Below are 72,089 nucleotides of genomic sequence, written 5' to 3' on the forward strand. Positions count from 1 at the left end.
TTGAGGTAGACATTCCAAGTGTATTAGATACCCCTCCACGTGGAAGCAAACTATGGCCTGCATTTTGTTGCCAAAGGAACAGAGAAAAATACATTAGCGATACCAGTCATGGCAAACCACTTGGCTGCCTTGGACTCCAGTTCATAGTGGAATTCTAGCATGTCTGGTACAGCAGCTCTCAGTGGTGGGATGACTCTTTTCAGATCACAGCGCTCCACTGTTAACCTCCACCCTCCATCAGACTTTTGTACTGACCATACACAGGGCTATTAAAGGGTGAGAGAGTCTTGATGGTCACTCCTTGGCTCTTCAGCTGATGAACCAGCTCATGGATGGGAACCAGGACGTCTCAACTGGTGCGGTATTGCTGCCAATGGACTGTCGTGGTAGCAATTGGCACCTGCTGTTCTTCAGCCCACAGCAACCCCACAACACTGCATTCCATTTGCTCCAGCCATCTTTGACCGAGACAAATACATTTTTGTTGTATGAGACTTGTTCAAGTCTTAAAAATTGTTTTACATCTTATTCAAACTGTCCACAGAAAAAAATGACTTTCTGCCAAGGGATAGTTGAAATTCAGTTTGTTTCTTCCAAATTAACTATTTAATCACATTAATTAAATAACTCAGATTTCATCTGTACCTACACTGTTTTCCAGCTAGAGAAAACTGAGATATTGAAGTGTAACATTTACAAATTTCAATTTCTGTATTATGAAACACTTGATAAAACTGACTATCAGCAATTATTAGTATCAGTTATGAAGGCACTTACAATTATATCTGACTATTTTAGACAAGTGCCTTTGTACTGTTTTCTGCATTTCACATAGATATGCATTTGTCATAAAGTAGAAACTGAAGTCTATTAGATTTCTGAGAAGTGAATAAATAAATTCATAATGGTACTTCAGGGCAACTTCTGCATGCAATATATCTTTCTGATTTCACAATTATGAAAGTTTATAGAAAGCAGTTGTACATTTCTGGAATATTACTAAGTTCTTTGATATGCCCATACCCCCAGGCCCTAATTCCTGGGAAAGTCCAGATAGAGTCTTCTCTTCATAATAGAAGCCTTTTGAGAAACACACAAAAGAATGGCTGTTAATTTATTCTGAACAACAACAACAACAACAACAACAAAATCAGCATGTTTTACAGAAGACCTCTGTATCAGAATGCTTACTTAAACTGCAATACAGAGTAGAATCTATCCTGTGTCTGTAGTATTTGTTTGTCCTACATTTCCATTGCTCAAGAAAAAGAGGTGTTTGGGGGCTTTTATTTTGGTTTTGTTTCCCTAGAGGAGATAAGTTACCTGTACCAATTAAACACAACTCTGTTGTCTCCATTCTTAACTATCCTGTACAAGTAAAAGCAGTACCCAAAATAGTAGAAATAGGACCTCCATGTTTCCAATGGCTGCAAAAGCTTTGTCCCAACCCACTTTTTCACCCTTCACCCCTCTTCTGCTGCCAGGTCTAGTATCATGTCCACAGGCTATGGCATCCAAAGTAAAAGTTAGGTGGAATTCAGGTTCAGCTTTGCACTCCTACACGTTAAGTGGCTATGTGTGTGCTTGTGGTGGGTTGACCCTGGCAAAGCCAGTCTATCAGTTCCCTCCTCAGCTGGGCAGGGGCAAGAAAACATAATGAAAGGCTCATGGGTCAAGATAAGGACAAGCAGAGATCCCTCATCCATTACTGCCACGGGCAAAACAGACTCAACTTGGGGAAAATGAATTTAATTTATTACCAACAAAATCAGAGTAGCATAATGAGAAATAAAAATTAAATCTTAAAACACCTTCCCCCCACCCCTCCCTTCTTCCCAGGCTCAACTCCACTCCTGAGTTTCTCTACCTCTGCAATCATGAACTGACAAAGTATTTATTTCCATCACTTTCAAATTTATCACCCTCTATTTTAGCTGAACATCCTTTTGTGTTCATATTTTAAGAAAATAAGTTCATCTTTTCTGCAGTTATTTTACGTAGTTCTGTTTTCAGTCTTCACTTTTGTAGCTTAAATCCTTTGTTGTCTTCTTGGGAGAGTTTTTCAATACCTTTGGCCACATTTTTTACAAATCCCTGAATTCTATGTAATGATAAAGTATTGTAAATATAAATTCACAGTGCAAATCGGTACAGCATATATTATTTCCTATGAAACTATACTGTTCATTTACTTGTATTTTTAATATTGTCCACATTGTTTTCCTCCATGTTTCTATGCAGACTAATACTCTGTTTTCTTTTCAGCAGAAGAGACATTATCTGAGCTCTCCCCAGTGGCATCTAGATCACTGTCTTGTATTAGTATAGCCACTGTAAACCCATGCCAAAGGTAGTGTTAGTTAATATTTTTCCTTTACAACACATATTATTTTTCATGCCACCTGGTAACTTTATTTCCATTCCCTTGCTCAGTGAAAGTTTTCATAGTTTCCACTTTGTTACCAAATCTAGTAACTAAGTTTTTTTACAAGTAAAAATGTATAATATATATTAATTTATAAATATATATCTTAAAACATAAATAAGCATGTGTTGGACACTACATAGCCTGGAGATACTTTCATATTAAATAAAACGGGAATATTAAAGATTTTGAAACTGTTTCCTTCATACAAAAATGACTTATTCAGGATAAGAGATAAAAGAAAGCCAAAAATATAAAAGAAGCCATAAAATACTTGCCTATCTCACAGACAGCTAGTATGACAATAATGTAACTACCACTTTCTGACAGTGAAAGTAATTATCATAAAACAGATCTTATAGCCACGGTAACAAGAAAGTGGATAAATCAGAATATGAAGTAGGAAACATGAAATTCCAGAAGGAATATATGTGTTCAAAAGTGTAATAAAAGATGTCAGCATTTAAAGGAAAACTTACTTTTTCAAAGTTCCAGTAGAGATAAACTGACAGAGGATGCTTTTTTCTCCATCAGCAAGCCCACAGGTTTCAGGAAAGCATCTGAACATACAGAACTGAAAGCTCTTTTTCAGATTAACAATTTTAAAGTAATTGTCTTAACAATGCATACATTTATACATAAAAATTGCAGAAAGTAGAGTAAGATTGAATTTTTAAGTGATAATAATGTTTATCTACATAACAACAATCCTTAATTTAGTAAGCATAACTCCTTAACCATATTCGTATCTTCTGGAACATGCCTTCTAAAATTCAGGGACTTGTAGTAATTGTGAGAACTAAGAACACCATGTTGTATTCATCCTCGCCCTTTAACAACCTCTGTAAAATGTCACTTCAGTAGTAGTAAGTGAAAACTTCCAATTCTCCATCATTTTATTCATTAGACTCTCAAGTAATTAAATTTGCCTTGATCAAGATGTTAAATATAATTTCCAAAGTCAGACAGAGACTATTTCAGTATTTTGTCTCCATTCATCTGAAGAAATTTGACAAGTTATCTAACCAGAATTAATTTTACTACTAAAATAAAATCAAACTATTGATTCTATTAAAACCAAGATCTTGATTCCAAGAGGAAGCATAAACTTATTGTTAAATTTACGTTTAAAACAATTCCACCAATGATTTCCTAAGTAACCTTGGTAAAACTGGGTGACAAACTACCTGATAAAGCAAAATGCATATAGCTGGAATTGAAATAAGAAAGTCAGAAGCTGTAGAAGTCTCTCTCTTGTATTTGCTTAATAAGTTATTCAAATATTGATGTACAGCATTTTGCAAATTCATTGTTAAGGGAAATTAATATCTGTAAATTATGTTGAGATGGTAGAAAAAGTCTATCATTGGCAATTATTGATGGCACATGAAATACAAGAATCTTTCTGGAACTAATAGAAAGACAAATGCTGCTGAATATCATATTATTGTCTAAATTTATTTGAGGAACTAACACCACCTTGCCAGCATGAGAGATATGATAGAATTCAGGAAAAAAAAGAAGAAAATTGCAAAAAAAAAAAAAAAAAAAAAAAAAAAAAAGAACTGAAATAAAAAAATAAAGTACTTAACATATATCAAACTATTCAAATTGATTTTCTACCGTAGTGTACTTTGATACTTGGATGAGCAAAAGCAGATGATAGCAAATATATTTCATTGCATCTGGTATCATTGTTCTCTCTCTCTGTAAGGAAAGGAAAACACTTAGCACTAGCAAGTAGCAGCAAAAGTGGTAGATATTAAGTCATATTTTTGAAAACATATAAATTGCATATACAAAGATATCCCAGTTAAGTAAAAGGCTGATAATGAAGTATTTGGTAGCATTTAGAAAGCACAACAGGTAATACTCACAAGGCAAAAATAAATGCCTAATATGTTACCCCTTTTTAAGGTCAACTGACCACTTCAGACTTTATGCTTTGTCACAAGGAAATCAGAAATAACAGAGGTAGAATTCTCATTTCTTCCTCATCTCAAGAAGAAAAAAAAAAAAAGGGTTAAAACTGATATTTTGTTCCTGCTAAGGCAAGTATTTTAATAGACATTCAACCACTACCTGGAATAGATCATTTTGGATCAAAAATACAGCTGAGTGGACCAAAGACTAAATCTTTAATAAAAGTTTTTACTATAACTAGGAAAAAGAAAAGAGACTATCAGTTTCATCCTGCTTCCACTTTCTTAAAAAAAAAAAAATGTAGGCAAGATCAGATTGTGTCAAGCCTTCTCTTCATAACTCACTTCCGTGAATTAGTCCTTTTGTGTTCCATTGTGGAACAGGAGTTTTGAAGCTGGGGCACCTTTTGCTGGTTTTAGAGCCTCATTGACATGCAAGACAACAAGTGCTGGACTGGAGTGTCTGTCCTACATTTTTTAGGATTTATCAGAGAAACTGAGAGTCATAAAATGCAGCAGACTGCCATGGTCATCCTGAATGGCTTTTGGAGAGTTGGTGAGCAGAGACCAGCTTGATAGCTTAGACCAACATGTAGTAGCTGGTCAAAGTAGCTGGACAAAGAAAACCAACAGTCTGTTATTTAAGTGCATCGTGGAAGGGTAAGGAAGGAGTTCTGAGGTTTTCTTGCAGAGATTAAAACCTTCCTTCAGTGATCCAAAGCTTTCTAGCTAATGCCTCCAGCAAAAGAATAATTATATTATGAAGAATAAACATCCATAAACAAGAACAAACCATTTAGGCTGTACCAGAACTGCAGAACTCAAGTCTTCTATGAAAGCAGACAGCATAGTGACTAGCCTTACTGAGAACAATGGGAAACTGAAAAGTGAAATTAACCTTCTGAACTGACCTCCTCAATCTAGGAGAAGCACCTCTGGGGCATGGCACTAGGAACCATGAATGTAGCAAAAATCACCACCTGTGGCAGGAGCCAGTTGCTCTTTTACAGAGTTAAAAGTCTGGCACTAGAAAGGCTGAAAAGCACTATTTTAGGAACATTTACTTCTTGAAATCTTCACGTATTTCAAACCAAGTAAGCCAAAACTTGACTTCTTTGTATCGTCCATGGATAGGATAGGAAACATTGGATAAAGAGGAGCAGCACAGACCAGAAATCATTTCAGCTGACTGGAGGAAGTATGTTATGAAATTTATGAACACATACAGATAGGGAAAACCTGTTGTAAGTTGACATGTACATGCTAACTAAGGGCTTATTTCAGAGCATTTTGTGTCTGTTTAGATATCAAAGTAAGACTGTTATATGTTACAGATTTATTTTCCATTCCCACCCCCCCCCCCCCCTTGGGGAAATACTCAGTAAATGTAACTCATTATTATTTATTTAAAACAATGGAATTGTTTAGAATAGAAAACAAAGTATTGCTGGTTTACACTGGTTGACTGTTTTGAAAAATTCTTGCTTACAAATTCAAAGTGCCTACAAAATAAATACTAACAACAATAATACATGGGTGACATATTTATAAACAGTAGTTACTGTTAAACATCCATAATAATCATTAGCACTATTGTGTGGTATCATAGAATAAAGAAAAGAATACATTTTTCAGCTTATTTCTGGAAGAGTATAATTTTTTTTTTACACCTACAAAGGACCTTTGAAGCTATATATCATGCAATTTAGTTGAAAAATCAAAGAGCATGATTTATTTTTATTTTTATTTCTTAAACAAGACATTTCTAGCTCATTAACAATATAGCTCTGAATTATTCTTAGATCATTCTTTCTGTTTACTGAAAAAGATGTAAAGGTTATACCTAACAAATTCCTTCTTGCAATGAGGACAGCAATTTAGTGTTGCATAGGGATAGATGTAAAAAAGACAAATAATTAGAGGTAGTGATATTGACACGTAACTGCATGAGGCCTGTTTACTTCAAAGAAATTAGGTGTCACTACAGCAAGGGGGGGAAAAGGAGATGGCAGACTGCCAAGGTGAGTTTCTGTTGGGTGACAGTCAGTATTCCAACCTAGAAAAATGCTTCTGTTATTTAAGCAAATTTGACAATGGGCAAATCAGGCTACAAAGCTATCCCTCACTAAGAGATACATGTGCCATTATAGGGCCATAGCCACTCTCACATTATTAAAAGAAGTTTTCCTTGTTCATAAGTTCAAAGACTGCTATAAAATATTTATATATTTTGGAAAGCACCTTGAACTGTTTCTTTTGAAAGTATTTTGAAACAGAAATGTTGTGCTTCAAAGTTTTTTGAAAGTTTTTTTTTCTAGTACTGAAGTTTCTAAGTCTGTTAAACTTCTCAAGAGTCTCATGTCTAGAAAAATGTATTGGAGGGGAATCCTACATTAGTGAGGCTACAGAGACAAGATAGTAAATCCATAATTAACACCAGTGTCAGAAAAAGAAAAAGGCCAAGACTATGAAATGTAACACTTTCTCTCTCGCAGCTTTGATTAATCACTTTGAAAAGCAGTGACCCCTGCTCGTCCCCTTTCCATCCCAGGGAAAGCTGACCATTGGTACCATCTATAACTCCTTCAGAAGCAGAAAGAACTCACAGTCCAGACTGTTCTCCCTTTCCCTTCTCAGCAGGCCATGAAATGCAAGGAGCTGAACAGCATCGACGTGCAGAAAGAAGGCTTACTTCTTGTAAAAGGGGTTTGAAGTAGATAGGAAACACTGCCAAAAGAGACCGAGCATTTTGGGGTAAGGATTACCATGGAAGCTGCACAGAGCAGCAACGGAGGGGTAGGATATCCAAGTAAAGAGGCGAGAAGAGAGACTAACAGGAGAGAACCCACAGGTCCAGGAAGCTTCACAAGCCGTACTTAATCTTCCCCATCACAACCCCATCTGTCTCTCGTATGCTGAACTTCTCCCTCTAGCGTCCCTGAAAATCTCTTTGAGCCTTCTTTCCCCTTCATTAAACCTGCTTCAGACAAGCCTTTACCTGGTTTTAACCAAAAATGAATTCTTAGCTCATCTAACACAATTCAAATTCCCCACGAAAACATATTTTGTTTCCATTATCATATCCCCTAATAGGTGGTATGATGCTCCTCAAAACTAAGTGCAGTTTCATTCCCAGATGTGCTCATGACCTGATACATGATACTGGACAGGTAACATGCTTTTTAGTGCCCTATTACCGGTTTAAAATGCATGTGCTTTTCAGCAGAGACTATTTTCTGTTGCCAAGGTCGAAAGGAAAAGCAGAACTGAGGAAAAGAATGTATTCAGACTTTTTTTTTTTTGTAATAATATGTGCTATATAAGCTTTTGTTCTTGTATCTCTACACTATCAAATTCCATTTCATGACCTTCACAGGCATTGCAAAAATAGAGAAATATTAACTTCATTACAGTAAATTTGACTAGATCAAGGAAACAGAAGGTACAAAGCCGAACCCCTTGTGCATAAAAACATGTTTCTCAAAAATAAGGAAACAATGTCTGAAGAAAGGAAAGAAAAAAAAAAAGGCAGAGATAAATTAAACTAATAGTTTGACTTTAGAAGACCTTCCTGGAAAACAGAACAATTTCTACCAATTTTGTTAAATTATTTCCTTAGTCCACTGCACTTTTGATTTCATTGGATGTTGAAAATCTTGTATACAGAACTAGGATAAAAAAGACTAATTTTTTTATTAACAGAAAAAAAAATCATTTTTATTGCTATTTCATAACCTTTTCTGTTTACTACATAGTCTTTTTAGATCAACAGCTCAATTCAGTTCAATCCTAACATGCCCATGAGGTTACAAACAGCCTTTGAAATTATTACAAAACAATTCAAAGCTTTTGAAATGACAATTTTATGTTTGTATTTCCTTAAATATCAAGGCTACTTTACAAATGAATCAGTTTTTCTTCCTGATTCTAATATATGTTTAGTGATATAATTACATTATATGATTTACTGATCAAGCTGCATATTTTACTAATCAACCTGTACACTTTTGTGAGTTGCTTATTTTAATATTTGAGAACTTACATATTTTACTGATCGAGTTACACAATTCACTGATCCAATTGAATATTTTATTGATCCAGCTGCATAATGTGAAAATCCAGGTAGACACAAAGCTGATTGGCTTTTAGTGATACTCTGAGGACTTTTTTTGGCTTTAAATATTATTTAGATACAAAATACTCTGGTTTTGGAACAGTTTGTCTCCTCTTGACTGCTGCAGAAATTACTCCTGCACATTCTACTGCCGTTCACATTTTAATGTTGTATCTCCTTGGCAGGGTGAAATAGCCAATACTCTGCTGCCAAGCCACTGGTGCCCATAATAACTAGTATAAAGGCAGCTCAGGGAAACATTTTCTACTTTTTTACGATGGCAATCTAGCCAATCTGAGGTTAAATTACCCAATAACAGACCAGGTACACCCTAACTGAAGAGATGAAGTACTGAGCAAGCATCTGAAACCTGTAAAGGAAGAAAGGAAGCAGAAAGGGACTGAGGCATCTGCACAAGTTCCTTGAAACGGGAGCTGGGGAGGAGTCTTCCTAAGCAGAGCTCAAATTTTTAATTTTCTTGGGCATTTATGTATGGGAAACACTTACTTAGAGGATGCTGAAATGAGAAAGATGGACAGAAAGGTCAGATACATATTCCCCATCAAACACATCAGCCAGAAGGAGCCGAAAGGTTTTGAAAAGGCCAACATCATGAAACTGCCTGCTGGCTTCTATGAGACAAAAGGACTTGGACAGTCATCATGAAAGCTTTACTGGTATGTACTACCATCCTACCAAAGCGGGAAGGGGATAGGAAAGTACTGGCCAAACAGAAAGCTGGGGAGAAAGAAGGAATCCCTGTCCCTCAAAGGACCAAGAGGATTTATTGCAGGGAAGAGCAATGAGGGACTCCAGCACAAAAGGCCAAGGTGACTGATGCCGAGATACAGCTTGTAAAAAGAAGAAAATACCAGTGCTAGGCAGGTTTCTGCAAGACACTGGGTGGTAAATCTCTGAAGGCTATGAGCACAGGCAAACAGGAGTATTGCATGTTGAGATGTTCAGAATAATTTTTCTGGGTAAATATGTGGGAGTTTTAATTCTAAATGCTTCTGGTCATGTGCAGAAAGAACGCTTAATGAAAACATTGCGGTTGCATCATTGCTATACAGCACTAATCACGGTGGATTATACAGAAATTACATTTTGTAATGCTGCATTTTAGTTCCTAGTCCTTGAATTATACATTTGGCATCCTGCTTTCCTACAAAATATTCCACATTGTTGATTTACCATGCTTTGGGAAATATATGGAAATGGCTGCATTTTATTTCTACTACTGCTGAATTGCTACAGTATATTTGTTATTTTTGAGTAGTAAACAACCATCATACTTTTACTTACACACACATATATATGTACTTTAAAATAATTGCATGGGGGCTTTTTTTTTCATTCAACTTCTCCCTCATTTCTTGACTCAGTATTTCTGTGTTTTCATACCAGCTTGGACATTATCAGTGTCCATTACGAACAAAATATTTCTGTTAGCTTTTTTATTAAAAAAAAAAATAAATTAGCAGTAGGCTAAAGCATAATCTGTTCCTTATAATACTGAAACAAATGTTGAGCTAGTTACTTAAAACTCTACATGAATAAAGTATTGGAATCAGGCCCTAAGGGAAAGCTAAGGTTTAACGGTTATATGCATAACATTGATACATATCCTTACACACAGCATTCAAGAGAATAGATTCGATGCTGAGTGTTTCTAAAGTGCTACTTTAGGTAGAGCAGAGCAAAAATTGGAATCTTTTTATGACCCCGACCATTTCTTATGGGAACAAATCCTACCTCTGAGCTAAGCATTAATCTGTGCTCATAACAACCATCAAAGTGCAAGCGAAAAGGAAAGCAAAGGAAGACTTTAAAAAAATCTGTCCTTAGTTTCTTTCCATCTTAACTATAAGCAAATAATATTTTGAAAGTTTAATAAACAAATATTTTAAAATTAATTATTTTTCAATTTGTACTTTGGTGACAAGAGTCACCATAGCACTAGGCATAATGGAAATTGAGGAAATAAAATTTATTTGGAATTCCACTCTGGGTTTTTTTATAGAAATAAGTATTCTTTGTTTTGAAAGAACCAAGAGCTCTTGTCATACTTGTCAAACTTAGGTTAATGAGGTGATATTGACTATTAAGTAACTGACTATGTGTCACTCAAAAGATATAGGAAATAGGTTCCTATTTAGCATAGGGCTTCCATTACTGTAGACCTATGTGTACCTATGCAGCTCACACAGATAAATATGCCTCTACCTGTATAATTTCATCTTTAAATCTTTTTATATGAAGACATCCCTCTCTTTCCCTTTTTGTTGCCCTACTGTAAGAAAAATTGATAAAACAAGCCAAGATTTTTTCATATAAAGCATGATTTCATTAAGAAAAACCTTTTATATACAAGCTTACTCTGTTTTAGCATTTGGCTAGTCAAAGTTAATGGAAAAATTCTACTGAGTGTAGAAGTGGAAAGAGAATCCTAAGAACACATTAAAATTCTAAAAATACTTTCCAAAAAAGATCTTTAAAATTTACTAAAAGTACAGGTCTCTAATGACCAAATTAAAGAAGTCGAAAATGTTTGACAATTTAAGCACTGATAGAACTTATTTTGTAGCCATTATACAGGGGTGATTCAGAAACAATTCTAATCACACAATGTAATAGGAAAGAAATTATGTACATTAATTTTTTAATCTATAAATCACGTCTTGATCCATTAAGACAAAGCCAAGAAGATCAAAATAACACTGAAGGTTGGGAGGTATGACCATTCATTATCTTACTTTCTTTTTTTTCCTCCTGGGGATTATACTTTGAATACGTTTCAGTTAAATAAAGGTAAGGGTAGATTAAATGTATTTAACAATGCATGAAAAAAATATAATGGTACCTTTTATGTCACTTAATACACAAAGTTATTAAAAATAATTTTATATACTTGGTTTGTATCATAAATCACAAATCCTGAACACAGTCAGGAATTGCCCTTTAATTAAAAACTGAAAAGAAGATTTTATTTTTATTTTTTTTTTTTGGTGATGCAACTGTGTTAACTTGAATTTACAAATGTCAAGGACTCTTAAGGAACTTTTTTTATATTGTCTTTCTTACATCCTTTCTTAAGAGTTACATTTTCATTCAAATATGAATGATTTTGCTGGAACCGCCACAGGTATAAATGAAAACTCAAAGTACAATATGAGAAGCTCAATTAGGAGACAATTTTAAATTACCTCTGTATAAACAAGATATATTTCCTATTTACTTTTCATTTATGTGCAAAGAAAGAAAATGAAGGACTGTTATTAAAGACTATTCCAAAATGTGATATTATCTTTGTCTCAGCAGGAATTGCAAGAATCAAAGAAAAACTCACATATTTTGACATAAAAAAGCTACTAATTGAAAAGTGTCCCACTGTTTCATCTATTTTGACTGCATGTAATATACTAATCCACTTTTGTTTATAGATGAAAATAATCAGCAATTATATTAAGCCTTCCAAGCCACCCTGTTAGAATGATATGCAAGCTGCTCATAAATAACTCTTTCTTTTCCATGTTTCCATCTGAGCCAGTCAGTATGGTTCCTGAAAATTTTTTAAAGTAGATCAAGGAGACGTGACATTTAGGTAACACAGATTTTGTCTCATATCGCAGGTGAGGTATAAGTGAAAGCCTTTTGCAGGTATTACACAGCACTAGCAACCACCTCTTTAATCTTTTCTGAAACGGAGTCTATGATAGAAAGAAGTCCAAAAAATGTTGTTGACTTCAGTACCCTTGCAATTGTTTTGGACCACTAAAATAGGACCATTTTGACCATTTTGGACCATTACAAGTTGAAAAAAGCACACTACACAAAGAAAGTCCAGGAGAAACAAGCCTAAGTGGTCACAGTTCCTCCCAACTGCTATGGAAAGCAAGCCAGCTTCCAGGCTTAGCATGGAATATTATTGGTTTGCTCTATATTTAACTCTCCTTCCTCTCTTTCTGCAACATCTTTTCTTTGAGAGGCTAACAATAAAGTCACCACACAGCTGAAGTAAATACTCCAATATTAGCAACAAGACCGCAGTATGAAGGAGGACTAGCAGTAAGATTTCTTGGACAATCACAGAGCCAGACAATCTGGCTTACCCTGTGATATGTTACATGAGTCTTCAGTGTCAGCTTTATTTTGTGAGAAACCACAAATAGATTTCTCCTGCTGACCAGAGCACTTAAAGGGCTGGTCTGCATTGCTGCTCAGATGAAGCCTCCATTGGGAATAACATGAGCATTCAATTGTGGAAGCAAAGTAGATGCTAGCATCTATAAACTGCACCTCATTTATGCATCAAAAAAAATTTCATATTCTGGGAAGTCAGTGAAAGCACAAGGGCAATCTTTTTATGTCTGATATTGGGGCAAAGGCAAGAAGAGGGTTGATAAATAGTATTGGCAAAATTGGTTTATTTCAGTGTTTTAAGTTAGTTCTATATTAAATACAAAGTGAACATTGTAAGTTGTCTGGTGGTTAAGATTTAGCAAGGATGAAGGAAAATTAAATGCAACCCTTTCTTCTTTTCCTGTGGTCCAGAGCATGGTTTTTAATCAAAATCTGATTATAAAGCTATCTGTCAATAGATCATAACACTGAACTATAAACAATTCTATAGTTTCTCCCAGAGTAAGATTCTATTTTATGTCTCAGCTACTCTAACAGTTCACCATTTGCCGCTGCTTGTTCTCCTTCCTTCCTACATCATTTTTGCATTTGCATACCCCTGAACCTTTCTTTGAAGTGAATCTAGCACTCATCAGGACTTTTATTGATCTGATCCAACCCACCAGGCTAGGAAAAAAAAATAGCCTTTGTCAGGTTACTTTTTGATCACTTCAGCAAATATCATTTAGTGAAGGGTCAGAAGCTCCCCAGAACAAGAAAAGGGGTCATGATCAGAAGAGAAGACAGAGCAGGGAGTAAAACTTTGATATCCATAATCTACCAGATTCACAAATGGGATATAGTTTTATCCTGAATCTCTTCTTCAAAATTGTTTCGCTCTCTGTAAAACAATTAAATCTCCATCCAGCCAAAGAAAGAGACTGACTACTGCTGGTGCCTATAGTAATTGCTCAATAATTGATCCTTATGGAATTTATTTCCATTTAAATTAATAGATAATTTTATTGTCTTGTGACTTTTCATATATACCATTCATTGGTCCTATTCATTCTCAAACCAGTATGTTCTCTGACCGATTCAAAATGCCCTCCTGAGTTTGTGTCCAATACCCTCTTACATAGCTCCTTAACTTCCTCAATATATGCCTCCCTTTCCTTGGTCCTCAGTTCCTACCTACTTTCTAGTTTCTCATGCAAACTTCCATACCTTCACACTCATTCTCCTCTTCCCAAACACAGTCAAAGTGCCCACATACCTCCCCTTTTGATACACACCTTGTCCATTCCTCTAATTAATTGTCGTAACACCTAGATTCTGCACCGCTGCTGGGCCAGTGCCTCACAGTAACCACATTGCTGCTAAGCACAATGCTCACAGCTAAGCACAATCTGCTTTTTCATACCTTTTTTTCACAACACTATGCTTGACTCCTCTTCTTGACTGCCTAAGTTACAACAGGCTCAAGGAGGAAAAAAAAGTATAGTTTTCCAGACCACTGCAGCCACACTAAGATGGACGTTAATAACATATCCTGCTGTCTCAAGCTTTGTCCCAACATTTACAGCATGCTAAGAACAAGGGCTTTCAAGAAAATCTCTATAGCCATACACCGCTCCTAGGTTAGCAGCAATAACTACTAAAATCACAAGCCTCTTGGAAAACTCAAAGGCATACCACATCTGACAAAATATAACTTACAGCGACTCACAATCTGTAAAATACTGATGGTCTAAGATAATGAGGGAATTCTCAAATGGTAATGCAACAGTTTTACCATAACTGCCCATAACAACTCAATTCTAGAGGAGGTAATAGATAAAAATAACAATGACAATACTGTTTGTTAAAATAAAAACCCAACATGAACCATTGCAAAGGATATGTGCGAACAAACCTAAGGATTTAACACTTTTTTTTTTTTACTACGGCTGCCAATGTAGCCTTCATTTATTTGCATATTACGTGTCTTTTACCACTTTCCAGACTCTTTCTTTAACTAAGTATTAAGACATAAGCATCCTCATAACCAAAGCTCTTTAGGGAGTTAAATCGATTTTTACACACACAAAAAAAGTGGTTTCAGTGTCTGTATAAACAATTTATGAAAGACAGCTTATTTGAGAAGCAGGGTTCATGAAGATCTAGAAGAATAAAGAAAAAGCGATGAAAAAAGACTCATCCTGAACAGGATACATGGTCATCTTTCCCATCTCAGTGCCGCCTGTGGATATCCAAAACTCAATACAGCAAGTGTACTTCCTCGAGTCTTAAAGGGCCCCTGACAATTAAAAAAAAAACCTCTTTCACATCACATATGGCTCAGCTTTTCACATTTAAATATATATTAATTTTCTACACCCTGGACTTCTGAACCATTTTCACATTCCAGTTTCTCAGGATGACGACTCAGGTTTGCAGATTCCCAGGTCAGGATTGGGGTGAAACGACACCAGGGATCCTTGGAACTCACGAAACTCAACTTTTATTAGCTCACAAGAATTGGCATGAAACTACATCAGCAAACTGTGTAACATCTGCTAACCATACATCACCAAACGTATATCACAGGCCTTGCTTACTGGGGATCAGTTCAGGGAAGACAACAAGGCGAGCCCTCCGGCCGGGCCCCAAGGTTTGGAGCGGCCGCTTTTGCCTTCTAGGCTCCCTCTCAGAGAGGAGGATCCACGCCTAGTCCCACACTTGGTCAACGGTTTATGTCTAAAGGGATGAGGTGTAGGGATTATGGAAAGGAGAGAGAGAGGCGGAATAAAAAAAAAGATAAGAGAAGGACGTACCTGGGTTTGGCGTGGCTCCAGTCAGCTGAGGGATCCAGTCAGTCAGTCAAAGGATCAAGTTCCATCAGGTGTGCATGTGTGAGGCTTCCATTTGTGTCATTTTATCACCTCCTGGCCCCTCCTTTGGGCGGGCACTTGAACTCATTAGGCTAATTAGGTGCCATGAGCAGTCTGTGAGCCTTTGGGGGTGGTTTGGGCAGTAACTTCCCCTTTTCTGCAGCCATGATCTTTTGTCAGGTGTGGTGAGCTGCCCTGCTTAGCGCATCAGAACCACGTTATCAGACCATCCTATCAAAATGGCATGGTGAAGCGCCCTGCGCACCGTATCAGGTCAGCGTTATCAGAACAGGGAGCTGCGCACCCCCGCGCACAGCCTTCCCACCTGGTGGCTGATGATGGGCTGCTTTTCACCGGAGAGTTCGTCCTGAAGCAGAACTTGCCCCACCACAGCGTTTGAGACATTAAGTCCTTCAGTCTCTCACAACTGTGAATTAAATATTTGACATCTTTGAGGAAAAGAAAAAAAACTACGGTCCAATATGCCACAGCCTGATTATGCAGTAACTTGAGCAACCTAGGCCATCTGTGTCTGACATCACCGGATTGAATGCTTTATGAGTAATCCACAGAGTTTACCCTTCAGCATTGCCTGCAAAAATCCTTTCTAACAACAGTGAAATTGCAAATGGCATGGGAAAACAAGAAACTCTTTCTCTAGAAGTCCTCTCTCCTGCAATGAAGGGGGTAAAGTATGAGCTTATCATGATTATTATTGTCTTTTTATTTAAAAGGAAAACACTTCTCATTCAGATTTAGTAATACTGCTTCAGCAGAGGAAGATGAAGTTCTGTAGGGTACTGCATGTATTTGGAGCGAGGTTGCCTGACAGGACTATGAAAGGCCTCTAACATTTTTAGCTTCAGAGGAATATGTAAGTCAGTTGTCACCTCTGCTTCATGTATTAAAGGGAAAAGGAACATTGATAGTAAGAATAAATCTATGTGCAAAGAAAAAGGAAGGGAAGATGATACAGGCTACAGTGAAGGTACAACACTTCTAACGTGGGCGATGTAGGTAACTGACAATGGATGAGGGAAGAAGAGACCTAAGCCATGGAGCCAAAGATCCCATGAACCCTTTAGTGACAGCAATTTGCAAACAAACTGTATTAAAGTGTTTGGGGTTTATGAAAGCTCCGTTTGGTGGGTTTCAAGAACAGCTGCTGCTCAGGTTCCTTGAGATGTGAATTTGTTTCAGGTAAAACAGGAAAGATGACCGTTATCAAGACACGTTCATGAGATCTGACAGTGGTCCTGATGGAAAACATACATTTTATTAATCCACGCCTCAAAAGATTAATATGCATTGAGTAACTAGCCTTATGAGTTTAACAGTATGTTTTCACTTAGTGCATTTTTATGCTTTCCAGGGAATGACTGTAACAATAAATCCAACTTAAAATCACAGGCATTGATTCTTTACTTTTCAGACTCTGTCTCTGCATAGAGTTATAAACCACTGAAGGTGAATCTATAATATCAGGAGTCATTATTGTCATACAAGAAAATAATTGTTCATCTCCTGAAAGAAGCACAATCATTTCAGATGCAATTACAGCTACCTCCTTCAAAATTTTGAACCCTAATCCAAAATGAAAAACCCTTTTATAAAAAGACTTTTGGAATAGATGTGGGAATATTACGAAATTTGTTACAAAAATAAGGTCCTCGGTTTTATTTTGTCACCTGTTTTTATACAAACTCTCAAAACTACTGAAGCTTATTTTGGTAGATAAACTACAAAAATTATTTTAATTAAGTGTTCATAAATCATGAAAAGTTTACAAATTCAAAATTATTAGTTCATTGACACTGTTATTCATTCAGTATTTCATAACTTGCATACTATAAAAGCTATAAAGAGCACTATAGTTGTCTTTTTTTTTCTTCCTGATTATTATAAAGTAGATATTTTAGACAATTTTGTTATGTGAATTATTTTCACATTACAGATCAGTCAGTAAATCAATAGCATAACTGATGAAGAAGTTTTGGTGTTCCAAATTGCTGTTCAGGGCACAGTCTGTAGATAATGTTCTTGGATCCAGTAAAGGATCTATATTAAGCAAAAAGTGTTGATTTGTCAATATAGAATAAATAAAATAACAGAAATGCTATATACAAAACTGAAACTGATTCTCTAGGTAGAGTACCTCAGAAAGGAACAGGTAAAAAGTTAAGATGTGGATGACAACTAAAGGAAACATCATAGAGAGGAATGCTGTATAAATTAAGCATAAAGTATTGGAAATTAAGGATATAGAAAACCGGAAATTTTTTATGCTGCTGTATATTTTATAACCAGATTTAAAGAATAACATAGAGATTTATCAAATGTATTATATTTGCTTCCATAAAATTCAGACAGGAAAACTGCAAAGAATAATACCAAATACAGAATCAAAGTTTTAGATTACCATATTACTCCTTTTCTCTTCCTCAGTGATATGGCACTGACAAAGTACTTTCAGAACAGTATTATTACCTTATACAGTTTAACCATGAAGTAGTTTTCACACAAGCTCCTGACTGAAGACTGGAAATGAGCCAAGTACTTTAAGGAACATAAGAATAAAAAATATAAAACTAGAGAAATGCTAAATATCTAGAGTAATCTCCATGTTGCTGGATATGAAATGCAGGAGGTTTGTGAGAAGGGAACAAAGCTAATGTGCTGGCCTCAGAAATGTGCACTGTAAAAAAGTATGAAATAAATTAAATAGTTTGGGTTCAATATAGCATAAGGAAACATCATCATTATTAGTCACAAGAAAGAGCCAGGAAGTTTACACCAGAATTGTTGTTTGTAACAATAATTTTAGATAGTGCTTTTCTGGGAAACCATCCAGAGGGTATGTATTAAATGGAGCAGTCTGCCAGCACACTAAAAAGAGACAAAACCTGCAGTACTTAGTGCAAAAAAAACCCCCTGAAACTAGAAGCAGTATACAGCTGCAGGTAAGACAAAAGGTTATGTTAACATGAGTAAAATATAAAAAGAAAAGAGACATTACCACTATACACAAAATTTTGTTGACAATATCCTCCTCCAACTGTTTCTGTAAACAGTAGGACCGATAACTTTGAGAAATGAAAACAAACAAGGTGATGAACTAAAGGTATGCATTGCCTTTTAAAACCTGCCTCTATAGCAGAGGAGTAGAGTAGGCAACTGAAATCAAAAGTCTATATTTACTTCATCAGACAGACACTATTATGTCAGCAGCTTTTATAATGGAAGTCATATGAAAATAAATATATTTCACTAGTTTGACTGCAGAAAAGTATGATTGTACCATAGGAGAAATTATACTGATCAAAATACAAAATTCAAAATAGCTACTACTTTACTGCTATAAAAGTTACCGAAGTTTAAGGAAAGCCAAGTAGGTCTCTTACATTTGTGAATATTTGTGATTAACAAAAAGTGACTGTGAACTGACCACATTTTCTGAAGCCAGGAGCTCAGGAGACTCTATCAGCTAAAAGTAAAATCACAATGATCTTTCTTTTTGGTCTAGTTTTAGCAAAAGTTATATAAATCTAGCTAGGCAAATAAGCAGGCTTGTTGATATACTTACCTGGTGTCCTCCTTTTGCTGCCTGCTTTATATAAATGTGGTTCCTGATACTTCCTTCTGCTTCTGAGATACGACATATTGCTTTGAAACACTGCAATTTACTATAAACTTACTTAAAGTTTCATTGCACTCTTTTGTAATCACATACATTGTTAAAAAATCAGTAATTGCAATTATATACATACCTCCTATAAGTTTTCCCCAGGGCTATATATACAGCCTCACAAAAGCTTTGGTAGGGCTTCTATGGCGAATTTTATCACCATTCTCAGACAAAAGAAGAAATTTGTTTAAGAGCTGACATTTCAAACAGAGTCTTTGTGGTACCCACCACTCTTATGAGGGATTTCCTGGCCTACATGCTGGATCATTTACAGAGAATGCCTGTATAAACAAAGCCTGGAGGACTCCAGGCTCCAGATGCTCCCTAAGAAAAAAGAGGGCTCAGAGAATATTATCTTGATCAGTGTAACTTTGATAGTACTGGAAAGCTACGGAAATACGTTCTTAATGTCTGATGCTTTTCAGTTTCCAGGAGACCAGTTATCCTTCCAAAAAGAATATTAGGTTGGTTGACATGGTAAGTAGTAGATAAACCCACACCACCTGTTTCAATAATGTCTTTATGATTTAGGGTCATATGGATTGATTGCTTAATTCAAAATGATCTTAATTCAAAATTACTGACATAGGCAATTAGGAGTGAAGGTCTCATATACTTGGCATAAGGATTAGTATACTCAGAAACAATATACTACTTAAATAGCTCATGTTGAGACATGGAGCGACCAGAGATAGTCCAGCAAAGGACCATGAAGATGATTAAGAGACTGAAGCATCTCTCCTATGAGGAAAAGCTAAGAGATTTGGGACTGTTCAGCCTGGAGAAGAGAAGGCTCCAGGGGATCTTATTAATGTATGTAAACAGCTGAAGGGAAGATGCATTGAGGACGGAGCCAGGTTCATTTCAGTGGTGCCCAGTAACAGAACCAGAGGCAATGGACATAAACTGAAACACAGGAGGTTCCATCTGAACATCAGGAAACACTTTTTTACTGCGAGGGTGACTGAACACTGGCACAAGCTGCCCAGAGCGGTTGTGGAGTCTCCCTCCTTGAAGGTATTCAGAAGCCGTCTGGACACAGTTCTGGGCAATTACTTTTATAATTAATGCCCATGGTGGATTTCTATCCAAAGAGAAACCTCTCCCGCAAAATATTCTCGAAAGTTATTGCACATAATACAGTTCTTCAACAAACAACCTTCAGAGAAAAGGATTCGGTCTTTCACTGCAATTTCCATTAGCAGTTAAATGACATTGTTTACAGCTAACTGGGAATTAAAATTCCTAACTTGATCCGAAATTATAGGAAAGGATAAGATTATTACTACATGGCTCTTGAATCATTTCACAGTTTGGGAAAGTGAAGTGTGGTTGGATTTGAAGGATTTGGTTGTGATCACAGAAGATCAATGTCAGGGACAGAATAAAGGGCTAGTTAATTAACTTCCAGATGTGAGCTGTATTTAGTCAAAGACTGCTTATTCCTTAGATTTCTTCTTTCTCTCCCCCTCTATTTCATCACTTGGAAGTCAATGAAAGACCAAAAATTGTCAGTAACCCTAAGCTGAAGAGTAGGTGCATATTTATGAAATCTACACTTTCCAGAAGACAAGTGATTAATGTCATTCTTAGAATCACCAGAACTAGGCATCACAGAATGGTTGAGGTTGGAAGGGACCTCTGGAGGTCATCTGGTCCAACCTCCCTGCTCAAGCAGGGCCACCAAGAGATGGTTGCTCAGGACTGTGTCCAGACAGCTTTTGAATATTTCCAAGGAGGGAGACTTCACAACTGCTCTTGGCAACCTGTTCCAGTGCTCAGTCACCTCACAGTAAATGAAGGTCAATGAGTGAACAATTTTCTTAAACTGTAATCTTCACATAATGACTCTTTCCTGAATATTTTTAGTATTTCACATTGCTTCAAACAAATGTTACCATTTTTTGCCAGTCAAGAAACTCTCTGTATTCTTTTCATCATCGTCACCCAAAGCTTCTTTTCTGCTAATACCCAACATAACCTTTCACTATCTAACCTCCTTCTCAAAAGTTTTTCCTATCCCACGCACTGATGATTTCAGGACAAGTTTAATTGGATTTCCAGATCTTAAAGGCACTATTTTCAAGTCTCTAACACTCTATTATATTTCTGATAGAGGAAAGCATTGCAATTTCAGATGGGAAAGCATCGTAGTTCATATAAACAAAATGCTCAAAATAATTCTTAAAACCACCAAAGACTATAATGCTGTGGATTAATCATTAGTATTGGCTAAAAAGGCAGAGAGATTCTCAGAAAAGCAATACTTAGAAATACAGAGGAAAGGACTTGAAAATCTTTTTAAAAGAAACAAATAACCTAGGAACATATCAGAGCAATTCACTCTTAAAACGGGAAGGGAGGGACTTGCCAAATAATTGATGGCCAGTTACAAAACCGGATTGGCACAGGGATTTTTTTTAGATAGTGTTTTGTTGTTATTACTGAGCCGAGATTTCTAGGCCATAGAGTGGTTCTCTGCACAACATAGAAAAATGTCAAACAGAAATATAGCAGCCCTGCCGGTTGACAAAGATGCTGTCTCAGGCAGCTGAGATCAATTGCATTTGTGGTTGTTACAGTCATGAAAGCAACTGCTTTCCATTATATTTAGAATTAAAAAAAAAAAAAAAAAAAGAAACAAAAACAGAACAAAAAACAAAGTAACAAGTAGTAAGGATTAGCATTTTAAATTCTGGCCACTAAATCAATTGAACGTGATTTAAATTTCAAATTCTGACCAGTTGTTGTGAAAGACGCCATGGAGGTTCTGTTTATCTGTTTTGTTTGTTTTGGCAAGCAAGAAATGGTTAGTTCCAGTCCTTTGGTTGAATTCCAGTTTAGTAATTAATTACATTCTGTCCACTTAAATGATCTTAGAAATTTCATGGGGAAAAGTCACTCCTCCCTTCTTCCCTAAATGTAACATATTGCTGCTTTCTACTGTTCAAATACCAAACTCATTATATCCCAAGGCCATGTCTGAGTAAACAGAATGAGTTCTAAATGAAACTGTTTTACAGGGAGTGCTTAGGGATTTCTCTCGAAGACAATGTTCTAGACATACAGCATTAAATTATTATCATTAGAAAATAGGAAGGCTTTACTTTCAAAACCATCCTGTTAGCTATGTTCCAACTGTCTTCTAAAATGTATTTTCTTGTTTATTAACAGTAGAAAAAAAGCTTAAAGTATGACAAAATGTAAAAGCAATTCTGATTTCTGTCTTTTCTTGTCTTTTTTCTCTGCAATATCACAGGCTAACAAAGGTTCAGATGAACATTAACTTCCTCAATTGCACTGTTTTCAGGCAAGTGTTGCTTTTTAGTTTTTGTCACTTCTCAGAAAGAAATTTCTGGTTGTCACTGATCTTCTGAGGATCAAAAGGTTGGTGAAGGAAATTGAAGTCAACATCAAAACAGACCTTCTGTGGAATTTTTATTTTCCTCTCTAAGAGTTCCTTTGAAACTTCAAGAATCTCACTCCTCTACTCAGTTCTGTGTCCCATACTGAGATGAGCGATCTTCTAGATGTCAAAGGCTAAACATCTAAGGTACAACATATTCCCAATATTGAATGGCAAATAAAATCCTTCTCATCAATGAAAGAAACATGTTTCAAGACTACAGAATTGCAAAACATATTTTTGCTGAGCTGCAAGTTTTTAGTTCATTTTCTAAATGGAAAAGAACAATTGTCATCAACAAAGGAACAAATTAGTAGGAAGTCATGGAAATGCTTGATGCTCTAAAAAGATGCTGGAGTTTAAACATCATCGGTCCTCCGAACTGCAGAAGTGACAAACCAAACACATTTCAGCAAAAAACAATGAGGCCATATACTACAGTTATTTTACGCAAAAAAATCTTGGGAATCCAGTATTATGACAGTTTCAAATTCAACCCTTGAAAACATCTCCTTTAAAAGGCTAAGCTTTCTGTCCTGGTTTCAGCTGGGATAGAGTTAATTGTTGTCCTAGTAGCTGGTACGGTGCTGTGTTTTGAGTTCAGTATGTGAAGACTGTTGATAACACTGATGTTTTCAGTTGTTGCTAAATAGCGTTTAGTCTAAAGTCAAGGATTTTTCACCTTCTCATACCCAGCCAGCGAGAAAGCTGGAGGGGCACAAGAAGCTGGCACAGGACAGAGCCAGGGCAGCTGACCCAAACTGGCCAACAGGGTATTCCATACCATGGAACATCACATCCAGTATATAAACTGGGGGGAGTGAAGGCAGGGGATCGCCTCTCAGGGACTAGCTGGGCGTCGATCAGCGGGTGGTGAGCAATTGCACTGTGCATCATTTGTACATTCCAATCCTTTCATTATTGCTATTGTAATTTTTTTCAGTTTTATCATTATTAGTTTCTTCTTTTCTGTTCTATTAAACCGTTCTTATCTCAACCCACAAGTTTTACTTTTCCCGATTTTCTCCCCCATCCCACTGCGGGGCGGGGGGAGTGAGCGGCTGCATGGTGCTTAGTTGCTGGCTGGGGTTAAACTGTGACACTATCTCATGATTCTTTACCATAGACTTATGCATAAACCTAACCTTATCTTACTTTGAAATAAAATACTGCTGTCATTAAGATCCTGCTAGAACCCGCATGTATTAGACAAATAAATTTTGTACCAATCAAATCACAGGAACAGTTAGGTGACTGAAAGACCATATGATCCTATCCATTCTTCCCAGGCCTCTTCCGCATATTCCACTATTTTCTTTCTATTCTTTCCCCCCCACCCCCCCCGTTCTTATCTTCAGTGAAACTATTTAAAATAGAAAGGAATATTCCTAAAAGTAAGTGTTAAGTCCACAAATCGTCTTAGGTTGCATGCAGCTACCCAAGTCTGAGAGAGAAATGTTCAAAACAGAGTTTTTACCAATAAAGATTCCTAGCCCTTTAGAGTTCCATTACTGCACATAATAATATAGTTATCTGGTCACAGATGAGCAAACAAAACCTCTCCTCACCTACACACTAGGCATTCCTTGCCAATCCAGCAAGTTGTCAGAGATTCCCTGAGTCCTGGAATTAATTTTTTTCTCAGACTAAGGCTTTCCAATTCTTTTTCCCCAAAAAAGTTTCATAATATTTGGCTACAGGCTAGTCTGAGTTTACAGGACATGATCCGTTTTTACTGGGTAAAACTGTATAATTGTGTAGAAGTAAAAATTAAGCTCATGAGAAAAAGTTTCATCACCTTCTAGTCCAATGATCCATTTTTTTTCAAAGTGTCAGGGATCCGGGATTTTTTTTCCCTTGAGCTATTTGCCATTGTGCAATATTAACAAAGCTATATTGGTTTCTGAAGTAATATTTCTGTGTGGAAAACATGTGATTCCAAAGGTATATATCAGCTGAGATAAGCACAGGTAGGGCCTATAAGCCTACGTTCCATACTGCAGCATGAAATACCGGAATGTCTCTGTGGGTCTAAGCTTAGATGAAACCCAACAGTAAGCTTAGACTTGTCCCCTAAGCAAATGTAATCAGGATGTTAGTAAACAGCTAACAGTAACCTGGGCTGCATTAGGCAAAGTATTGCCAGCAGGTCAAGGGAGGGGATCCTTTCCCTCTACTCAGAACTGCTTAGGCCATATTTGGAGTGCTGGGTCCAGTTCTGGGCTCCCCAGTACAAGAGAGACATGGACTTACTGGAGAGAATCCAGCAAAAGATGGTGAAGATGATTAAAAGGCTAGAGCACCTCTCCCGTAAGGAGAGGTTGAGAGAGCTGATATTGTCCAGCCCGGAGTAGAGAAAGCTCAGGGATCTCATTGATGTGTACAAATACCTGAAGGGAGGGTGTACGGGAGACAGAACTTGGCTCTTTTCAGTGGTGCCCACTGACAGGCCCAGAGGCAATGGGCACAAAATGAAGCACTGGAGGGTCCCTCTGAACATCAGGAAACACTTTGGCACAGGTTGCCCAGAGCAGTTGTGGAGTCTCCATCCTTGGAGATATTCAAAAGCCATCTAGACACAAATCTGGGCAACTGGCTCTGGGTGACCTTGCTTGAGCAGGGGCAGGTGCCACAGGTGCCTTCCAACCTCATCCATTCTGTGATTCTTTGGAAACTTGCAAAGTAGTTTAAATAATAGCTAGCACCTTTTCTGCTTTCCTCTTTTGCTTTTTTCCACCATCTAAGAACTAGATTTATTCAAACATTGTTTATAAAAATGGCTTGCTGATGGAACTCAGAAAACATTCCTAAATCCTGTATGATAACATGATCATATACCTTATAGATCTTAATGAGATCTACATCAGTAATATATCCTGGCAAATCTCAAGTACAACATGTGAGGTAAAACACCGGAAATAATCTTGCCAATTGTTCTGAACACTTTATTAGTAGTGATAAAAAATACAAACCAGACCCCTGTAGTTTATCTGTAGGATTCCTGTTGCGTTGTATCCACATTACTATTTAACAACACTAAAACACTTATGAATGTCCTTTGTAAATTATATAGAGATAAACAACTCTCTCACGCATTCTTTTTTTGGCTCTTTATGTACTCTGCTCTTTCATCCTTCTCTCTTTCCCTTTCTGTTAGTCAGTTTATTGCTCACTTTTTTCACTACAAAATTGTTTCAGGTTATTTCTTTTCCTTCATGTTCTCAGATACTTTTCAGAAAGAGAGAAGGAGCCGAACTAGATGTTTGTTCATCTGAAATATGACATTTTATTTTTAGAAAGTGGAATCATAGCTCTTTTTGATAGTCCTAAATGCTTTTTAGACATGAACTTTAATTGGTTCTTGGCGCTTGTTCGCCTTAATAACCTACATAAAATAAATGAAAGAGTAGCATTATAATTTCCAGGTCACTTCGTCTCCTTTTCTATACAACATGTTGAAACAGTTCACAATATATATTTTTCTATTATCCACAGGATTCTTACATCTTCTTTTTTTTTTTGCTGAATACTTACATATATACTCGTTTCACCTAAGAACACCTTACTATTCACTTTTCTTCCTTCTATTATACCCTTACAGAGCAATCATATGATAGTCTCTCATCCAATGTTATCAAACTGTAAATAGAGATGCTCTGCTCAGCCTTCTCTGCTCATATGACATTTCTCTTGTTCAGCTGATACTTCCATTCTTCTTACCTATTTTCCACACTATTTCCCCAGGGTTCTGCTCAGCTGAATTTTTTATCACACACACTTTACATGGTGTCTCTGTTTTCTTACCAAGATAGGAGTCAAACAAGCCATTCCTGTGCTGAGCAGGGGATATAACACAAAACAGAATCCACAAGGGAAGGTCCTGATGGGTGAGATCCTACTGCTGCCTGAACTAATAGAGAAGGAGAATGTGTTCAGACAAGCAGAGAAGATAAAATGCAGCAAATTTGCTCAAGGATGAAGTAGCACCAAACAGCTTTGCATCAGCTGAAACAGAACAGAACTGAAGCTGCTGGGAATGAAGTAGGGTGGTTGGGCAAAGGAACTGAAGCTGATGAGACTAAAGACATTTTTTCCCAAGATGAAATCAAGAGGGGTTTATTTTAGAGTCCCTTGTAAGAGCTACAGTGAATTTAGCATTTAACAAGAAGAATTACTAAAACCTCATTTCTTCATTTCCAGTACATTATACAGAGTTTTTATACCTTTAGGAAGACTAAGTGGAAGCCTGACTGCTGCGTATTTTGCTAAATAGTATCACCATCATATTTTGCAAAACATTACCACCATCACATTCATTTTGATGTATTTGATGTAATCTGTCCAGTTGAAATAAAGGATGATTGACCTGGTCTGTTTTGACAGCTCATTAAAATTAGCACTATCATCAACATGCTATAATATGGACAATCAGATTAAGTTTTCAACAACTGAAACTTACAATGATTTTGTTTTCACTTTGTTTCTACAAGGCGTGTGAAAGCTCTGTCCTCTCCCTTAGGTGGCAGAATGTCAAACAAAAAGGGGGTTTAGTCATTTCAGTATGCTGTTGTACTGCAGCACTGGGTTTACTAACTCAGTACCACATTAGTACAGTGGCATAGTTATTCATTTGGAATTGGTTGAGAGCTTGCTCACATCCATAAATGGAAAATCCTAATGACAGCACCCATATGGGCTAACAGAAAACTAAACTGGTAGCCTCCCTTTTAAAGTAGCTAAATCATCCATACACAAGCTGTAAAAAATTATTTTTTTCCTGCACACAGAGAGATCAACTGAAGCCATCTAAAATATTTCACAATATTTCATAGAACAAGTTAACATAACCGATGCCAAGTAATAGTGCGAAGGGAAACATAATCAAAGGAAGTGGCAATACATAAGAAAACTCAGTAGCAAGAAATACAGAGGGACAGTAAAATCTTGGACAATTACAAGAGTCAAATGTATCATGGTTGCAGAATAACAGCTTTCTAAGATTGCCATATTTGAATTACTACAGACTAATGTTTATATCTATAATAAAATACGGTCTTGACCTTGGAACCATATTCCTCTCACCTGACCTCCTATTAAATCTGAACTTTCAACCTGTATGTATAAACCGTAAATTGAAAGTAGTCTCAAAAACTGAAGTAAATTTTGTCCTTAGAAAACTTATTGTCTATTTGTTTTTCTTGGAACACGAAAATATAGAAAATTTAGATATAAAGTTTTTCTGCCACTTTCATGGCCATTGTGCTGCATAAATGATTTGTCTTATGCACCATTTGGATAGTATTAGTATAATTTGCTGCATTTTTCATTCAAGATTTCCAACAAATTTCTTTTAAACTTGCCTTTTCTGAAGCATGTAATTGCTTTAGGACATACTTCCTGAACACCTTTTCAGCCTCAGATTAAAAAGAGAAGGTAGGTCAACAGTTTTAAAATTACCCATCTTTCTGTTCAGGTTTTATTTGGGGGGGGAAACATAAGTGGGTGTGTAATCTACCTGTAGTTTGCAATTAGAGATGATGAGGTCTCAGGGTATTGTGTATTTGAAAAAGCTTTGCCATCAATGCTTCCTTTCTGGCAGGTGTAGCTACTACAAGAAAAGCTATTTGGTTGGAAAAAAATTACAAACAAATTCTATAGCACATAGCTCAAAAGATAATTGTGCTAACCTTTTCAATACAACAGATTCAAAAGGGGAGAGATTTTCAATGGCAGATCTTTCTCAGAAGGCTTTTTGGGGAGTTTAACCACCTTTGATAATGAAATCATGGAGTAACCTTAAAAAGTAGTAGCGAGAAGCTGATACTGTTTCTTGGTGAACTCATACAGTTCAATAAAAGGCAAAGGTTCTGTACTAATGAAAGATACTTCAGTGTGGCTGGTAGCTCAGTAAAAGACAGATAACTGGAAGTTTTGTTGCCCAGCTGCTGAATCATTTTCACTTGGCAGAGTGATTAACTCCCATAAAGACCTTTCTAGTGTGGTGGAAATTGTTTTATACTTCAGCTGAATCATTTAACAGAAATTCTATCTTAGTTTTAACAGTGTTGGGAAAGAGAAAGCAGAAAAACATTTCTGAATTTCACCAATCACTCTTTGGACATTTTTTAAAAGTCTGCATAAATAAAAGTTCCATTTCATACCATAAGACTCTGCCACCTGCTTTAAATGATAAGTAACGTTTAAATAGCCTCTAGAACACAAAAAAGATAGATTCTTTACCTGACATTTTACTCTGAAAAGCACTTTCTATGTACATAGTCACTCTGTGGTTACACATTTATGCAATCACAGTAGTTGTAGATTTTTCTCTATTTCAGCTATAAGAATCAGATATTCTCTCTGTTGAAGCAGTGGAGCATGCCTTTTTTTCTTAATCCCTCTTAACTGAAAACTGCTAAGAACTCTGCAGTAGAGGAAAAGAGATTGGATTATGAATGTGCATATAGGTGATACACCTTAAAGAAGAACAATCACAAGTAGTTTATTTGTATAGCAAAACCCTGAGTATCACCACACATCCTGCAGAAAAGCTCAAGCTTAAAAAGACTCAAGGACAGCCTTCTCAAAAAACTGGAGGTTTCGGTACCACTGTGAGGCTCAGCAGAAAGTGTGAACAAAGCTTCAGGATTTGGGGTTGCCATATTATTATTAGCAAATATTCTACAAAGAAGCCACAAAATTGACAGACTTATAGTGGAATGCGCGCCCTAGCCCAAATAAGGTTTTCTTTCTTTATAAAGAAAGATCCATATAGAATCTCATAAATCTTACAAAAGATCAAGATACAGTCAGCTATTCAGGGAGATAGTCTTGTGTCATCACTGAAAGCTCTTTAGATAAGAAAGGCCCAGAGATGCCTCCCTCTCAATCTCTTCTTGCTAAACATAATGCTGTAGATGCTCTATGTACTGACAGGAGCTCCTCCAGGAACACTTGAATGGGCTTCACCTCTATATTCAGAAAAGTGTCATCTCTTGAGGATCACCGGTGCCCTTAAGTTAAAAAGCCAGGCACACCTTTTGATGTTTTTCCTCTGCATTTGAAGGATGTGTGAGAGTATGGGTGCCAATATGACTACCAATTTGGTTAGATGTAACCAATTTTCCTGACTTTCCTGAGCCAGAGGTGAGGAAGGACAACAATTATTCTTGTTCTCATTGATAAGACGGACTAAGAATCTGTCCAAAGCAGTTCCTCCCCTTTTCTGTCTCCTCAGGTTGCCTTTACCAGCCTAAAGTTCTTCATATTGGCCCAACACAAGCTCCACCAGCTTGTTAACCTAAAGAAGTTGTTTTATGTTCATTCACAACCCTGTTTGATAAACCACACAAAAGTTGTACAGATACACTTCTTATTGTCTAACTGTTTTTCTTCTTAATGGCAGAAGTATTGGTTATGGCAGTCATCTGATAAGGCCAATTTTCTACCATACACAGTTTTGCAAAGTGAGTGGAGAGACTGAAGCCCCACACGCTTCAATTCATGCAGCAGGACACAGCCTCTCCTCTGAGAACATAGAACGGGAATAGCACAACAGATTATCCTCTGAAAAAGTTAATAGATTCCTCTGAAGAAATTACAGGAAAAAGCTATTTATAAGTTAAGACTGCTCAAGTTGCCAAACAGATGAGAGGAGATGAAAGGGTTTTATGGGGTCTTCTTGAAAAAATGGTGAATGAAATGGATTTTTACTATGTTCCAGCTGAAAAACAAACAGTGGGTTGTGAAGTTTACATATTACCAGTTCAGTCACAATGTGAGTGCAAATCTAAACACTCTAAAGATAACATTCAACTCCAGAACAATATAAAACATTTACTCACATTTAAAATTTACTTAGAAGATCAATATTTTTATTTTTCTACAAAGTGATTGCCTTGGATCACAGACCAACTTTTTTGAGTGTTTTCAAAATGTCTAGCATGTAGGGATACTACTATAAATAAAATAAAAGTATTTTTGGCTTGGCACGCTGAACAGCAATAGTACAATAATGGATTTGGCATCCCAGTCAATGCACCTCAAGAATGCAATAAAGAACTGCACAGTATCCCACAAATGCTCTATGGAATTCTTTATACTAGGTGTGACAAGGAATTTTCATGTATCCAAAATTTTCAAGGTTTTCAATAAAGTTCAGTACAATAAATGCAATATTCCTTTTATAATCCTATTATATTAATGATTAACATCCAACTAAAGAATCTAGCTATAAGAATCATAGTAGATTTTATTTTTGTCATCTCAGTAACCCGATTTATTCAGCATTATATGTTGTTATATTTTCTGCTGAGATAAAGGTTTCATAAGATAATTTCAGCATGTTTGGTGTCAAAAGGTTCACAAGTAAATCAGATAAAGCAGACATATTTCTTGAAGATATTCATTTGAGCATTTTAAAAGAGCAACTCACAGATACTTGTATGTTGGCTTTGTCTTATACTGGACTCAGTAAAGCATTTGGGTATATTCACAGTCATGGATGTAGAGACTACTTGAAGGTTTGCATAATTAAAAGCCTTGATTAAGAAATAAAACTTTTAACTGCACTGATTCAAGCATGCTCTCAATCATCATGATTGTGTATCTGTAAGAGCAGTAAAAAAGGTACTTCCACCTCTCCAATTTTTTTTCCTGCAATGCCCACAAAAGAATTGGATTTTTAGCTGGCATTTACCCATAGGTTTAGCAGTATAGCATGCTTTTCATAGCAGGACTTATTTTGGGACTTGCAGGAGGAAATAAATCTGTGCTCCTCATATTTATTTGGACTATTTCTCTTTCTTTTTTTTTGGAAAGAGACCTTTTCCTAATTTTATTCTTTTGACCTATGCCATACCAAAGTAATACAATTAATGTCAATATTTTTAAATGGTGGAAAATATAACACAGCAAAGCCAATGTGCATCATTTAGAAAATAATATGAACGAAATAGCTTGGCAATATGTTAGCAAATGTTTGGATGTTACAGTTTAATATCTCCACCATAAAAGTGTCAGCTCAAACTAAAAGTGCATTGTATACTGCTACATTGTAAGGACAATGAAACTGAATCCATCTTCATTTTCATTGTCCAAATGTGCAATTAAACCCTGCTGATGTGGTAAATATAAAGCTGCTTTGTTGCTTCAATGTGAGGTTGATTATTACATGGAAACAACCTAGTTTGAGTTTAAATGAGAAGTCAAATTGATTAGCATATAATTAGAGATAAACAAGCAGGCTCATATAAAAATCTAACCTCATGCTAGCATTGTCTGTTCAGTTAAGTAGGGCTCAAACTGAGCTTTCCATTTATAAACATAAATTGGGCTTAGAAAGCTGAAAATTGCCCTGGCTCCTGGCTTCCAGTGATATGATTCAACACATTTGATACTCTGTCATTGTGTACTGACATTTAGAACACTGAATACCAATATGTACTGCAACAAAGTCTGCTGAACTTTACATCTGTGATTCAAGTTAAAGCTTTTTATCTACTATTTAAGAAGAAAAACCTTGATGGCTTAATGGATAAAATGCTGATCTTTCTCAGTCCACCTTCTAAGCAATGAGCCCAAGTGAAGTGTTGTTTGTGGTTAATCCTACAGAAGCAGGACACTGCATCCTGCAGAATCAGCAATCACCATTCAAAGACTACTTGAGGAATGTTTACACAATGTCCCTCTAAAACTATTTTAAGGGATCATAAATATCTTTTTAACCATATGATCATACACAACATCATTTTTAAGTCCAATCTTAAGTGTGTCAAAAAAGAACCAGGAAGATTTTAGACTTTAACTGGAGCTTTTTTTCTAACTGGACTTCACCAAAGACATATAAATCAATTTAAGAGACACCTCCCATTCAGACAAAGCTAGAAATGGAGAAATGGAATTTAAACTGCTGCAAAGACTGATCTTGCTTGGTGGTATAACTGCATTCAGTTTTATATTTGTGACTTGCTGTGGAAAACACTTGTTAAAAGTGCCTTTGCAGGTTTTATTACAATATATGAACAGCATGAAAAAAAATTTATTTTAAGCCAATATATTTTAAAACATAATTACTACTGCTTACCTGGGTCCCACTAGAATTTGCAATTCTATATTTAGCAATTATAAAGAGACAGATGAATCATTCAAGATTTTAACTGGACCATTCTAATTGCTTAGAATTAAGATAACCCTTCTTATTATGCTAATAATTGGGGAGGTTTATTTGTTAGGTTGTTCATATTTTTCCTTGAAGGTGCTTCGATGCTTAGCATGTAACACACTGTTACTAGCCTCATGCATATTGTCTTTATTTTTCAAGGAAGCAACTAAAGGAAGTATAACTGCAGCTTGATCTCTCAAGCAACTAGCAATAGTACACTGGGTTAATACTCAAGATGGAGAGTCACTTACAGGAATGGCAACTTAAGGACATACTGAGTACATGTGGACCGTTTTCATTACAGGCATTTTACTTGCCAAACACCATAATGTTATGCTTAGTCATAATCAAGCACCTTGCTTGGAAGTTGAGTTGAAAATAAAATTCTCTCAGAGAGAGAAATGAGAAGTATAAGGAATATTCTTTAAACCTCTCTGCATAAATAAAAAATTGGGATCTCACCCTTGAAAGGTTTTGGAGAGGGGAAAAATATAGGCCTTAAGATTGATTTAAATGAAAACATAAGATTGTCTTTGCCAGAAAGATTTTTTTATTCAAGATAGATTACTCCCAAATCTTTCTTGTTTTTGCAACAGATTGTTCTGCACCACCATAAGGCATTTATTTCTTAGTGCCCCAATAGGCTGCCTGGAGAGCTTATGCAGTCTCCATCCTTAGAAGTTTTCAACATCCTGAGGTTCCTTCCAGCCTAAATTATCTTGTGCTTTTATGAGGACAGCAATAGAAAGACAAACATAACACAACTTGTCCCTAGAACTGGAAAGATATCTGTCAGAACGTGTGGATCCTACGTCCTCTCAGAAGAGAGATTTTGCATTAACGTTTCTGTAGAATTGTAAATAAGTGTGTCTGAAGAATTCCTTACTAATCAAAGTTTGACCTGATGATAAGGATAGGGTAGACCATTAGTGGTGGGGAAAAAACCTACTCAAATGTCTGCCAGCTTTTAAAAAATACCTGTTAAATGAATGACAAAAATTGTTCTCTGGAGTTCAATGTTTCATTGGGTAATTGCTTTTCAGCATAGTAAGATAAGTTTGACATCCCCTTGCTTGATCACTTAGACCATTGTGGTGGTGCTGTCTATCATAATGAGGCAGGCTGACCTTTTACGTCAGCTAAAAAGGCCAAACAAGCCAAATTCACTGCTGCGTCCTCTGGAAATGACAATAACTTCACTGTGAGATCTCAAAGCTGAGCCTGCATTTGAACAGAGAAGTGCTTGCCTTTCACTACTTTTCGTACCAGTGAAAAGAAAGACATTCCCTTGTCTTCCAGTTACGTTTTCAATGGTTCAAAGTTGAAGACTTCACAAGGTCTTTATAAATTCATACCTATGTAGCAAACAGTGGGGCAATAAAAGGACTTTATCTATTCAGCAGACAGTGCAGGCAGGGCTAGCAAATGAAGCAAACGGAATATGACCCAATTGTCACAGACACATTCCTACCTTTCTCTGTATCTTTTCCTAAACATTTTTTCCCTCACTAATGGCATGTGTTTAAAATATGAGAGGATGGATAGAAGTGGTTTTCTGTCAGCTGAAGATGTAATCTGAAGACATAGATGTGAAATTGCTGATTACAGAATATTTTTTTTTTTTTAAACTTGAGCTAATGTAAAATGATCTACCTCTAAAACCTACTATTTGATGTGAGCTCCTGATTTGGGGGTGAATTGGAGAGAAAGGTAAGATAAGAAAATAAGAAAAAAATTTCTTCCACAAAACTGAGAGGCTATTTCTATCTTTCAGAATATAAAGGCAGAAGAGATTTATACCTGTAACTGGTATAAATATTAAAGCGATGACATCCTGCTGGAAAAAGTGGATGAAGAAGACCTTAAAATTAGACAGAATGACCTTTCTGAATTGCTTTCAGCATCTATTACTTGATAGTCCACTTCAGCATTCCATGCCATATCTTTCTAGGTTTTATAAAAAAAAAAAAAAAAAAAAGGCAAGTGGAGGTCTAAGGGAGCCGGGAAATACAGAATAGTTACAGTTTTCAGTACAACAGTCCAATTGACAGTCTGGAGAGTAAAAATAGCCTATGTGCAGCAGAAAATGAAATAAGAAAAGATGTCCTTTTGTGAAGCTGTTGTTTCTTTCTCAGTTACTACAGAAGTTTCTGAAAAAGGCTGGTACTACAGTGGAAAAAAGCTATCTTGTCTGAAACAGGTGAAAATCTTCCTCTTTTCATTGGGAGAATAAATAGCCAGAAAACAACAGTAGACCAATTTATGAGGTTTTGCTCACTGCCTTCAAAGGCGGTTTAGATTCTAAGGAACTCTTTTATATAGAAAATGCTGCACAACACAAAGGGATAACCAAGCAGAAGGTCTGTGCACAAAGTAGTGCAGGACATCTTTGTATCCCAGAGAAAAGAACCTAGCATAGGTCTTAAGAGCAGTATCACTAAATCAGCATAAGGTCACACTCATGCTAATAAACCCTGCCAAGATCAGCCTGGTCACAGACACCTGACTACAGAACTATCAAAGCTGTTGTTAGAGCATTCATTCCATTATATGATGCTCACGTACCTAAAATATTATTTGAATTTCTTCTGGACCAAGCCCTGAATTCCAAACATAATTTCCTCTTTATTTCTTTTGTAGGTAAAGCTTTGAAACAGAAATTCCATTTACACAGCTTCAAGACTGAGACATCTAAGAATCTTCAAAATTAAATAAATTTCCTAGGTATCTGATAATTATGTGTGTTTAAAAATATTCTGTGTTGTACCTATATATGATCTATTGTTCGTCAATGGAAAAATGCTATAAAAAACTATTTTGTTAATAAGTCCTTATTTTTCCCTTAGTCTTTAATACTTTAGTGAGCACATGGTGAAAGGTGGGGTTTTTTTCCCCACAGTCTTGATTTTAACCAATACTTACCCTATTAGCTGGCTTTTAGTATATAGGTGCTGCATACACAGGTTGTCCCCAGAATACGTACTCTAAAAATCCAGATTTTTATTTCGTAAAAATAGTTGATCTCTGTAAGACACAATACTTGCTGACAAAAGCAATGAAGCAGTGTATCTACCCATTCAGTAATGATTTCTCCATTTAAGTTGCCTGAGATACAGGAGTCACACAGCAATGGTATAGGTCATTTCAAGTTGTATAACCCTTGCTAATTCAAAGGACTGATCTCTCAGTTTTGATGTGCATTTCTGCCATGCCTCACAAGGAGAGTTTAAAGGAATCCACGCAGAGCTGATACTTTAATTATATTTCAGCGCAATAACATAAAGATTTAGCCCATGTTGATTAAAAAACCAAAATGCAAAGGTTTTAAAATTATTTCTGAGAGGAGTTTTGGGTGTTTTTTTCATTTGTACTAAGGTTTGTTTTACACTTCCTTGAAATTTATGTTGTGATAGTCGAGGAATAAATGACAGTTAGAAATCAGTTCTTATTTCAGTGAAAAGTGTTTACCTAAGTTTTATAGGTCATTTTGAGTCCTCTTCCTCCCCATCCTACCTACAGTTTTCTCTTTCAACAGAAGATGTTTTCAAAGGATGCAGTGCTGAAGAGATTGCATATTGGTTGAATTCAGTTGTATTTCAGTCATTACTGAAGTGAGAAAAAGCAAAACAAACCAATTGCTGTCATGTCTCTGCATTTCATTAGCTATTCCGGATTCCCAGAACAGAAACCAGACAAGCTATCACTGTGTTCTGTAAGTCCAGTTTCCAACGACAGAATAATATAATTGTAAAATTCTTGTCACTGGAATGAAGTGCTCAAGATATTAACAGCTGAATAAAAATTCAGCACTTCTACATTTATGACAGCTGATTCATTGCTGCAAACTCTTCAGGAAAGCATTTACAGTATCTTCATATCCTAAAAAAAAAAATCTGTTCCTGAAATACTTCCCTGACATTCATTGTTTCCTCTTCTTCCTGACCTTCCTTTGCAGCCTTTGATATCACCTCCTTGCAAGCAAATACAGAGAATAAAGAAGTGAAGTAGTGACAAGTCTTCAGACAAGGCTCCACACCAACTAAATTCAGCACATTGTGCTATCCATTCTAGCTCTTATATTAATTTGCTTGAAATCATGCAATTTCTGTGTGTTTATTTACAGACAATTGTGCTCTGGGTCATTTACCTAAGTCTGTCATGCAGGTATAATTCTTAATCACACAAGAATAAAGGCAAACTGCATGATATAATTTCCATGGATTACCAAAATACTTTTGACTAAGGAAACTAATCAGCCCTAGCATAAGAGCATAGCACGTCAGAAGTTTGAAGATCTTTGCATTCCTAAATAACGTGCTTAAAGGCAGGAAGCAGGTGGTAGGAGTATATTTTGAGTCTCCCCACAGTCAGCAAAGAAATGTCACCAGAAGAGCTCTGCCGAGGTCTGAGCTGGGATCTGTACTAATCCGTATAGCCATGCGTAGCAAAACAGACCGAGGAGCGAAGTCTGACGGTGGGTCTATCTCACATTAAAGATAAAGGCAGATTTTGAAGACTTGTAGAAGCATCTTGTAAGATTGACTGACTCAGCAATGAAATGTCATATGAAGCTTAAGGTAGACAAACATAAAGTGACTTATATGGAATAATCACAGCTTCACATATCTTCACAAGAGATGCTGAAATGACTGTTATTAACCAAGCAAAGGATCTTGGCAGGGAGAGGTGTGAGGAAGTGGTGCTGGTGACAGGCAGTTCCATGAAACCACCAGCTCAGTAGTAGAGACCCATTGCTAGCATTTGATTTGCATTTTTATTAGAAAAGAACAATGAGGCAAAGGAAAACTTCATTATTCCACTGTACACATCCATGAGTTGCTCCCACTTTGAACACTGAGTGCAGTTATTCTCCCTCATCTACAGAAAGCATATAGTGTGGCTAAACATTAATTGTTCAAAGAAGGGCAAGAAAGACTATCAAAGGTATGGAACAGCCTCAATATATTGAAAAGGTTGGTGTTCAAGGACTTTTTAGCTTGGAAAAGAGATGACTTCCAGGGGGCATGATAGAAGTTTAGAAATCACAAAAAGCACAAGAAGGGTGAATAAAGACCGATTGCTCCTTGTGTATTACTCATAAGAGCTTTGTCACCCATTTGTTAAGACAAATCATTATGTTATTGAAAGGCTAAAGAAATTATATTACAGCAAGACACTACCAATCTGTTGTTTTCCTCTGTGTAATCACCCAACTCCTATGCACCCTTCCATATTGAAAATGCTGTTCAAGTTTTGTTACATAGTGCTTCCTTAATTCATAACCCAGAAGGAAAGTTTTGGAATTGTTCGTCACAGAAATGGACATAGAATTACAGGATGTAATCAGAAATCAGAGTCTCAGAGAACCAAAAATCAGAAAAGAACATCAGAAGTCATGAAAAATTCCATGCTAGTATTTTTAACATCATTGTTAAAATTTATGTATTTTCCTGGAAAAATTTGCTGTACTTAAACCATTTAACTACTCATGTGGAAGGAGATTGCATTGGGCAGAAAAGAATTTTCTCTAAGAAATTTTGAGGGAAAAGAAAATCAGACTTTGTATACCGTGTATGTCAGAGACAACTGGAATACAATTTTCCAGTAAGGGTATTTAGGAAGAAAGGAATTTTTTTTTCAGTTGTTCATTTTATTTCAAGTTGGTTTTTTTCACCTAGTAGACTCTGCTACCACTCTACTGGAGCCCTTACCGTAGCCAGATCTAGAGTAATTTTCCTATGTGATATACAGGATTAAATGTCTTTTTGGAAGGCTTTCAAAAGAATACATGACATACATGAGACAGGAGAGAATAGGCGGGCAACACAGAGATAACTGAAAAGTTTATGAAGGTTTTGTTTTCTATTATTATTGTTAAAACACTTTATGTATCTCAGTAGCACGCTACATATACCATGTTATGCGTAAAACTGTATCCTGTCACATTTTTTTCATTCTATATTTATTAAAAAGTTACAGGCAGCTGCTACACAATGAAAACTGAAAGTTACCATTTTATTTTCTGCTTACCATGCCTTCAGGATTGGGTTCTGTAGAGAGACAGGTACAGAAACCTGTAATTTATGACTCCCACTGCAGTTTAGGCAGGAGATAGCTTCCAAAGAGATTAGTGTTGTCAGAATTTCAACTATCTGTTCATGCCCTGCAGTGGAAAATTAGATATCTATAGGATTTTGCTAGGAGAAATTTGCATGTCCAAGGAATTGACCTTCTTTCGCACCAGACAAGGATTCTGAGGACCTATGTTTCCGATGTTATTGCCTAAAACATCATGTAAATCTACACATAATGTTGCACTGCCATAGTGCCACCGGGATTACAGCAAAAATTATATCAGGTCAAACTTCTTTTATTTTTCAAATTCCAAAAGAACTATACATCTAAATATGAAAGTAGATCTCACCAAAATTTTGTAAAACAGACCATTGATAATAATTGGCAGCAGACTATATATGCTATATACACACACACACACCCTTTTTTTTTTTTTCCATTTTATTACTGAGCCTGAGAACAAATACTGGAAAAGATTTTGTCTCACTTAGCAATTATGGCAAGAAATGATTTAGGGTCTGCTATAAAAATGCCCAGAAATGCCATAGTTTGTCTCTGAGAGAGCATACTGACCTGCATGTTAAGACAAAATGCTGGTCTTTTTCTTTGATTCAGACTTAAAGCTGTATTTTGAAGGACATTAAAATAACTACAATTCTCTATAAAGAAGCAAACAAAAAAAGTTTAATCCAAAGAAACAATGATAGGTTTTACTAGAACAAGACCCAACAAAGTCTGTGACTTCTTATAAGATACAGCTTACATCTATATTTTACAATTCAATTCCAACTGGTTATTGCTATGCACATTTTAAAATACTTTGCAGCATCTTTCTTGCTTAAAATGCCTACATATTGAAGGATGAAAAATAATATGGATGCCATACCTGACAAGCCTCTAAGATATTTAATATTCAGGAAAAGATACTCAGCAGTTATGAAAATGTGTGTAGCTTTCTTTTCTTTTCCAGGAATGAACTGAAATTTGCCTGCAATCATATCTGAAATGCTCTCTCTTAAAAGAAAATAAGAATCTCTGAGCCTCTGAGACACATGTATACAAAAGTATTATTTTGTAGGTATGATAATCTACTGTAAGATGCTGAGAACCCGAGGTCACTTCCCTCTCACTTCACACTGAAACAGCTGAGCCACTTTAATGTTGGCATCCTCCAGAGATGAGGTTTACATTAATTTTTATCAATTTTTACCAATACAGTATATTCAAACTCTTCAATCAAACACAAATTGGAGCAGGAGCCTTAGGAATGTAATAATTTTTATTGTGCTTAAACACATCACTGAAGTGAACAGTGATAATACTAAACAGTAAGAAAACAAGCCCATAGTGTCAGAGGTTTGAGATTCTGAACACTGTGACTTGACATCATTCTTGCAAGGACATTTTACTTAGCGGAGTTTGTCAAATGGAAAGTGTGGTATGTTGATTTCTATTTGTTGGGGTTTTTTTTTTTACTTCTTAAAGGAAAAAAATAAGATTGCAAAGGGATGACAGTCCTTAAATATGCTTAATAAAGGCTGCATAGGCAGATGCACTGTTGCATCAGTTACGAAAATTTGTCTATATATGGCAAAGCCTGAACTGAAAAACTTCTGTTATCCCATTAATTTTAAACCTAACTTCTTTCATCCAAGATGTCTGTGGAATGAAGAAGAGAAAGAGAAATTGCTGCAGATAGCAGGTGGCTGACCGTAAGTAAATACCTTCACATACCCTAAAGCTCTCCATAGCTTTAAAATGAGGATAACATAGACTTTCTTTAACAGAGATTTTTTTTTTTTTTATTAAAGATATAGATATTAGCACTAGAAAAGCTGGATATAGTTATTCAGTAAAACCCTACAAGGCAAATAAACCCATTTGATAAATGCTGTTCTGGTTTCGTAAAATATTCTGACAGTGTTCAATGATAATTAGTGAGTAATCCAAATATAATCTTTGGTGCATAGTGGGTTTTGTTTCTATTTTCTTAATTAAATTCTTTAATGTTAATCATAATTAGAAATAAGAAAACTGTGCATGTATGTTAGAAGAATTGTTTCTGAGTTGCATTATGTAGTTTCTTTTTTGACTTTTAAAAGGTAGATTCATCTGTCAGTGATGTGAAATAGCTATAGTACAAAAATAAAATTAAATCCATAACTGTTGAAATAGTTTGAAATGCATTGAAAAAAATCTATCCAGTCAGCAATATTCACTGTAGAAGAAACAGAGAAGAAATCAAAAAGACAGAGGTTTATATCTGGCCAGTTTTATTCTAAAGGACAAGAGAAAGAATGACAATCCACAAATACTGAAAAAAAGTTAATGTACTAAAGGAAGCTGTTCTGCTCAGGACAACCTGAAGTTACAAAGCCTGAATAATATTTGTATTATTATTATTATGTGCAGTGTGTTTTCTGTGGAAGACTTACGAGTAAAGTACTTGGTGTGACTATTGAACAAGAAGGGGAAAACCTTGAAAACTTTGGGGTTTGCAGTCCAAATATTCTCCCTTGAATGATCATTTTACAACTCCATCTCACCACAGAATGAAAGAAATCTGCTTATGCAAAACACTGCATCTGGTTTAAAACATATTATCTACTTACTTTGCCATCTCTCCATAGAAGCTTTCAAAGCTTTTCAAAGCTTTCTAGCAAGTCTAGAGGGAGCTGGGAAGAATTAGTTGATTTAGTAAACATGACAATTAACAAAAAGGCAGTGACAATTACCATTTGCATTCTAGTGGTATAAATACACAAGTCCATGTGTCTTTTGTGCTTTTCCATTCATACTAAGGGATAGTAAGGAATCTGCACTGTATTGGACATTCTTACACCTTTATGCTAAGATTCAGGGTGTGATCGGTCACCCTGAATCTTCATCCCCATAGTGATGAAGAATCAGTGGCTGTTGTTCCTGACTATGTGAAACAATGCATGTCCCAGACGGTGATGTTGGGCAGATTACAGCTGTGCAAAAGCCTCCAATAAGTCTCAGATATTCCATTCAAAATTGTGTCCAACTTGGGGAAGCATAATAACAAGCATAATTACATAAATGTTGTCCCTACACACACAGATTTAAATACTGATATATTATATATTTCCCAGAATTTCCTTTATTTACATATGCATACAAACATATGGTGGATTAAAAGAAAGCTAGAACAAAAAAACCCAAAAAAACCCAAAAAAAACCCAAACCACAAAACACTTGCTAACATCTTTTATAGGGTAATTAAAGTAGAAAATAATGTATGAAGGCAATGAAATAAATACGTGATGAACCCAGATCTGCACTTTAATCAAAACCATAAAACCACTGTGATATTTTTAGAATTCAGATGCTCTTTCACGTTATCCTTCTGTCTCTCTATACTCTTACAATATATAGCATTCTGGAAACTTAGAGAATAAGAGGTGTAGTAAGTAAAAAATGCGTCTCCTTTGCCCACCTATTTGATGATTCAGAGAAGCCTACTGATTCTAGCATTCTTGGCATTTCATTTATTCTAGCCTTTCTGGACCACATAACCATTTTTCTTGATAGTGCTAATGTTCCTGTTAGGTAGTATTGTCATCAGATATGTACTTCTACATCTCATACCAGCCTTTCCATCACTGGAAGTGGCAAATACTTTAAATCTTTATACAAGTTTAGCAAAATGAATATCAAATAATGTAACCAATTGATCACAACTTTAAGGATCAACCTCTCATGCCTCTAGGAGACAGGAGCATGAAAACAGGCATCATTGCTGTTACTCAGCTCTTCCCTTTCTAAACAAACAGCACAACATGTTGCAGAGGAACAGCAAGAACACAGATACGGTCGCAAGTTAGACAGTTATATTCAGAATCCCAAAGACCACATCAGAAAAAAGCAAAGTTTATAGTATCATTAGGAAATAGATTGAAAAAAGGAAGAAATAAAGTACACAAATGTTCAACTTGTCAGTGTTCAGACATGGTAAGTCTCTTAAAGGGTCAACCATCCATGGTAAATATGGGCCCTAAGAGGAACCACTTAACTTAGATGAACCTGTAAGTGATAGAGATGTTAGATTTTTACAGACTAAGTTGGTCCTTATTATATCCCATTTCCCTTCATAGAGGGATACATAGTTCAATCTTGTAAAGAACTGGATTCAGTTCAGAAACACATCTGGTAAAACTGACACCACAGTTTTATCATCAGCTAGTGAACTGTTTATAATACCTGACCGCTATCCAGTAGTCTTAAGCAAGTCAACCCACTGGCCTTTAAAGTTAGAGCAGCAAACATTGAAAATCTATGCTCTCAAACCCATTCACGTGCAATTTTTCATTTTCGTAGATGCAATACTCCATTGTTGTGATTTAAAACCCAGCAGGCAGCTCAGGCCTACACAGCCACTCACTCACTGCCCCACTGCAGGGCGGGGGAGAAAATTGGAAGGGTAAAAAGTGAGAAAAATTGTGGGTTGAGATAAAGACAGTTGAACAGGGAAAGCAAAAAACGTGCGCAGAAGCAAACCAAGGAATCCACCCACCCCTCCCCACGGGCAGGCAGGCGTTCGGCCATCTCCAGGACAGCGGGGCTCCAGCACGCAAAGCGGTCACTTGGGCAGACAAACGCCATCACTCCCAACGTCCCCCCTTCCTTCGTCTTCCCCCGGGACGTCCCGTGGGCTGGAATATCCCTGGGGTCAGCTGGGGTCAGCTGTCCCGGATCTGTCCCCTCCCCACTTTTTGCCCACCTCCAGCCTGCTCGCTGCTGGGGTGGGGAACAAAAAAGGCCTTGACTCTGTCTGACCCTGGCTCAGTAATAACTAAACCATCCCTGTGTTATCAGCACTGTTTTCAACACAAATCCAAAACATAGCCCCATACTAGCTACTATAAAGAAAATTAACTCTACCCCAGCCAAAACTAGTACATCCATCTGAGTCCCTAACATGGTCTGATCTACAGGAAACTGAACAGCTGCAATTTATAAATTACCTACAACGACCTGAGATATCATAAACACATGACTGAGTTTTACACTTTTCAACAGGTGATTCCTGTCCCATTGAGGTGAGCACAACAATGAATTTATTGACAGGTGCAATCATCGTCATCTGGTAATTTACAGCATCTAGTATGATGCTGACTTTCATGTATTAATACAACTCCAAATAATTCTAGTATCCAGCTTTGTGGTACTATTAATTCTCTGCTTTATTCCAAAGCAGATGTAAAAAGGAAAGAAAAGCAGTTTGGAAATAGTTGAGATAGATTCCATGTGTCATTTAACGCTTTTTTAACTAATTCCTCATGTTTGAATAATAAAGAAATCTATTAGATCTTGACATAGCTTATCTTCTTTTTAATTAGTACTGCCATCCAACCGAAAGGCAAGGAAGTCAGGATGTACACATGGAAAGACAGTATGAAATATGAAATCAGATTGTATTTTCCTGGAGGTAGACTGTGCAATGTTACACAATTCTAAAATAAAACTCCAAATAATTTACCTCTACAACATACTAATTCCAATCTCTCCTTCCCCCAGCTTTCCTCCATTAGTTCTTGCTAAAAGATAGATTTCTTTTGAAAGAAGGATGTAGGATACTAAATTAGTAATGTGATAGTTGCTAATATGTAATTCCTTTAAACAAATACAAATGTCATTTGTGGCAGTAAGAATGAGTATGATTTTGTCCACAGAAGAATTTCAATGATCAAGACAGACCTGGATGCATCCGAAGCCTTCAGAGAAACAGAAGTCCAGGGAAGAGCAGAGTTTCCTTATTCTAAAAGATAAGCCAGACATTTAGTTAAACCAGGAGTTTTACTTTATCAGAATTTATTTTACCGTATTGCCTGGACAGAAATAACAGCCACTGTATGTCTTGAAGATTTTACTGATACAGGTAACAGGTAATAAGGGTCTGTTATTACTACCAGGAAATGGCAAGAATCTTTTCCTGATTTTTTCTTTTTTTCCAGAACTATTTTGGATCTTAAAAGCTCAAACTAATGACTTAACAACAGAAATGGTTACAGAAGTTCATTTTAATATGATACTTAAAAGGACTGCTCTGGTTTAGCAGTATCTGTCCTCCAATAGGTATTGTATTTTTTGCCTCTTAACCTGCAACGTACATAGAAGGCAAGTTTTTGTGAAATTCCCTAATAGACCTTTACGGATCTTTAAAGTGAGAATCACTTATTATCATATAATATGTTTAAACAATAATATCTGCGTGTCAGCACTGAATCATTACCTTGTTGAAATGCTTGTAATTGGAACATATGTGGCATCAAACTTGTAAACTTTTTATTCAGGTTGGCAGTTGGCAAAAATTAATTACTATGACCAGAAAAACAAGCTTGAAAATTAACTGTTCTCTAACTGTCAAATTTGACTAAACCGCATTTCATTTCTAAGAAAGATATCAGAGTTTGCAGCAGGTTTTCAAAAATTTAAGTGCATCAAGTATCATATGTTGATTTTGGAAGAATATTATTCTAGTTTTCGCAGTACAGTAGATTTTAAAACTCACTTATTCAGTATTAGTATATAATAGAAGCTATAAGGTATACTTAAATTTAATATATTTGAAAAATAAATTTAATTTATTTATTTATAAATATCAGTAATTTCCACACAGAGAAAAACTGAATGTACTGCTTACTTGGCTGCTGGATATTCATACTTGCATTTTTTGATTAGTACATGAGACATTTTACCTTCCTAATAATGTATTTAAATAATTATTAAACTTGAAGTCTCACAGAGATGCATACAACCAAGAATTGTCATAGAGAGAAGCCAAGGGTTAGAGATAAATTAAATTATCAAAGGAGAACAGTAAAGAAGGAATAACTTTTATAATCCTGAATTTACATATCATTAAAAACTCAAAGTGTTTGGTTTATTTCAGAGGTTTACGATGCCATCGCTTTTGTTAGAAACTTATTTTGGTCTATAAGTAAAATTTAGGTAACTTAGATAATATTAAAAGCAAGGTGACAGAGCAAGTTAACACTTGATGCTATTTTATACGCTTTAGGAATTCAAAAAACACTGGTATTTTGAAGTGTTATAGAAATCATGTAGTCTAACTTCACTGCTGTTCCAGAGAGTAGTCTAGGATTAAGAAAGCCCACCAGGGGACTTGTGCTGAGAATACTTTAAGCTGTTAGAATGCCTAAACTTAAGCTCTTAGCTTGTGGCCAACAATATGATTTTCAAGGCAAAAGTTTAAGCAAATGACAAAACTCGTTTAGTATACAAATCTCTTGGGTATGGCACATTTTGTATTACTGAAACATATCATTTTCCCACATGCTTACATTTTCTATTTTATACGCTTTATAAATAGAACATTGTGATTGTAACACAGGGAAGTGATGAAATCATCTGTTATTATTAAATGTGTTGCACATAAAATTCATTAAATACCAGAGCTTTTTCATATACAGTTAGTGAGCTAAAATTTTAAAATATTCTAGATGACACAACACAGTGAGAAAGACGTAGAGGTATTCATGGTTCATGTATAGGTTACAGTTTGATTATTACCACAAATATATTGGAAATAGAGTAAAAGAAAATAATTTTTTTAAAAATAGAAACTGAAGGAATAGGTAAGAACTGTTGGAAGCCAGGCTGAATTAGGCATTTTGTAATATTTCAAGCAGGTTCAAAATGATACCTCAGTCATAAAAACAAAAAGAAGAAGAACAAACTATGGCTACTATGCAGTGATGATCATAGACGGGAAAAAATAAAAACGGATACATTGTCATGGTGTTGACCAAATTAGCTAAATTTCACAAGATCCAGGATGTTTGAATAACAAAAGATTATTTTCTGGTTTGTCTCCCAAATTCCCCAATTTTTCTTGCTATTCTGAGCACACTACATTTTTAAGGTAAATTTCATATGTACTGCAGACCCCACTAACACCCTCTGCACAGACTGACTCAGTGTAAACATTAGTCCTTTCTGAATAGAACACCATTCACAGTGAAAGTCCATGTAAGGAAAAACTGGCAGTAAATTGTCTGGTGGCTCAACAAGAGGGAAAGTTGACAGCATAGTAACTACAAATCAGCAGTCAGGCAGAACTTTTGAAAACAAATACAATATTGTAGAAAGAATATTGTATGAGTCAGAAAAAGACACGTTTCTGATATATTTTCCTTTTCTACGACTTCTAGCTTCAAATAAGGAATGCAGATCAGTGCTGACACCCTTGATATAGCTACAAACTCTGAGTACTTTGGCCATCTAGTGGGATATTTCCTTTCAATTTTGCTCTTAATAGGAAAAAAAAAAGACATAGACACCGGTGCATATACTTGATCATTTCCAGCTGTGAAAAAAACATGTTTCTGCTACATACTACTGGTTCAGCATTTTTTCAATCTGCGTGACTCCCAACAGTATCCGTCAGTCAAACCAACAACGTAATTCAAAAGAATGCAGTCAGTGGAAGAGTTAGTTCTTATTCATCAATGCTGGCATTTCTCTAGGTACCTTTGGATACATTAATAGAATCCAGTAAAAAACAGAAAGCAGTGTGAGAACTGCTAGAGATTAATTGGAAATATTTGGGATTCAAACTATTCACTGGAAACTTCTAACCATAGAAAGAAGAGCACAAATTGTAAGGTTTCTTCATAAAGAGGTAATAACTGACTCCCCTGAATATGTCCAAAATTAGCCAAACGCAGTCCTAAACAAACACACACATTTAATCTCATTTTTATGCTGAAAGTAGAATTTGCCCAAGGTTTTTAACCTGATGAGGAAACTAACTTCGAATAGATTAAGGACTTACAATAAGTTGGTAATTTGTCTCTCAACAATTCCCTCTACCTCCTGCTTTGAAACATCACTAAAGAAATTCTGTTAAAACTAGAAGAGACAGCTAGGTTTTTAACAAAACCTTTCATTTGTGCATACGTATGCAATGTGTTACAAAAGCTTTGTATTCATGGCTTAGCTTTTCATTTATGTTCCCAGTGTGCATACTGCCCATGAATTTTAACACTTTAAATAATCTTTAGGTCATTGATTTCTCAGCCAGCTGATGTAATGCAACCTGTGTTATTGGCAATCAAAAGTACAAAGTGTGTTCAAATCTTCATTTTTGGCACATCACTTTCAAGAAGTGTCATCCAGAGAAAGGACGCCTGTCTACAAGGCCTCACTGGTAGCACAAAGACAGACACTGAGAAAGAAAAGATATCACTTTCATTATTTTGTTCATTGCCCAATTACAGCAAACCAATTATTACTTAGCACCTGAGCATTTCAGAACAGGTCTGAACAACCTATTAGCAGGCAGAAAACGATCATAACAGATGGCATCAATGTAGCCAGTCTACTGACAATTTATTTTTACCAGCACAGCTTCCCAAAGGCAAAAATCCCAGCTGAGAAGATCCAAGAGGCTTTACATCTAGTAGATAGGCAGCTGTGGTTTATCTGTTGGACTCATTAAAAAAAAAAAAACACACAAAAACAAAAACAAAACTTTTGGAGTTGATCAAATGAGGAAAGCTGTATCAAATTAAATGATGCCAGTGAAGAGGGTATTTGTTTGTGTTTTTCTTGTCTTTATAAAAATTATTATGTAAACCCACAAAAGTTCTTCTTGACATTTTTAGGAATTTGCAAAAAATACTACTAAATTGCTAAAAAGTACATTATTCAGATCAGAAAGTAATCTATGAAGAAAACCTGGGTTTCCGTTTAAAACAGAAATTTTCTAAATGGGTGGGTATTCCATTCAAGATGAAGGCAAATAAATGTTGGTGTGAACATAAAAGCTAGGTGTGTAAATTTCCATTATAATTAGTGGTAAGCTCAATCTGAATAGATATGTACTTTCTGCTCAACTGAGTAGCTAAGGTGTCTGTCTAGAACTGAATTCCACCCAAACTATTCATATAATTTTGCTTTTCATTAATATGATACCTTTAAGAAAAAACAGGTAATAGAGTTGTGAAGTTAATTCCTCCCTTTAAATGAAAATTGGTATACTGAGTTCAAAGACATTACTTGAATTCACACTGCAGATTAAAAAAAAATTCATATAAACACTGCATAGCATTTACTTACATCAACTATGTCCCTGACTCACAGCAAACATTTAACTGAACTTAACTTTACATAATATGTATGGAACAATGATTATACATATAACCATAAAATATTTGGTAAATTATTTAAGTACACACAAGTTGCCACTCTATAAAAGTGACTCATCAAAACCACTTCCTGCAAATCAATGTAATACTTTAAATCTGATTTTCTGTTCATTAAATCAAAGTATTTTTATGGAATATTCTCTTTTAACATATGATTACACGAAGACACCATTGCTGAAGAAACGTGATTGCAAGTTGTTCACATTTAAATCATTTTCATCAACCATCACTGCTATACTAGTCTACGACTATTTGAAGAATTCTGTATTGTTCTTTGGATCACGTAGATTGCTTACCATGATCCTGCTCTCATACAAGTCACCATACAAGAATGTTATTTGAATTTCAGAGACAAAGGGACTCACAATTTAAACTATAATTTTCAGAACTGTAGTTTAAAATCTGCAAAATTAATATAAAAATCTTAATTCTGTTCCATTAGAACCAACCATACTTTATCAATTTCTGTTTAGAGAATTTTTAAACCTAAGACATGTAAAGCACTATAATAAATATGGCACAGAATGCTTGAGGCTGGTAGCATCACTATGATTAAAAATTACCCAGGATCTTCCCAGTGTAAGATTATATTTCCAAGTGCTTATACTTTGCCAGAATTCCAGGATTTGAAGTGGAATTTCCCATAATAATTATCTACTTCAGTACACAGTTTTATTTATGTCTTTGTATTTTAACATTTTCCTAAGGTGAGGTAATAAAAATTCTTTTCTTCTTTAAAAGTCCTGGAATTTTTACTCAAACAATCCTAGAAGTGATGTGGATCAAGAAAGCAATGTTAAATCTTTCATCAAGTTTGGCTTTTCAGTCAGAAGTGTCATTTTGCCGCATCAGTAAAAAATCTCTTGATATTTTTTCCACCTTTTCCCAGTTATTTCAACTGATCCTCTTTTAATTCCCCAGAGAATGAAGCAGAATGAACAATGTTAAAATCTCTCTTGCGTCTCCCTCTTGAAAACAAAAAAGCTGTACCTTCAAAAAATCCAGATGTAATTACTCTTACTCAGTGAATTAACAGGAAAACATTGCAAAATGATACTATATTCAGCAGCCAAAAATATAATGATAAAGATCTCTGTCTCAGACAGACAAATACACTATTTGAAAATGCCCACAAAGACCTGTCTGCCAAACAAAAGGTTAGTTCTTCATAATAGAAGCCGAGAAACTAAAATTAATTAGGATATGTCTATTAAAAACTTATTAAATAATACAGAGTAACCTCCAACTATTTCTTTGACACAGAGCTCAATTCACACTTAAAATGTAGGTAGGCCATGCATTATAATCTCTTTACCATACAAATAAGTTGTCCAAAGTCATTCTGTCTTTGACATAATGGTTTGTTGAAATTTCTATAAAGAGTTTCACCAGTGCTTATGTGTTATCGTTGAAAGAAAAAGTAGTTGTGTGCATTTAAAAATAGCTTTTCAATATTAAGACTTGTAACACTAACATAGACTCACAGACAAATCAGAAAAAATAGTTACTTTGTTCTTATAAAACTATTTAATTTAAATGATTTCTCCAAACACTACTTTCTTTTCTCCCTTCTGATTCATGGTATGCTGCTACCGAAAACTATGAATTCCTCACATCCACCTCCTAGAAAAACTCCTCCATTCATTCTCACCCTATTTTTAATAACATGGTATTTTCTTTAAGCAAAAAGGAAAGTACTTGTTTGTTAGATGGGTATCTTACTTTCAACATAAAGAAATTGAAGAATCACCTGCTTGTTTCTGTAGTTTCAATCCTGTAACAGACTCTGGAAATCTAGGTGCCATTTTGTATACTTGTTGCTGTAGACTTACACAAGTCTTTTGCTCATTTGCCAGTGATTACAATTTCTGTCACAACTTTGAATAGTTTGCCGGATACCTTGAATTCTAACATTATATTAGATATTAAGGCATAATATAAAAAAAATGAAAGAAAAATCACCTTGGCTTGCCTGGCAAATTCATTCACAGGTTTACCCTAGCAAGCTTTTTTCCTTTTACTATCTCTATACAAATCTATGCTATATTTCTGTCAGTGTCACTGCGTCAGCTGAAGACCTTGGTTACTGTGATTTTTCACGCTACATAACACGTAGGTTGTTCTTATTATCATATGTCTCCAAAAAGAAATTGCACCTGCCAAACCCATCTCTAAGTTTTGCAATGACATTATGACAATGCACTGCTATTAGAACATCTTGTCATAAAGCAACAGACTCTGCTAACTGAATGGCAATTTGTACAGGAATAACCCTGTGTGTCACAGACCACTTCTGAGGGAGCAGTGAATATACAGTTGATTTAATAGAGAAAGATGTTAAACTCTCGTGATATTTTTCAATCCTTAGTGTTCCTCTTTCTTCTCTACCCTTCCTCCACATATGCACATTTAGATTAAATCAATGGCTCCCAATTAACAGAGATGTTTCTAGGAATGTTGCTTCCAGGGAGTTCTAGCAGCATGTAAGTATAACAAATCAAGACTTCACAGATTACTGCCTCTACAATCACAAAAAAACCCACAAACAAACAAACAAACAAAAAAAAAACAAACAAAAAAACCCCTCTGGTTTGAGTTATTTACTAGATGCAATTTAAGGGCACAACAGAAATTATATACTGTTATCTTTCAAACTTTCCCAAGTGACTACATATGCATCCATGACTGCTTGTAGAACTCTAGCACAGAAATGCAGAGATCAGTCTTTAAAACAAGTTTAGTGACACTGGAACACACAGAAAAGTAGGGTCCTCACTGGAGTAACATTTCCAAGCATGTTTTTTCTTTGGTAGGGGCATCCCATTCACTAGTTCCTTACCTCTCCCATCAGCTGTGTCAAAAATTATGAATATGTGATATAATCTCTAGTGGAAGAACAGACAATTTTCTCCAAGGTGGCAATGTTGGTTTTTAACCACCTGCCCAGAAATGTGATCAGTCTGGTTCAAGAGAATGATTTCTTTTCTTCTAAAAGTCCACTACACATAAAATGTGAATGTCAGAGTCCCATTAACCCTCCTGATCTTTCAAGCATTTCTTTATTGCGGCTTACTTTATCCACTATATCAGAAACAGGTTAACACAAAACATTAACAGGACACATTTTCTGAAACTGAGGTTAAGCAGATAATCGATTACTATTCCTAGCTTGACATTGCTGAGCATTCAGGTATGGGAAGGGAAAGTATATTATTTGGGTCCTTTCCACTCCAAATCATCTTGAAATGAAATGAAATCAAATTGTTGCCAAACTTTCATAACTAGTATTCATTCTATTCTGTAATTCTCCCACATAGACAACATTTCAGCAAAATTGGGGCAACCTTGATTTTGTTTTAGAAGGGAAGTGAATAAAATGTTTTGCAATTCAGAAGGAAAGACTTGGAACTGATACCTTCTAAATATGGGTTCCCATATAGAGATTACAATTTTAGGAAAACAAGTGGCCATAAAAGGGGAAAAAAATAAAAAAGAGGAGGAAAAAAACCGCAACCACACAAACCCCAGCACTTTCATCTCCACATAAATCAAATTATTCAACATCAAGCTATGAGCTCTATATACCCTTTTAATGAAAGCATACTATGGCCGGCTGAAAGTATTGTCTGTTGTTTCTAAATACTTTCACTTTGATTTTTTGACATATGTAGCACTATGTTACACATTAAAAATCCTGCAGTCCTTCCTCCTGCAGAGGGAAGAGCTTGGATCAGATTGCAGCCTCAGATTATAGTAAAATTGAATTCAGAAGTATATTTTTCTTGCTTAATTTAATCCATTGCATAAATTTTCAGATGAAAGCAAGTTTTTGCTGATTCTTAACAAATTTCAAAATTCCACTCAGAAAGAAAATGTTTTTAAGTGCTTATTTAAACTAGGCAAATACTGTGACAGCCCATTCTTTCAGTAGACTTAATTCAGTCCCTGCTCACATGGTCCATTCGTCCTTCCCACACCCCTTCTTTCACACCTACGGTCTCTAATTCTGGCCACATATCTTCATTAAAGTTTAATTCAAATCAAGATACAGGAAAGGCTAAGAAGGGTTAGCCCACAGAGGTGGACATATATATTCGCATGCTTCCAGCCAGGCAGACCGAACCCAAGTGTCAGTCAGAAGCTGTGCAGCTGCAGTAGCACTGCTCTTGAGCTAATCATACCCTGCCTCTCAGCAGGAGAATGACAGTCTATCTTATAAGCGGAGAATAAATGAAAAAGACTTGTTTTGCCTAACAAAACAAACAGTGAGAGAGAATATGCCTGCTATCTCTACACACACTGAGGGGTAAGCATTAGAAAGGAATAAGAGTTATTTAAGCTGAAGGGCACTGTTGGCACAAGAGCAAGTGAGTAGAAACTCACCATGCCTACGTTCAAGCTGCAAATCGGAAGATTTCTATCCAGCAGAAGATGAAGTTTTTTATTTGCTTTCCAGCAGTGCTGCCCACTAATAGTTTTTCCAGTAGTATCACAGGGATTCATAAGTTTATGAAAGATCCCATGAATGAGCTACCCAGTGTAGTAGCGGTTGGACTGAAAGACTCTTCCAGTTCTTTGCTCTCCTATTGAGTTGACAGACACGTGAATAAATATTTCTGCATTATCCCATATTCTCATATGTTGTTTTGTGATTAGCATACCTTCCTATTTTCATATCATGGACCTAACTTTAAACATAGACTCAAAGATGAAGAGGTGTTCAAAGTAATACAGTTCAACTGTATCCTTTATCCCCTTCCTACAAAAATGGCTGTCCAAGCTTTTTAAATCTTAACTTGTTCAGATTACCTAAGCAACTTGAAAAAATCCTTTACCTATTCTTAACTAAAAAGTGTACCACTCAATCAAGCTAACAGTACACTGCAGAAGTATCTATCACTTCCACTCAGCCAGAATATTATTAGCCGTGTACTGACTGGCCAGGTTCAGTTGCACTCATATTTAAAGCAAATGGGAGAAAAATGCATCATCATCAAACTACTGACTACAAAACCAATGCAATATTTAATAAATAAATCACTTCCAAAGAAACACTGCCATTTGCACTCAAATACTCCTGAAAGTTTTGGCACCAATAGCTTTATACGATGAATAAAGAGGTGCTACTAGATGCAACTTGCCATTATTATACCTTTTAGATTAAATTGACTAAATGGCAAAATCTGCAAAGAATAACTTGAGCCAAGGGAGATGGATCCCAGAGGGCTTTTTGTACAATCAGAAGAAGAAAGAGAGGCTTTTTCAAAGAAGAATTCAGATCAGGAGTCTAATTTAGGTGTCCTGAAATGCCCTTTGAAGACCTGTGTGACCCATGAAACACTGGAGGATCATGAGGTCTGGATACAACCCTTTTAATAATTCCTGAATATCAAATCAAACCCCTCTCACAGTCTTAATCCAGCTCAGCAATTTTGGTCATGTATTCCTCTCACCTGCTACTAAATCTGGCATTTTCTGATTTTTCGTGTAACTCAAGTACAGTTTTTGTAGGGGTCTTCCACAGTTCTTTTTAGTTAGACCAGTCCCAAGTCCATGATGCCAATGTGCAGCCTCCTTCCCGTGCGTACCCCCTTCAGGTATGAAACTTCCAGTGGGCACAATATCCCTTGCACAGGACCAGAAAGTTGGCAAGGGGACAGCAGGGACACCAGCTCTCCCCGGTGTCCCAAACGGTGTGAAACCTCTTTGGCTCAGGGAATCACTCTGTAAATTGGAAACGAGTGTATTGTATAAGCATTGCTTATAAACCATATAAATAAAATGTCATTTATTATTTACTTGAACTCAAAAAGAGCAACACCAAGCATTTCTTGCTTATGTAATTTCCTGTTGTTCTCCTCATTTATTGCTCTGGAGGAACATTGCTTAATTTCTTTAGCTTTCTATAAATGCCCGATAATATGTTAGAAAGTATTTCATCAAATCCCAACCAGTTAAGAAAAAAAAGATGTTATAATTGGGGTAATAGAAAAGAAGTCACTTTCCTCTGGATGAAAAATGAGTTATGCAGAATGGCAAGTCTATAAACAACTACTGCAATTTGTAAGTTCGAAAATCCTACGTTTAACCTAAACCCAGTCGGACAACCAGATGGTTCTTTGCTTAGAAGTCAAGGATTTTTTTATAGAATTCTGCAAGTACGCACATTTCTGGAGAGAATGTTAAAATTTATTTTTCTAATATTTCTACTCTTGTTTTGAATTTAACTTTGTAATTACAGGTATCTTTGTAAAATATTTCTGCATTATTTTGTAGCATCTTCAATATCAATTCAAAATTATTTATTGGTGCTCTTTGTAAATATTTTTTCTTTCTTCTTTACCTTTTTCTAAATAATTTCATTTAAAAAAAAAATCTATTCAAATATTTTAGAATAGCTACTAGCATTTTACTGATACACTGCCATGGTAAATTTGAATTAGAAAGAAACTATCTTGAGCCATGCTTAGAGGTCTGAAAAAAAGGTTTTTAATCACAATATTGCCTTAAACTTGAATTTGCTTCCTATAATTATTTTGATTTTTTCTCATTAGTTCTCATGTGTGCTACCAGCATCTACCTGAGGGATATTCAAGCACATGAATCAATTTTCCGTGGTAACAGGCATGAACACGATGTTTTGCAGCTGTATAAAGAAGCAGACTACTTTTCAGTGCGACAAGAAAATCAAGATTTTGTGTGTGTGTGTGAAAAGATGTAACTTTTATTTGTGAAACAAAATTATTATTCTTTATAATAATTCCACTTTTTTCCACTTTCAGTTCCTTTGCTGGACCCTGTGAACACAGCAAACCCTGACAGCTGTGAGGCACAGTCATAACAAAAGTCATTTTTGGTTTCTATTGTCCAAGGATAGAATACTCCCAGGACACCTGTAAGAGATACCTCCTCTGACATGCATACAGGTCTCTACGGAGTATGTTCAAACCACAATGGTCTTACCAAATGTGCCAAACTGAGGCAGATTTTTCAGGATTTCAGTAGAAAACTTCTAGATGGAAAGGTAATGTCTTATTTCTATTTTTGTTTCTTCAAAAAAATGTGGTGTATTTTGCTTAAGCTTGTCCTGAGAAAACAGTCAGCTGAACATAACAAAATAATCATCCAGATTATTATTAATAATATAGCTGGTCTGTAATATTTTATCTCAAATAGTTACAATTTAGTAAATATTTATAACCTTAACTTTATAATTAAAAATGTAGAGCAATATTAATAAAAATGTCACTAACTGGATTATCTGAAAAAAAATTATTTTACACTGAACTTCAGTAGCAAAAATTATTTTTTACATAGGAAATATGTAAAATAAGCAAGACTGCTTTGAGCAACTGCAGCACGTGTAGACCTGTCTTTTAAATTAAGTTGTAAAATCTTTTTAAGTTTTTGCTAGGAAAGAGACAGATAGGATCCACATGTTATTAGTGTATTTTCTTTTGTGATGCTTTCTGAATATAACTTCCATTTGTCTACATGGGTAAACGTTTGGTGTATAAAATACTAATTCAGTGGCTACACAGGGTTCAAGAAGAACTTCAAATCAATTTTCAGACTATACATCAGTTTATTGCTTCAAAAGTATTTGAAGTATTGAATTTCAAGGTAATCTTGTTCCAAAATATGCTAAGCTATCATATAAAGCTATGTAGCATGATATAATATGGTAAAATTAAATATTACCACTCTGAGCTTACACAAAACTTCAATTGCATTTGAAGTATAAGCATGTAAAATATCGACTGCATTTTAGCTACCATTAAGACTGTTTTTCTCTCTCTTCTTCAGAGCAGTATGAAAACTGCTTACTTGGATTACTGAAAACTGTCTTTCTTGGATTAACTTGGAGTAAGAGTATTTGAAAACGTAACCTAAACCAGATGGCTATGAAAATGACTGAAAACCAGTAGAAAGATGTGAATTGAAAGTCTCACCAAGAGACTGTATCAATCACAAAGACATTGCCAATTACTCACTTTAACAGCCTATGTCCATTTGGCATTTTTTCCAAACAGATTTCAAGTAGAACATTACTACGTTGGAGACCACACGTATTGAGACAGGAGGGAAGACCGAGCCCATCCGGTGTTCTTTCCTCTCCTGCCAAAAAGCAGTCAGAAAAATCTCTCCTTTCCTCTTCTGATCTGGAGCAACAGGACCCCATTTTTGTTCTCCATCTCACAGTTCTTGTGGCCAGAGCTCTTCCTGCAGTTTCAATCTATTTCAGCTGTTGACTTTTGAGTTTGAGGAAAAATGTAAACGAAGGTTAGCTTAGACCAGTATAGTAAAGTCTTGGCCAGAAGAATGGTTGCTGGTTTTGGCCTTTGTTAATAGTATTTTAGGAACACTGACAGAGAATAGCGACCCTGTTTTTCTGAAAGGCCACAGGTTAGCGATGGAAAAAGAAATTGGAATGTTTAGGCTAAATAATAACGCAATTCTAGTTTAAATCACCATAATAAAATAGTTTGCATATATTAAATTTTTCAGCAATGAACATCTTAACGTATTAACTGATGCACTGAAGGCATTTTGCACGTATATAAATAAAACGTAAGAGATACGTTTAAAGGGATGTGTCATGGTTTAAGCCCAGCTGGCAGCAAAGCACCATGAAGCCACTCGCCCACTCCTCCCACCCTCGGCCTGGTGGGATGAGGGGAGAAAACACCAAGAAATGCTGGTGGGTCACGACAAGGACAGGGAGGGATCACTCACCACTTACTGTCACGGGCAAAAGACAGACTCAACTTGGGGAAAAAACCAAAACCAATTTAATTTACTACCAATCAAATCAAACCAAGGATAATGAGAAGTAAACCCAAATCTTCAAACACCTTCCCCCCACTCCTCTTCACTGACCTCGGTGTCTGCAGAGGGGTTTCTCTCACATCCCACTCCTCTCTCCGCTGCAGGTTTTCCAGCAGGTGGGTTTTCTCTTTTCCCCCCTTCTTAAGCTGCCGCCGTCGCTGAGGGGCTCGGCCTGGGTCAGCGGCAGGTCCGGCTGGAGCCGGGGAAGCTTCCAGCAGCTTCTGACAGGAGCCGGCCCGGCGGACCCTCAGCCGATACCAAAACCTTGCCATGCAAACCCCAAGGAGGATGGTTCTCTGAAATCTTTCCCAAGACTGCTGTTTCCAGTCCTTGTAATACCCTACTCCTGCCAGGGCATGAACAAGGTGAACGACTGATTTGACTTTAGCAGTCCGGCCTCCACGCGAAAGCTATGTGATTTCTGCTTGAGAGATCTCCCGACTCTGACTAAAGATAACATGACGTAACTGGGCCCTATGTTGTCTTCTTCAGTGAGACAAATGATACCACAGACAGCAATTCTGACTTTTGACACTCAGAATCACTGATTTTCACCATATTTGCTGAATCCTGTTTGGATGCAGCCAAGAAAGTATAATTCCGACATTGCTGCATATTCTGCGTATATAATTGTGTTTGTCTCTATTACCATCTAAACTCATTCTGTTCTTTTCTCTGTGCTAGTGCTGAAATCTTCAAAAGAATTTCACTGCTAATCTCTGCCAGTCTAACCTAAATTTCATTGACCGTTCTGAAATGTGTTCTACTGTTTCCTGGCTAGATGCATGAAAATGTTCTCCTCAACAGTGGTCAAGATACTCACTAGCTCACAAAGAACATAAGATGTGTGAAGTCAACAGTGGTAATACCTGGCTGAATTGTCACAGCTTGTATATGAACTGCCAAAAGCAAGATACTATTACAAAATCTGAAGGAACAAAACCAAGTACTGCGTTCGACATCTATTCTGTACACTTTAAAGGCTTTGGGTGAAAGAGAAAGCACTGTGTATACTGAACAAGATAGTGGGTATAATCTCGTTCACAAATATCTAAACTGATTGTACGCGAATCACGTATATGACAAAAAGAAGCATGTTTCTCTAGTTTTGTAAGCTGGATTTTGAGTTGCATGTGTTGAGACAAGACAAGACACATTATTTTCTCATCTTGTCAGAGAAAAGAAACAAATAAATGTCAGGTGCAAAACCAATATAAATCGTGTGTTACCCATACTTGAGGCATCAAAATATGGAATTCCATTTATATAGAGATGTGAGGTACCAAGATATGAACGAACTATGGAGAGGGAATCTGCTTTTGGTCAGCACTATATTTGAGGTAATTAACTCATAAAATATTTAATAAGTTGGTGCTTCAAAATTTTAAATATATTGCTTCTTTTGAATCAGCCAAAAAGTGTTTTTTTAATACACACACACAAAAAAAAAGAGACAGCAGGGCTTATAGCTGACATGTAATACAAAATAGGGCCTCAGGGATTTTTTTTTTTTTTTTTTTTTTTTTAAGTGGCCTGCATATTCCAGCAATAAAATTAGACTTGAGTCACGAATATAGCGAGAGTTGATTTATTGGCTGTTCTGACTGACAACATAAGTCTAATTCCATTACTGAAGGATTTTTTTTATTTTAAAGGCAGAATAGCTACCAGCATGTGACAGAAGGCTTACTAATGAAATGTGTTGTGCCACCAATGTCAGTAACTGCCTATTATAATTTCTGAGATGCATGATCGTTTTGACTATCTTTAAATTAATAACATGCTGTTTGTCAGCTTGATGGACCCTCAATTAGCATAAAAGATTCACTGATTTTTGCTCCTCTTGAGTGAAATTAGGATATCTTAATTAAGAAGGAAATTTGGCATTATTAGTGTCAAACAATTTTAAAATCTCATATCTTCAGATTCCTAGAGTCAGTTTAGGATGCCTGTGTCCTTCATGGCAGAAAATGAATGGGCAGATTGAATTTCTGCCCCTGTAAATCTTGTTGTAGACACAGAGGAGTAAGAGGGAAAATCTCATATAGAAGTGCCCAGGTATACATACAACATGGCTACTGCCTTCAAGAAAATCTTCCATTTGACCTAAATGTATAAAGTAACATCTGCATATGGAGTCATGATGCCCTATTTGTTTTTTAGAGCAAATTAGGGGAGATGAAACGTTCGTTAAGAAAGTGCAATGGCTGCAAGCCATAAGTAAGCACTAAAAATGAATCCTTTAAACTTGTTTATGTTGTATGTCACGTACACCAGAACCGTATCTTTAGATTTTTACATTTTAGCGGATTTTTTTATTCCTAGCAAACAAGAGGAACATATAATCTTGTCATTAACACTTCTCATCACTGATTTAGATGTTTTTGTTGCAATGTATATACATATGCAACACATCAGCATCCACATCATTTGTGTAGATGACACTCACAGCACAGACAGGAATTCTCCATATGTTTATGAAAATAGTTTTTTCCAATGTGCAATAATACAGACACTTTGATCTGTATTTGAATTATGCTCTCCTTCAAAAATATCTAGCAGATGCGGATGCTGTTGCCTAGAACGTGGATGGCTCCTCGCTGCAAGATATTTATGCCCACAGCCCTCTACAGAGAAGATCCCCAACTCCCACCGTCACCCCCAAAAGGACTGCTCAAATCAGCAGCCTAGGCTTAAGTGAAGCTTTTATTGGTGGGAAGGAGATTGAAAGGTTTCAATCTTTCTCTGGTATTAGCTACTGAGGAATCAGGGGGGGTTGGAATTGTGTTCTAGCCTGTCTATGGTCTACGGCGTGCTTGCTCAATTAAGGGCATCTGTCCACTGACTTGTTTAAAAATGAAGATTTTTTTTGTATTGAGTGGCAAAAATACTTAAAGTCACAAGCCCCAAAATATGAGACATTCTAATTAAGGTATTAATAAGAGATTATATGCTGCCGTTGCAATGCAATATAGCTGAACTCTTCAAGGAGGTAAGAAAACCTTTCACTGTATTGGGCCATAATCACCCCAATAAATACTGCTTTCAAGATGGGATTTAAAACTGGCTTTTTCCATTTACAGTTAGACCCACATGTTAAATTAGCTGAAGGATTTGCTTCAATTAGTGTGTACTTGTTATTTTGACAGACCTTGTGCTTCTTTCTTATCCAAGCAGGAAAACTATTGGATACCTGTTCTGCAGAGATAACCAGTTATTGTATGCAGATATTCCATAAACACTCTGTACTACAGAAAAAATGACCTCTTATTGATATGGCAATGTTTAGGGAAAAATATGAGCAGAGTGTATAGAAATATGCCACCTGTCAGACAAGAGTCTTCCAGTTTTAAGAACAGAATACCTAGAGATCACTCTGTGCTAGTTTAAATTTATGTATATATAAAAATGTCTTCTGATGCCTGGGTTTGAACAGAGGCTTGGGTTTTTATTTACTTGTTTAAACCACACACACACCCTGACCAAAAGAACATCTAAAATAGATTTTATTTTTCTTTTTTGATGATGCAGTACTGATATAGCATAGAGTGCTGAAGTCACAAATATAATTTTCTGCAATGCTTCCTGTGGAAGGAGTACCAAGTCAGGATGTGTATGGAGGAGGTAAGAAATGAATTTTCTCATGTCATCCACTCCTGTTGAGATTAGCACACATCCACATCAAGTGTATTTGGGCTCCTAGATGCATTTTTTTTCTAAACGTGCACTTTTTCCAAACATGCACCTCCTATCTCTGAAAGCATAACTTAAAATTATTTGTCTTAACTCAAGCAGTTAATTCATACCTAGGTGTATTTATGTATTTATTACACAATTATGTGAGTTTATTACAGCATTAACTTTAACATCTTCTAAGTCTCTGCTCAGGAGATCATTTGAAAATTTAATGAAGATGATTGCTGCATGTAAAGGATACTGAACGGCAATTATCCTCTAGAAGAGATGCATGTATTTACTTTATGATAAGGAAAGCCAGCTATAAAACATTCTTATCTCCTTTCCTTTCATTTTCACTGAAAATTGCCCCTTATATTCACAGAAAAAACAAGCTTTTTAAAGTTGTGATGGAAAGAAGAGAAAAAAATTAAGAAACCAAATTAAAAAAAGAATTATACTTCATCATGCATATGCATTCCATTGAAGAAAAAGCCTATAGATAGTCTAAACACATTTTATGGATGTAAATTCTCATGTGTGAAAGCTATAGCATGCAAAATTTTGTATTCAAATACAGACTACAGTGAAACCAAGTGCCACATTACCTGCAAATATAGAATTACAATGACCGTTAAACAACAAGTCAGGATAAAACATAGACTTAAAAAAAAAGTTAATGGAAGTCCATTTTCTTGAGGGTCTTCAGGCAGACCCTTAGGTCCAGTTACAAGCTGTGTGCTTCGAAAGGGGAAGGGAATTCTTGCTCAGCCAATGTGCCTGCTGTGGTTTACAATGCCCCAGAGGAGGCTTATGGGGAAAGGTAGCAGGCAGTCGTTAGAAAGAATAATGGAGCTAACAGCACCTTTCCTGCACTCTGATAGGGAAGGTGCCTTTACCGCAGTCTTTCCCCCGATCTTCCAAACAATACGGCTTTGGTTTGCCCTCCACTCGGGTCAGCCATTAAGCCACAGACTGTGGCATCAAATCTGTAAGGATCTGCAGGGCCCCAGCAGACCGTATTTTTTGCAAAATGATGTTAGCATATTGGAGGTCATTACGTGCATCTAAAACCAGGAAGATTCATGCAGGCGCTTTACTAAATCCTCTGGTCTTCATATTGTCACCTCTCTCCGGTTCTATTAAGTTTCCGAAAGAAAAATCAAAGCAAAAATCCGTAATATGTTCTCAAATTTTTTCACAATGCTGAAAATCTTGGTCATCTAACAATTTGAAGAGTAGTTACATATATTTACTATACTAACACTCTTAAGTAGACCACAGAGACCACTCCTTTGTGGAGAGGTTACAGCTAACAAATTCAAGCACCAACTGCTAGTTTTCCACAAAACCCAGGTGTTCCCTCACTGTTCAGAGACTTTCAGAGTCCCTTGATCTCACCTATAAACCTGCTCTGCTGCTATACTATAATTTCCCATACATCTGTGAAAACGCCAGCAGTATACGTGCAAGAGGGCAATATGCTTTGGAAAGATTCCCAGCGGATCCATCACTCTAACTTAGTGGTATTTCGACCTCGCAAAAGGACATGAAAAAGTAATGTGGAATGGCTGTACCTTCATTTTATAACCTGAGGGTTTGTGTAATAATTTAACAGCAGGTTGCTGGAGCTATTTGCTTACTTGCAGAAGGACAGACAGTTAATTGTCACTTTTTCCTCCTCATCTCGCTCTAGTTATTTCAGTTGATTTCTCTCAGATAGTCACTGAAAATTTACAATAAGGTGATTAGATCCTCTAGTCTTTCCTCATTTAAAACTCATATCAACTTTGACACGGTCATTGAACAGTCCCATACTGAAATTCAATACAAGATAAATACATACGTCCAAGCATAAATATTTTAGATGCAGTTCTTCCAAATTTAGCAAAATAATTCTGCTCACAATTGGTTTCAGTGCAACTACATATGGAATGATGTACCATTGGCAGCAGATGCAGGTTCACTGTATTTAAGAGCTTCTATGTCACTCTTCATTAAGCTATCATTATGTAGTACCTTATCTCTAGCAGGTTATTTAATGGGTGCAGACTGCTGTGTGTGATGTCTGATGTCTATCAAAGTTAATCTGCAGTACATATTTCCCTCAGGTTATACCTGAGAATGTTGTGGGTTATTCTTATTTTTAATCTCTTAAAATAAATTTAATGAAAATTGTACAAAACAGTATCTAAAAACTTACTTCAATTAATTTAATGAATAAGTTCTAAAGCAAATGACTCATCTTGGTTTTAGGAAAAGACATGCCTAGAGGAAAAAAAGAGGAGCTTTTTTGTGTATCCTCAAAAATGCTGTAAATGATTGAACCACTTCAGAATTGCAATTGCAGTGAAAAACCTCTGAGGTGCTTCAAAATGCTAGTGCCCTTCAGTGCATAGACTGACCACTGCAACCCTTGAAATTTGCATTATTCCTCTCCTATTACTAAAAAATCTGTTCACTCATTTGATAGCGAGTTTCTTGACCTTGCTTCAGAGGAGGCTAACTAATATATCATTTTTACAGAAATTCTTCTGGTATTTGAGATCTTAGATAATCATGCTGTTGAAAAGTAAATTAATGTGATTACCTAGAAACTGCTCTTTTCCCAACCCTCTTTAGAGTTTAATATTGGAAAGTAGGCTGTGGTCTCCAACAATGCTCCACAACTATCTAGCAATTTTGAAGAAACTGAAGGACAAAAAAGTAGTTAGATTACCCTTTTTTTTTTTTTTTTTAAATCTCCTATGTGGGAAAGAAAGTTTAGAAAATTGACTTATTTCATACTTACTTTTTAAATGATCTGTTACTAAGTGACACGAGAAAAGAAAAACCAGAACTAATTGGTAGAATTAAAGTTTATGTACTTTGTAATCCCTTTACCACAGGTAACAAGCTAAAAACTGTTGATTTGAAGCTCAGAAGAAAGCCCACTTGTAGTTGTCTGGTTTTATCTTGTGACGTTTATGTCACTATACTGTGCCTAGAGAAAATTTCTTACAGTCACCTTTCTCCCAGAACGCCTTGTATGACCAAACAGAATGTAATTATGATTGCTTCTTTCCTGATCTATAAATTTTGATTGGAAAGAGATGTTTTCTTTTTCTGATGACAAAGAAAAAAAGGATAATACCTAGGTAAAAAAAAGGTATTACCTGAGAAAGACGACATAGCTAGAGTCCGTCAACTTACAGTGTGACACCTTGTCAAAAACCTTATGTATGTTGCAAGACTGAATGAGAAGGTCAGAACTTGCTGACATTGCCATCTCAGCAACTACAAGAACACATAATTTTGTTCGCTTTTGTCTTATTTTCCTGTGTCCATTACACTTTGTATTGGAACTGCTGCCTTGAGAGCAGTCAATCATAATTTTCCCAGGGCATTGTCATATACACAACAGCCAAGTACACTGATAACAGTACTAAAGTTAATTTTGTTTTAGTCAATTTAGGAATGCTGCCACACTAGATTAGACCATTTATCCATTTAATCTGGCAGCACGCTTCTAGCAATGGGTAATGGCTGTTGTAAAGAATGTTCTCATGCTGCAAAAAGCCAAGTGTGAATTATTACATTCGCATGAGAAACAATTCTTTCATTACCAGTACAATGACTACCCTCTGTCTAAAAGAATGAGATTTTAATATCTTTGGCACAAACTCTGTGGTTCTTTATCAAGGAAAACTAACTTATAATTAGTGTTTGACCTAACAATCAGCCAAAACAAATTTCATCGTTTGAAAGTATGAAAGTAAAAGCTGTGCTAATCCTTAGTTACTAATCTAATTTCTGAGGCGGATGAACTGGCATCTACCACACTTTCTGTATCCTATAACTCACAGAAAGCAAGCATGTGAAATTACACCAGTTAGATTTGAAAAGGTTTGTAAGAAAGAATTCCCTACAATGCATAGATTTTATTCCCCTGAGCAAAGAAACTTCATATTATATATGTTTGAGGGAAAATATGTGTTCTTCTAGGTTAGGCATAAAATGGAAATCTAGTTGCCGGATTTCTTATTGAAAATAGCCAGAACACTGGCCTCTGACCTGTGCAGTCATTGCTGCCACTGTAATCGAAGATAAGCAGTTAGCAACAAAAGCTTTCTGCCATCAGATGCTTTTAAATTCCATCTCCATCCTTCCCATCGCCTGCTTCTGGCACCCCTGCTTCTGCTTCCCAGCTGATATAGTGAAACAGCTGGACAACGATGTGAAGAGTATGACAGAAATATGGGTGACAAGACTCTATTCCATGTAGTAACTTCACCTGCAACATCAAAAGAGCCAGAAGTCTATGGGTTCAGAAAAACTGAGGAACTACTATGCTGTATGGCTTTTAATAAGGAACCCAGGGTTTGAACTTGCAACACAAAAATCCCATATTATATGGGATGACTGGAAACTCCAATGGAAAGACAACCCAGAGAGGTTACCAATCCAGGTAAGTGATGTCTTAGCTGGAGAAAATTAGAAATCATATAGAGAGAGTGTAAATTTCATAATCAAGTTTTTTCTTAGAGTTTTGCAGCCCTATGCAACTGGACAGGGAAATAAATATATTGAAAGGAAAAATTGTTTTCCAAATCCTATCATTACATCTATGTTTCTGAGTCACCACTAAAAACATGTTTAACCTACACAATAAAAATGATTCCATGAAAAACATTAACAATTTTATCACCTATTTTCTGGCCAAAATAAAGCTGAGGATGCATCCTAAACTGTTTATGAACACCTAATAACCACTAAATTACAGTAGCTTTTTTTATATTAATGAGGATATCCCAACTCAGTTAATCTATTTCACGTAATGGCAAAACTATTTTTATAAAAATACTGTTCAAGTTCTAAAATCACTTTGTGAATTTGCATATAAGCATTAAAATGGCTATAGCAATGGACTTGATACAAAATTTGGGAAGAATATCTCAAGTGCATTGTACTTCTGTAAAAGTTCCTGTCAACTTTTTAAAATTACAAAGTCTGTGAAAGGATATATATGCCTTTACCTGACAGGTTCATCTTCTTATAATGATCTTAAAGACATATTATGATCTTCTCTCTACATAGTTATCAATGTATGCCAAATTTCTATTTGACTTTCCTCTATTCCTTTCTAGTTATCTTTCTCCTTATTAAAGTACTGCTTCATGTTTCTTATGCATTTGGGGAGTTAATCCTTACCATTTCCAATTATTTTCCAGTGAAGTGCAGTACTTGAAGTAATGTACATAATCACAACGCTCATTTATTTTAAAGGATTTTACTAGTGCAACTGAACTTTTGAACTCAGATGCTGATTATTTGGGAATTCTTTACTAAGGTAATTTGGCTTTATAAAAAGCTACCAGCAGTGTTTTAATAGTAAAGAATTCCTGTAATAATCTGACCAGTTAGTTTTAAGATTAAAAAATTGTATGAAAAACTACGATGTCAGACCCATAGTTTAACAAGCAATGTGCTGTCTGCTCTTTTCTTTCTATTCTGTTCTACTAATACTTTTCGGTTCTTTTCGTAATACTTTTCTGACAGATAGCTTGGTTCTCATTTCTATGCTTGCCCACTCAGAATGACACTTTTTGGTAAACTGGCGATTTAAACTCCATTATTATTCTGCATTAAACTTGCTGCAGAATGTCAGTCAGGCATTACGATTTTTTTCAGTCCAGCTGTGCTGAACTACAAGTAGATATGAAGTAATTGACCCTGTTGTTCACTGAATTGTACAATGCTTTGCTACCTACTGTTTTGTGCCACTCACTTCACTTCATGTATCTTCACAAGTCGTGACCTTTATGGTGGATATTACTCTCCAACATAGACAAAAACTGCCTTTACAAAAGTAAAACATTAACCATGATCAGCACAACATTTTGGCAACAGAGAGGCCAAGCAAACCTGCAGTACTGAGATTAGAGATTCTAGATGAGATTTTTTCAACAGGGGCAAAGAAAAAAAGAATTGCTTTTATGAAAATAAACACTTGGAAATCTCCAGTGGACAAGTTAATCCTTTCTATTCTCTCAGAAAGACATGTTTTCTTTTGTAGCTGTGAAAACTAGGCATATTGAATGTACTACTCAGAACAATAAAAAAAAAAATTTAAAAAAAGAAAAAAGTGGTAGAAGCAGTCCAGTTGGCTAAATTCTATAGAATTACCACAGGATTTAATTTAGCCTTAGAGAATTGCTAATCCCTTTCAATAGTAGAGACTGTTAAAAATAGAAATCCACAGTTTATTAAATAAAGCCAACCACTTAATGTGTATTTTATTTTAATTCTAACAGAGGGAACAATTCTAGGAGCTAGAATGGAAGCTTGTATCTAGTCCTCTTTAATTTCCTGACTGCTGTAATATGACACAACATATCAGCAAATAATCTTTCTGAAGATACAAGTGTAATTTTTAAAACATATTTGAGACAAACTTTGTATTGGGTGTATCTGGACAGCACAGCAGCTGTAAGAGCGAAGAGTGAGAAAAACGTGAACACCAAGGGGAGAGAAGTAGAGGCAGGAGGAGGTGCTCCAGGCACAGAAGCAGAGATTCCCCTGCAGCCCGTGGAGACCACGCCAGAGCAGGTGGATGACACCAGACTGGGAGAGGTGGCTGATACACAGGAGGGTTGCACTGCCACCCAGAGAGACCTCGACAGGCTGGAGAAACGGCTGACAGGAACCTCGTGAAGTTCAGCAAAGTGAGGTACAAAGTCCTGCCCCTGGAGCAGAACAACCCCAGGCACTAGTACGTGCTGGGAGCTGTCTGGCTGGAAAAAAGTTTGGCAGAAAAGGACCTGAGGGTTTTGGTGGATACCAAGTTGAACATGAGCCAGTAACATGCCCTTGTGTCACAGAAGGCTAATGGTAGCCCAGGCTTCATTAGGCACAGTATTACCAGTAGGTCGAGGGAGGTTACCCTTCCCCTTTATTCAGCAGTGGGGAGGCCATACCTGGGGTATTGTGTCCAGTTGAATAGAATAGGACAGAATAGAATAGAATATTTCAGTTGGTAGGGATCTACAACAATCATCTAGTCTAACTGCTGGACCAATGCAGGGCTGACCAAACGTTAAAGCATGTTAAGGGCATTGTCCAAATGCCTCTTAAACTCCAACAGGCTTGGGGCATCGACGACCTCTTTAGGAAGCCTGTTCCAGTGTTTGACCAAGAAATGCTTCCAAACATCCAGTCTTAACCTCCACTGGCAGCGTTATGTAAAAATGAAACAAAAAACTCTCCACAGCCCAACCTTTTTCTCTTCTTTCACTTTCTGGCTTCTGATCTTCTTTGTTCCAATCCTTATGCCTTCTGCTGGTATTTATAACTTTTTTGCTAATTTCTTCAGACCATTATGTTTCTGATTTTTTAACATGGGATACAAGAAAAGAAAAACAGTTATATGACCTCCAGATGTCCCTTCCAAACTCAACCATTCTGTGATTCTGACCTCCCTTGAGACTGAACAGCAAAGGAAGAGTATTTACTCCACCACCAATGAGTTACCAGAGCAGTAAACATTAGGCTTCGTAAAATAAGACTGTCACCTATTTACTAGGGAAAGCACACTCAGACATATTCCTCCCCAAAGCCTTATTCACTATAGCCTTTCCGATATTCAGCAAGACTAAAGTTATGGACTTACCCCAAAAACACAGTAGAGGTGAACTAGCACTACCAGACAAATTATAGAACGTGACATGTTGTCCTCTCCATTGTCCCCCCTCGAAATGGCAAGACTAGGCTGTCCGAGATCTATATAAGACTTTTATTTACGCCTTGAAAGAACGGAGTATCAGGAGCCTATGTCTAATCCAAATTGTTATAATGGCTGCTGAAAGGGTAATCTGCGTTTCAAACAAAATGCCCTCTGGAGGACCAGTACGTTTCATATCATCACCTGCACAGCGATATGCTTCTGATGTATTCTGTTTGCTTGAAACATTCACAAAAAATCACATAAATTTAAGGACATATTTGAGCAATGTAAAAATAAGAATTAGTGTGGTTCCCTTCAAATGGGACAATATTATAGATTACACATGAATAGCCAGCCAGTCAATTACAAACTAAAACTAGTCCATTTAAACCACCGAAATAAATGTGGTGGGGCAACGCACATAGAGTGGGTTCTGACATCGGCAGTGGAAGCGAAATAACGTGAATGCTTGTGACTGCCTGACTGAGATGTAAACGTGCTTTGGAAGGTGAACAGGGCTGGTAAAAGACTCAGGGTAAAGTGATGCAGTCGATAATCAAGTAGTTTTAGCCCCTCAGATGCTGTTGACTCATCCAAGGTATTAAGAGGAGATTTTTCCTTTGCAAACTCTAGTATGTGAAAAAAAAGTGATCATGTGAAGGAGGAAGAAAATAAATTTGTTTGTATAATGCTTATGCCAAAATGAGAAACATTGATTGTCCAGAGTATCTTCTTTTAACAAACAAGAAGCACTCCAGAGTTTTCATGAAGGCAAAAGGTTTTCTAACAATCACTTGCATTTGGAGTTAAAGACATTTTTTAAATGCTTAACAGTTTTTATCAGTTCATTTTAAAAAAAATGATTCAAAATAAATTAATTCAGTCATAATATTTTGTTATTAAACAAAGAATAATAACACTAAGAATACACTGTCATGAAAAGAGAAGAAAATATTTGTCTATTTTGTCAGGATAATCTTATAGAGCTTTTTTTAAAAAAAAAATAAAATCACCTTGCATGACAATACAAACAAAATTATCTCATTTTAAAACTTTTTTTTTTAAATCAGTTTTGTTCATCACCCTTATAAAACTAATGCTAAAGAAAAAAAAAAAAAAAAAAAAAAAAAAAAAAAGATTTTTCCCGAAGTGGATAAGATTTGTTATTGCCCCTTTCAGGTATGTTCTAGTTAATTCTATTGCATTGGAGATTCCAGATAAAGTCATCTTTGTCTTTCATGGGCCACAATGTGTTGAAAGACCTAGCTTATATATAGTATGCTAGGCACATTCATCACTCTTCATTCAAAGAAATGAGGGAAAGTCAAATCACGTATGTAGCTGAATTTTCTTCTTTATTCTTCAAAAAGGAAAAACATCTCAAAAAGAATAAAATGTCTTTCTACTTTTTAAAGTGACTTTGTAAAATGAATATTGTGAGATTGCATACAGGCTGGTTAAAAGAATTTATTTTAAAAGTGGGTTCATTTTGGTTTAAAAATGTTTTTCCCCTATTTTTTCTGACCAAGACTAAAAATGTGCTTCAGGAGGGCCACTAGACTTCTGTCTCATGGAAAATCACAGCAAAAGTCATCAAGCACAATCTCAGTAAAACCAGTGTACAATGAGATCATGTTTGGAAAGGCTTCATCTGAATAATGAAACAATAGTCAACTGATAAAAAGTATGAAATACAGTGGTCAAACTACCCTTAGTTAAAGAATAACTAAGTAATTAATAAGATTATGGACATGCAGAGGTAAGAAGAGTGTAACATAGTAAATAGTAACTGTATGAAAATAGCTGTGATTCTGAATAGAACTGGATTGCTATTTTGAGATGTTTTCAGGTTTTTAGCATAAAACTGCAATATAGGAATGGGCAAACAGAATAAGCAGTGGTCAAACTACTTTTTTTGTGGATTACAATCAATTTTTTTTTTCTTTCTTTCTTTTTTAACTAAGTGTGTCACCCTGTCTAGCGTAGGTGACTGTGCATCAAGCTTTTAGGTTTGTTTTTTTAAAAAAATCTGCTCAGTATGAGCCAAATGTTGCAGAAGTCTCTTCCAGGTTCCAACCAGAACAACAACAAAAAACCGAAACCAAACCAAAGTAAAAAAAAAAAAAAATAGAAAAAGAGAGAGGAAAATCCTCCAACCCTGACATTATGGCTCATTACAAGAAAAATGAAGGAGGATTCTTAAGGTCCAAACCAAAACAAGACCAAAAAAACCCAAAAACCCCAAGCGGAAAACCCCAGGAGAGGTAGGTAAACCAGAAAATGACTAACAAAGAATACCATGTTGGGTTTTCTACTCATTACAAGTTTTATAAGAGAACCTAAACCATTCACGTGTACTTCGAGAAGAGTAGCCTGAACCATATTTCCACTAGAAGGAGGTATGTTCTGATGTTGTAAGTTATCCTTTCTCCACAAACCATCAAATCTCAATACTCACAAGGCAAATTCAATGCACAGAGTATTCTGCCTTACATGGCACTACAAATTAAAAGGAGCAAGGCAGATAACAAAATTGTTCCTATTAAAAATCTCTCTCATAGGTGTTTTCATGGAAAGACACCATCCATTTCTCAGTTCATACTTAAGATAACATTTGTATGCAGAAATATTCCATAATGTCTAGTGCTCTGCAATACTTTTTGAAAATAGAAGCACATGGTTCAATTTATTTCTGAAGCTTTAATCTGTAATTCTGTGCATCTAAATATAAGGCTTAGTAGGAATTAGTAGTTTTATTAGCATAAGAAATCCTTAGCTGCTTATCATACATTTTAAATACTAGATGAAACTTTTTCTCTTTCTTTTTTTAATCCAGTCAGTTGAAAAATATGTTTTCTGGGCAGGCACCAATTTTGTGAGACACTTTTACTAATTCGTTTGGA

This window comes from Accipiter gentilis, chromosome 34 (genome assembly GCF_929443795.1).
Source record: "Accipiter gentilis chromosome 34, bAccGen1.1, whole genome shotgun sequence".
NCBI lineage: Eukaryota > Metazoa > Chordata > Aves > Accipitriformes > Accipitridae > Astur > Astur gentilis.